At 39.5% G+C, this 72,089-nt stretch overlaps 2 protein-coding genes across 2 annotated transcripts; one reads left to right on the top strand and one right to left on the bottom strand.

Moving 5' to 3' along the window:
* The first annotated feature begins 16,734 nt into the window (after window positions 1–16,734).
* Window positions 16,735–60,961, top strand: TXLNB (taxilin beta). Its single transcript, XM_036414955.2, has 10 exons — window positions 16,735–16,887; window positions 19,629–20,080; window positions 30,055–30,146; window positions 36,575–36,745; window positions 40,541–40,735; window positions 42,777–42,896; window positions 46,540–46,614; window positions 54,607–54,699; window positions 58,490–58,585; window positions 59,813–60,961. The coding sequence occupies exons 2-10, from the start codon at window positions 19,642–19,644 to the stop codon at window positions 60,605–60,607; spliced, it is 2,076 nt and encodes a 691-aa protein (XP_036270848.1). The 5' UTR covers window positions 16,735–16,887; window positions 19,629–19,641; the 3' UTR covers window positions 60,608–60,961.
* On the bottom strand, window positions 55,558–55,934 carry LOC118705835 (60S ribosomal protein L39-like). The gene has a single exon (XM_036414956.2). The coding sequence runs from the start codon at window positions 55,913–55,915 to the stop codon at window positions 55,760–55,762; it is 156 nt and encodes a 51-aa protein (XP_036270849.1). The 5' UTR covers window positions 55,916–55,934; the 3' UTR covers window positions 55,558–55,759.
* Window positions 60,962–72,089: the final 11,128 nt, after the last annotated feature.

The raw sequence follows: 72,089 nt of genomic DNA, 5'->3' as shown, positions 1-72,089 counted from the left end.
CACATGTGTCAAACTCAAGGCCCGCGGGCCAAATCCGTCCTGCCAGGCCTTGCAATGTGGCCCGCACTGCGCTGTCATCACTGCACTCCGCTGCGTTTCCATCACAATGACAGTTTATGACTGTTCAGTAAACCATTCGGCCCGCGATTTAGGCTAGATTTTAGATTTTGGCCCCTTCTCTGATTGAGTTCGACACCCCTACCATAGAGGGAGGCAACCCAGCTGCGGTGGGGGGGCAGGGCCGGCGAGCAAGCAGTACCAGGCTGGCCACAGTGGGTGCCAGCAGGGGCCCCCCAATCACTCAGCAGGTTGCCCCACAGATTGTCCCTAATCACCAGGCAGGCCTAGGGACCCTACCTACTGTATGCACAAATTTCATACACCAGGTCTCTAGTCCATTTATAAAAATTTACTAACAACTGACTCTTGGCCAGGCATTGTGTTGGGAATATTGAGATAAAAACATCACCCTTATTCACAAGGAACTCACTGTCTAGTGGCCATATAGGCAAATAGGTAACTGTAATAAAACTGGATGAAATGCGACAATAATAGCTATTTTCCTAGGTAGATTTTAGAGTTTCATATTTGACACTAATATCAATTAATCATTTTTATTTTTTTTTTTTTATTTTTAAAATGTTTCTATATTTAATTCTAAATCTTCTGGGGCTTAAAAGATGCATACTTATTAGGAAAGATAGTTCCCTTCTTAATTAATTGAGGTTTTTTTTTTAAATATTAGAGACGATGTAGAACCTGGATCTTCTCAAGACCTAGGATATATGCAAAACTCTTCTTATGGTGATTATGTTAATAGTTCCACAAACCTGATATAAATTATTAGCAAGCTCACTTTCCTGGATGTACATTAAATACAAGATCCAATTCTTTCATCTACTTCTAGAAATCTACATCTCTATCCCAATTAACCCATGTGATGTGTTTGGGGGTTTTGTTTTATTTTGTTTTTAATTTAAATTCTTTATTATTTAAAGAATTACATGAGTCTCCTCCCGGCCTACCTCCACCACCACCACCACCACTCTCCCATTGACCTCTCCCCGGCCACTCATGCCCTCACCCCTCTACTGTCTGTGTCCATTGTTTATGCTCATATGCATGCATGTAAGTCCTTTGGTTGGTCTCTTACTCCATCACTCCCTGTCTTCCTTAATAGGTTTGACAGTCCATTCAATGCTTCTGTGTCTCTGGTTATATTTTTGTTCATCCGTTTATGTGGTTCACTATTTTCCACAAATGAGTGAGATCATGTGATATTTATCTTTCTCTGACTGGCTTATTTAACTTAGCATAATGCTCTCCAGTCCCATCCATGCTGTTGCAAATGGTAAGAATTCCTTCTTCTTTACAGCAGTGTAGTATGCCACTATATAGATGTACCACAGTTTTCTAATCCACTCATCTGCTGATGGGCACTTAAAGCTATTTCCAGATTTCAGCTATTGTAAATTGTGCTGCTATTCACATAGGGGTTTGGTGTTTTGTTTTGTTTTTTAACTATGTAAATATCTCTTTGACTCTCAATACATAAATATTGATTATATCGTAAGTAGATAGATGCCTTTTTACTTATTTCAAAATTGAAATTTTTGTTTCATAATCAGTCCACAGATGTCATGAAACTTTGCAAACAATTCTTAATACAAATACTAAAACTTTAAAAATTCATGAGTTATTGCCGAAACCGGTTTGGTTTCTGCGGACTGAAAGGTCCCAGGTTCGATTCTGGTCAGGGGCATGTACATTGGTTGTGGGCACATGCCCGGTGGGGGGTGTGCAAGAGGCAGCTGGTCAGTGTTTCTCTCTCATTGATGTTTATAACTCTCTATCTCTCTCCCCTTCCTCTTTGTAAAAAATCAATAAAAATATATTTTAAAAAAATTCATGAGTTATAATCCACAGCAATTTTTCCAGTGACTTTCTAGCATAAAATCTGTAGGCAAACCATTTTTTATAGAGGATCTCAAATACCAGTATTATTAAATATTGATAAGCTGTCAGACCTAATTTCCTTCCAATATATAATTTAGTTCATACACACCATATGCTAAAAAATGTCCAATTCTCACAACACAATAACAAAAATAACACAATAGGAAAACTAGACTACCATTACCAAATATCTCACAGTTCTAATGGAAGAACTCAGAACAGGGAGCAAGCATTAGTGGGTACCATTCTACTTTAAAACGGGTTTAAATGTTAGTCATTTAAAGTATTCGTCATGCGGAATGCATGGTTGTGACTTCAAATTGCTATTTAGTTATACTTCATATTAGAGGATATTAAAACTGCCCTTCCGCAGCTTATGGAAGGTTAAGTTGACACATAAGACAGTACTCACTTTTAAAACAACATTTGTTTTTGTTTTTTTAAAAGGTACCCAACTAAATATACTTTAAAAAAAAGGGGGGGGGGAATAAAATGAGGGCTGAGGTTATTTCCTTTAAAATGTACTCCTAGAGCTACCAACAACTTGCCTTTATAAGAGAATTGACACAAATACTCTGAACCAGCTAGAAGAGACATGGAAGGAGCACTGGTGAGACTTGGTATAGGACACTAATTGGACTTGACTTCTTTCTCACTTTCTTCATCAGTGGCTGGTCTCTCTTCATTTTTTATTTCTCTGGTTTCTGCAGGGGAGTCTTCTATGGTTTCTTAGTTAGCTACCTGGCCTTTTCTCTTTTGTCTGCATTTCCTTTTGTCTGAAGACGTGTTCAGTCCGGCTGCGTTTTGTGGCTTTGTTTTAAAGGCACAAGGGGGCTTGATTGACATCCAGGACATCACCTCTTGAACTCTTGTTTTTGCTCCTTGACTTGAGTTGACCTCCTTTTGTACTTTGTGATAGAATTCGCCCTTTCCACGTACCTTTATAGACAGTTGTATGTGATGCATTTTTTCCCCTTCTTGACATCATTTAAACACTGATACAAATGAATTTTAGATACTTCCTTTGACGTTTGTCTGACTTGTAGTCACATGTTATGGAGTCTTTCCACTGACATTCCCACCGTGTGTCAGAAAAATGCCTTCTAAACGATTTATTTCACATTACCTAATTTCTATATTCTTTATAGGCACAATAAATGAGCCAATAACGCCAAATAAATAACAAGGCTTAGCAATAATAAATTCTAGTCCCTTCATCTTCTTTTCAAATACTTCATGCATTTTATTTTTGTTCATCTTTAGGGAATCATGGCTTTTTATTTAATTTATTGGGTTGACATTGCTTAATAAAATTATATAGGTTTCAGGTATACAATACTATAATATATCACCTTTATATTGTATTGTGATATACCCTAAGTCAAGTCTCCTTCCATTATTATTTGTTCCCCCTATACTCTCTTCCTTTTCCCATTTCCCTTTCCTTATGTAATCACTGTCTATGAATTTTGAGGGTTTTTTTGTTTTGTTTTGTTCAGTTTTGTTTTGCTTAATCCCTTGACCTTTTTAAGTAGATTAAATGTGTTTCAGTTAACTGGAGGTCTTATTATAATTTTTAATGTCATAACTTTTGCCAGTGGTAACTTTTTAGTTTTTTTAAATATATTTTTGTTAATTTTAGGGTGGAAGGGAGAGGGGGAGAGAGATAGAAACATCAATGATGAGCCAAAACCGGTTTGGCTCAGCGGTAGAGCCTCGGTCTGCGGACTGAAAGGTCCCAGGTTCAATTCCAGTCAAGGGCATGTATATTGGTTGCGGGCACATCCCCGGTAGGGGTGTGCAAAAGGTAGCTGGTTGATGTTTCTCTCTCATAGACGTTTCTAGCTCTCTGTCTCTCTCCCTTCCTCTCTGAAAGAAAAATCAATAAAATATATTTTAAAAAGAAAGAAAGAAAGAAAGAAAGAAAGAAAGAAAGAAAGAAAGAAAGAAAGAAAGAAAGAAAGACATCAATGATGAGTGAGAACTATTGATCAGTTGCCTCCTGCGCGCCTCACACTGGGGAACAAGCCCACGCCCCTACATGTGCCTTGACTGGGAATCAAACCGTGACCTCCTGGTTCATAGGTGGATGCTCAACAACTGAGCCATGCCAGCTGGACCAGTGGTAGCTTTTTATATGTACAATAGGTTCCTATGTCTTTTTGACAAGACTTTATTAATCTTTTAAAACTTTCTTGCTTTCAGGCACAAAATGATCCAAGCTATCATATATATTTCTAGGTCAAGCATAGATTGAGATGTTTATCCAAGAATCCAAGGTTATTTTAGTGAAAAAATATAGAGAATAAGAACTGGATAATAGGGTGTCAAAACACATTATCCTTAAGTTATTTCAGCATCAAAGCTATGAAAGTCCATTGAAACTTTACATTGATATTCTTAATTCTGTCCTAAAATTGCAATGTTCCTTCTTAATTTGGGGAATTCTATAAGTGCTGCACAAGCAAGAATAATCTCTTGTTTACTTGACATAGATTTCCAAACTGCCCACCCCAAGATCATTACAAGCAATGAAGTGCTAAATGAAGCTCAGTATTTTCTATGCCATTGCTTTTGTTCTGAGACAGGATCCCAGAAAAGGATGTGGATTCCAGCTACTTGCTTTCAGGTTCATTTTTCATCCACATTCTTTTCGGCTATGTTGGTGCTTGTTTGACAGATGGGTTTTTTCACTTATTTCCATTGGTTTTGAGTCTGAGGTCTTGGTCCCAGCTGCCAGTTCCGCATTCTCAGAAGTGGAAGTTTTGGGTCGCTCTTCCTTTCTTGCTACAGATATTCATGCAGTTTTAGAAGAGAAGCTAAGAGCTAGTCAAGTCTCCTCTGAGAGGATGGGAAGAGTTTCAGATCATGTCTACTATGACTTACTATACAAAGAAAAGTACAAATTTATTTATCCAAGTAGGTGCTGGTCAAACTGATTCTTCCCATTCCTCTTTACATTTTCTATCACGCAGTCAATTAAACGTTAGCACTCCTAAATTTTGCTCTTATCTTAAAACTCTTTAAATGTCTCTCCCTTTCCTGACCCACAAGCACTTTCTTATAAATACCATTTAAGACTTCCTCATTCCCTTAGCAACCCAATGTATCATGAAATGTTTTATTTGCATTTTATACACCTAAGTGATTCACCCAGTTAGTACACTTTCAACCCAGCACCAGGCCAGTTCAAGACGTTTCATTTTCTGCAGAAAGATCAAAGAAAGACTTTATATGCAAATAACATACATGCAAATTCAGGTTTGTGAGCGTTAGACTAAAAGTCTCTCCTTGGACCCAAAATTCATATATTTTGATTATATCATCTGACATGTTTTTATTTTTCAAAAACACGTATGTCTTGAATTTAATTACAGTGACAACAGTATAGAACTCCATTTTCTCATGGGTCTTTGTATAAATAAAAATATCAATTACTTAATATTTTATGAATTCAAATTTCCAAAAACTACTTAAGAGTTTTATCAGAAAATAAGAAGAATGTATCAAAATAAAACAACTCAGTAGAAATATTATATACATTGACATAAGGTAATAGCACATTTTCACTTCAGTTTTTATGCAGAAATCTAAACTTGTATCACTTATCCTTATAGAGAAAAAACAAAATCACATTTTTTTTCATCTTTTCACCATAACATTTTTATTAAATACAAGGTAAATATTAGGAGAGGACGTCTGCTAAGGTATGAGGTGAATTCTTCACACAGTGAGTGGATCACAGAAACATGACATCAATCGTCTGTTAGTAGCAGAAGAGACACTTTAAATTGCTCCAAGATTAAATTTCCAAGTTTCATTATTCTATATAGATATGGTTACCCTTTGAAATTTAACAGGTTTTTTCATACAAAATGACTTATAGAAAAATATTTTAGAAAATCCGCCAAATTAATTTGGTTGTTGCTATTGTCCAACCCTTATCTTTCCAGAACGGGGGTTTTTGTTATTAGGACAGATTTCAATGGCCATTTTATCCCTCTCAGACTTTTACTCAGACCCTAGCTTCCTATATCTTCCTTAGTCTTACTTTTTTCTTATTAACACAAAGTTGAATTTCTCTTTTGAGCTTAAATCCTTTAAAAAAATATTTTTATTGATTTTAGAGAGGAAGGGAGAGGGACAAAGAGAGAAACATCAATGATGAGAGAGAATCATTGATCGGCTGCCTCCTGCACACACCCTACTGAGGATCAAGACCACAACCCAGGCACGTGCCCTTGACCGGACTCAAACCAGTGACCCTTCAGTCCTCAGGTTAACACTCAATCCACTGAGCCAAACCAGGTAGGGCTGAGCTTAAATCTTTGATTTAAAAGTATTCATTTAAAATAACTTAATTCATATAATATTTCACTCTATACAGACACTCATATAGCCATTTTGTTTTTTAGCTAAATATGCATCAATCCACTCCAGGAAACTATTCAAATATAAATTTTCATATATGCTTTTAACCAATAAAACTATAGTTTTAATTAAGTGGTTGTTTTTTTAAAATATATTTTTATTGATTTTAGAGAAGAAGGGAAAGTGAGAGAGAGAGAAACATCAATGATGAGAGAGAATCATTGACCATCTGACTCTGGCATATCCCCTACTGGGGATGGAGCCTGCAACCCAAGCATGTGCCCTTGATGGGAATCAAACCTGGGAACCTTCAGTCCGCAGGCTAACGCTCTAGCCACTGAGCCAAACCAATTATGGCAATTAAGTGGTTGTGTGTTTTTTAAATTGTTTCTTTGCTGTTACCTTCCCCCAAAAAACTCTATTCTTTAGAATCTAAAATCTCTGATTTTCAATATGTGAGTAGCCTGCTAAGGGTTCTTTGTTTTGTTTTACTTTTGTTTGTTTGTTTTAAGGCAGGAGGAAACCTCTTTTATGTTAATGCACTCAGAGTTTTTACCATTATACATATGTATTTAAATATGTACTCTGGGGGAAACAAGTCCATCATCCAGTGACTTGAAAGTAAGGTTCAGACAGGGGAAGCATTGATTTCTGTGAACAGACTTCTCCTGGTGAGGGCCCTTTTCCCCATTCAGTGTGGGATGCTGCAGGACAGCACTTCCTTGAGTGAGGACCCAGACCTATTATTTCTAGACTGTATCTCCAATCTGTGGGGATGTAGTGATCATGTCATGGGACTAATTGTATTTCCAGACAATCTATAGAAGACTTCTTGGTATCCTTAGAGAAGGAATATATGGCAGTTTATGGGGACATCTTAGAAAGGTAGATTTGGGGCTAAGAGTAACAGAAGAAGTTGCAGAAGTTTACTTGGGCACCCATGTCCCCAACAGCCAGGCTATCATTATTTTTTAATGATGGTTACATTTTCTTGCACTAAGTCTTTGAAGGTGTCATCTTTTGTACTTGATGGCACTATACAGAAACCTAAGAGGATTTTTCCTGTATTTTTCCTTCATGTCTAATGATTTTGCAGTCTGTCTTGGGTAACTGTGAAGAAGGCAATTAGAAATTTATCCTTCTCACAGATACCATGATTCCATCTGGCTGTAGTTCTAGGTTGATTCTAGGACAACCATGTTACACAAAGCCAAGGGGGCCTCACATTTATTTTGTTTGACTGGTGACCCCTGGAGTTAGGCAACAAAGCAGCTCTGCTAAGATCCAACTACAATTTGGGATACTAAGATTAATTGATTAACAAGATCAATTTGGTACAATTTCAGATGGATACAAAATGAAACCCATACAATGGTCAAAAGATGAATAGAAGTGAAGAGGTGCTTCTTTCCCAGTCCTTGAACTTAAATTTAGGAGCACACATGGTAAAATAATCTGGTCTAGGGACAAACAGTCACATAAGTGATATTCAGAGCAGAGAAGGCTCCTAAAGACTGGACAGACATATAGACAAGTTGAAATGAATGGTCTCTCTCCTAAACAAGGGAACCCAGGCGTCTGTGCACCACAGAAGAGAGGTAAGGAGGGAACTAAGAAGGATTTTTAAAATAAGGTATCAGAGGTCCAGGCATTTACTGAGTCCTGAACTGCTGATCATCTCTGCTATTCTCAGGGTCTGTGTTGTTACAGATCATATCAAAACCACATCAAATTACTGTGGAGAAAAAGACCACACACTTAGAATTTAAAAATAGATCCATACTCTTTGATAAGAACTGCATTGCAAGAAGGAAGGAGAAGAGTACTCATCAGATCGAAACTAGGTGACCACCACACCCCTGTTTTCTAACACATCAAAGATATTTTTTCCTTTAAACCTAAGTTCAACCTTAGGCCCCTTCTGAGAATTGCTTTGTGATCAGCAGGGAAGTTAGCCTCATGACAGTCAAGTAGGGGAAAGAAGAACTCCTTAGGGAGGAGAATCAGAACTTCTGACACTAATCAGAGAAGAGAAAGATGGATCTGGTAGTCATTGCTTAGCAAACCTCAGAAAGACTGGGGGGGAAATGACTTTGTCAAAACTTTGAAAGGAGGCCCAGTGTTTGTGTAGTAAAACACATGGATCTATCATTTTGGTACATTTATTTTTATTTAACTCTTGGCAAGTAGTGCTACCTTATTAGGAAGGGCTGATTTTTTTCATCAAAGTCATCTATTGAGAACAGGTCAGGATGGCTCTGGACAAGACCTCAAACTGCAAGGAAGGTGAGAAGATGATCTGTGAGGCTCCTTCCCTCACCAAGATTCCTCAGATCCCACAGTATTCACCAAACAAGGAGGAATGAGAAGAGGGGAAAGAGGGCAAAATATACCTACTAACAGCCTGTCCCAGTCTAAAGCCCTTGATGGCTTGATAACTTCAAAGTTGGGGCCACCAGCAATTGACATTTTAGTCAATCTATATCATTGCCTTCTGGTTGCCATTAATTTTGGTATCTTGTGAGCAGAGTTCTTTCAAATGAGACATATTTCCCAAGTTTCCTGTAGCGAACATGAGACAGAGGAAGTGGGACACCACAAAGTGGCTATACTCCTGTAGCTCAGGAGCTTCTGCCCTAAGGGTATGTTATGATTATTCAAATTCCATCAGGATTTTCCTGTCCATCTGTAGCAACAAGCAGACACTTACCCAAAGGACTGTCCTGGTATTCCACTGGAAAACCACTGATGACACCAGTTTTAGACAGGACCAGAGGGAGAAACATCTCCATGCTTCAGCCATGTGGCCTTCATGCCTACTTGCTGGCTCTCAGAGGTTGGAACAGTGAAGCCTGTTCCAGGGGAATGACTTGGTTACAGCCATTGGCAGCCATTAAAACTCAGCTCTGCCCTCACCAGTTTGACTCAGTGGATAGAGTGTTGGCCTGTGGATTCCAGGGTCCCAGGAGGTTCGATTCCAGTCAAGGGCATGTACCTTGGTTGTGGGCACATCCCCAATAGGGGGTGTGCAGGAGGCAGCTGATGGATATTTCTCTCTCATCAATGTGTCTAACTCTCTCCCTCTGCCTTCCTCTCTGTCAAAAATCAATAAAATATATTTAAAAAACAAAAACAAAAACTCAGCTCTATCTTCAGTGGACATATTCTAGATAAACAGTCCCATGGGCTTGGATCTCTACTACGTTCAGCAATGTGATAGGAAGAGGGGTTTCAAGATGAAGGGTCCAATATTACTACAATATGATGAACTTTCATCTGACCTTACTTGAACAAACTATAAACATGAACTAAATCTCTTATAAAATGCATATAACCAAATTTTATTAATTCAGATGAAATAGAGAATCAGGGTAAAGGTCATAACCTAAAATTTATCTGCATTATTTATAAGAAGAAATTCATGATCTTGTTATCATGCAAAAAGTATTTACTTAAAAAGTGGAGCACTTTTCAAGCACAAGTGTAGCATCCAATGTTTATATAAATTTCAAATCATTTTATGCCAGAAAGCTAGTCCATGTTGCCCTTTAGTAGACCACCTAGTAAAGCTAGACCACCTTTGTTTACCTAATTTTGATTTAAAAAAATAACACCAAGTTATTTTCATAGGATGTGAATCCTGTGATTGATACAGATTAAAGATGTGCTAGTTAGGAATCTAACAGTGTAACTTGCTGCCTGGTTTTGTATTTAAACTAACTAAAAATAATCTCTGCTCAGCCACAAGCCCACATTTTCCTCTATTCTAGACATATAGGGGTGATTGCTGAGTAGCAACCGAGTATACAAAGATTTCCTCTTCACCCCAAGCCAGATCTAACCCAGATCAAGTGTATGCATACCACAACCAGGAGATGATACAATAGATTCACAAACTCGAACTTGTTTCTAGACAGTCACAATTTCAAAATGTTATTGGTATAGAAAATATAAATTCTCATTTCACAGTCTCCACTCAAACCCATTATATTCGGAATTGCAACATAGATTATGTGTTCATTAGAGAGACTACATTGACTATGTTAGTGTCATAACAATCATGTGAAACAGTGTAGGAAATTGAAGCTAATGAAATTAAAATAAAGCCTAAATAAAAGATAGATCTGGAATTCATATGGAAGCTGCCTGATTTTTAGGCATATAATCTCAATTGTTATGTGATTTGTTTCCCTTAAACCCATAGCCAGAAAAGTAGAGAAGTCATAAATTCTTGCATTTGAAAGAGACCTTAAGTAAGTCATTTAATCTGACCCCCCTCCCCCCCACCACACACACACACACACACACACACACACACACACACACCCAACCCCACCATTTGGAAATTTCTTCTTTAGTCTCCCTAAAAGAGCAACCAGGGTCTATTGGATATTTCTTATTTGGAGAATAATTCATTTTAATACTGGACTGCTATAATGGTTAAACAGATCTTCCTGACTCCAAGATAGCATTGTAAAAATCTTTCTAATCTCTTCCTCCTTTAAAATTCACTAGCAAACAAAAAGAAAGAGAAACAGAAATAGAAACTCCTACATCAGTGAAACCAGAAGAACTGAATACCCCAAATCACAGTGAATGAGGACAAGAACACAAGATATAATGGAAATGATCCAACAGTAAAAGTGTGCTTGCAGAAATGGGCTTGGGTGACTACAGGAAAGGCAGCAAGAAATTGAGAAGCTAGCTAATTTGCCTGATAGATTCTGAAAAGACAACAAAATTTGTGGTTAGTACTCAGCAAGTGGAGATAATATCGAAAGTAGCAGTAAGGCTGGGGGACAATAGTAGAATAATTTGATGGTTAGGTTTGTTTGTTTGTTTGCTTGTTTGTTTTCAAATTAGAATGAACAGTTAGACCTAAAGGTCCCAAATCTCACTCACAAAGTCAAATAAATTATCTCTATCCTTTCATGGTACCGGAGGATTGTTGTCTGGTGAAGTTTAACCAGAAAGTTCTGGACTCAGAGATGTGAGGTCCAGTGGAGGAGAAGGGTGAAAAACAATGATCAAAGGAAAAGGAAGTTAAACATATAAATCTCCATATTAAGAACCCATTAAGAATCCAATACAATATATGGGGGGGGGGGGATATTGAATTTTATCATTGTGAAACTTCATAGTATCAGAGATAAAAAGATCCTAAAAAATTCCAGAGAAGAAAAAAGAAATAGATCATGCAAAGGACCAGAAATAAGAATGATCTTGCATTTTTAGGGGAGGGGGGAATGAAAATTAAAAGACAAGGGAATAATATCTTAACATGTTTGATAGAAATATAAAAAAGTTATCAAAAAATGTTTTTTTTACATTTTTTAAAAGTTTATATACAGCCAAACTATCAATCAAGTAAATATAAGGACAGCAAAAAGGCATTTGAGACATACAAAATCTCCCATAAATGCTCTTTCAGGAAGCCAAAAGACAGTATGTTTCACTAAATGAGGAAGCAAAGAAAGAGGAAGAATGGGAATCAGGAAATAGGAGAGAGGAAAAGGGAATTCTCAGGACGACAGCAGGGGAAGTGCTAGGAGCACAGCTGTGCAGCAGGCTGAGCGTTACCAAAACAGACTGGAGTAGGAAGTGAAGGTTCTGAGGGTATTTTATGTGGGTGTTATCGCCAGAAAATACTATAATGTATAAATTATCTAGTAGATTTGATTTTGAGAAAAATTGCATAGAAAGGTATTTAAAAAACAAAATATACCATCTAATAAAGAGGAAATATGATAATTGACCACCACACCCTCATAAGTTGGCAGCACCCATAGCCACAAGATGGTGGCACTGAGTACCCTCAGCCCCACCTCATCTAGCCAAAGTCCCCCAGTCCCCTTAGCCCCACCTCACTCAGTCCCCAAAACATTCAGCCTCATCGAGCCAGAGTCCCCCAGTCCCCTCAGCCCAGCAGGGAAAGGCAGTTGGGGGCTATCAGGCCAGCAAGGGAGGACAATTAGAAGCAATCAGACTGGTAGGGAGGGCAGTTGGGGATGATCATGCCAGCAGAGAGCAGTTAGGCATCAATCAGGCCAGCAGGGGAGTGGTTAGGGGGCTATCAGGCTGGCAGGTAGGCAAATGCTTAGGAGCCAGCAGTCCCAGATTGTGAGAGGGATGTCTGACTGCCGGTTTAGGCCCAATCCCGCAGTGATCAGGCCTAAATCAGCAGTCGGACATCCCCCAAGGTGACCCTCATCCACATTGAAGAGGGTACAGGCTGGGCTGAGAGACCACCCCCCCCCCCCACCGTCCACAAATTTCATGCATCAGGCCTCTAGTTCTTAATAATAAATGTTTTTTAAAAAGGTAATTATTAACTCCAGGAAAAAAACAAAGTTTCAAAAGAATGAAACTGCAGTAATGGTGTTCTACCTGATTTAGCAGTAAACTTTATTTCAATAATGAAAACATAATGTCAATAATTTAAATCTTCATCTATCATTATGGGAAGATAATAAGTAATGTCAAAATGGATGAGTTGACACACAGCAAGATAAGTGTTTTATTTCCAAATGAGAAAGTAAACAACAGAAGAAATATCTGCAAAAGTTTCTGTCATGTCTGGGGAGCATGTCAAAGAAAGGCCAAGATTATTGTTTCTTGTGATGAGCTTTTTAGCATCATTTGGTTTTTAAACTAACTTTTGTAATATTTACATAAAATAAAAGAATTATTCCTTATAGTAACTCAAAGGTTGATTTTATAATAACAATGAAGCTCTATTAATTTGTCTTCTAAATTTCTCTACTCCAGATCTTTGGGTCTTTAGCATGCCATAGATGGATTCTTGGGAGCCACAGTATATTGTTAGTATTAATTTCATTTATAGTTAAAAATGTCTAAGTCCATCCTGCATCATCTGGGTAGCTGTCATTTTGATATCAGTATGTATATCAGTCACTTTGGTGCCTCCACTACCATGAATTTATCTAATCAAGTTAGTGAGCACCAAGTAGCACTATTTTAATAATTGCAAGAAAATGAGAAAGAATAAGTGATGCATTAGTATCAAAGGAAGACCTAAAGAAGTTATGGCAAGTCATATAAATGAAGCTTATATAATAATTTGAATGGACTGAGTGTTGAAGAAATTGAATCATTTCACAAAACACACTGTAAAGAGGTCCATGAATTCAAAGGACCAACATTCAGTACCATATTCATGTTTGAAGTTGCAGTTGGGGTTCAGCAAAATATTATCTGTTACATAAAATCAATGTTGTAATTTGAATCATATTTATTGATTTTGCAGTATTTTTTAACAATATTTTTTAAAGTTTATCTCATACAATAACAATAAGCATCAGAAGTTTATACCTATTTTATAGGAGTGCATACTGGTACTAATAATAATATAAAAATTTGGATCAACTATGGTGAGTTCCTTTTTCCCCTTTAAATGAATTTCAACTAAGTTATTCTATTAAAATATTCTGTACATCATTTAAATGTGCGAACCATTCATTTATTGTTTGTATTTATGAGATCTGACTGCTTCAGTTTGCTAGAATTCAATATGGAATACCACCCACTTGTGGCCCTCACTGACTATTCAGTACTTACACGGAAGTACTTTTATCTCTCACCCATTTTAAAAATATATTTTATTGATTTTTTTACGGAGAGGAAGGGAGAGAGATACAGAGTAGAGAGTTAGAAATACCGATGAGAGAGAGTCATTGATCAGCTGCAACCAAGGTACATGCCCTTGAACGGAATCGAACCAAGACCTTTCAGTCCGCAGGCCGATGCTCTATCCACTGAGCCAAACCGGTTTCGGCATCTCACCCATTTTAATTCACCAACTTTATTATTAAATGATACAGTTTCATTGCCTTTCTCACTGGAATTTCTTCATCCCGATCTCTACTTGTTGGGTACACTCATATAGGAAGACAATAGGTAATGTCAAAAATTTACATTATATACCGTATTTTTCGGACCATAAGGCGCTCCGGACCATAAGATGCACCAGTTTTTAGAGAAGGGAAATGAAGAAAAAAAGATTCTGAAACAAATAGTGTCCTAAAATATTTTATGTGCATTAAAACCCAACATCACAGTCATAAACACATGTAATCAACCCTGTAAAGTAAACAGCAGCATTTAGAACCATTTTAGAGCCGGGCAAGCACACAGAGACCACACAGAGCCGGGCAAGTAAAAAAACTTTTTTTTTAAAGTATCAATATATGTGTAGGCTATATTTGGACCATAAGACGCAGGGACTTTTTTCCCCCACTTCTGGGGGGAAAAAAGTGTGTCTTATGGTCCGAAAAATACGGTATATGTAATGCATACCTCCCCTGAGCTTGAAGAAAGGGGTGGAAAATAGAAGGTTTAGGATATTTTACTTGCTTTGATAATAATTTACCACACATCTATCTAGTGTTTTAAGAACAACACAGATTTATTAGTTTACAGTTCTGGAGGTTAAAAATCCCAAGTGGGTTTCACAGCTTAAATCGGGTGTCAACAAAATTACATTCCTCTTAGGGGATGTAGAGAAAATTCATTTCCTTGTCTTTCCAAGCTTCCTGGACTTTAAACATTCCTTGGTTTGCACACACACCCTTCACTCTGATCTCTGTTTGAATCATCAAATCTTCTTTTCTGATTCTGTCCCTCCTACCCTGATCCTTCATTTACAAGGACTCCTATAGTTGCATTGGGCTCATCCATACAATCTATAATAATAAAAGCATAATATGCTAATTAGACTAGATGTCCTTCTGGACGACCTTCCAGATGAAGCTGCTGCAGGCGTGGGTGGAGCTCCTTGCATGAATTTCATGCATTGGGCCTCTAGTCCTATATACTAAAAGCATAATATGCAAACTGTCCCCTCCACTTGGAGTTTGATCACTCGCAATGATGTGTGCTGACCACCAGGGGGTGGTGTGGAACAAGGTTGGTGTCTGCTTGGAGTTTGACCACTCGCAATGATGTGTGCTGACCTCCAGGGGGTGGTATGGAATAAGGTTGGTGTCTGCGAAGTGACTCTAGAAGCCAGTGGCGGTGGAGGCACTGCCGGCCCCAGTGGGCCTCAATGAGAGCAGGACTGCACTGGAATGGTGGAGCAGGTGAGTGGGCAGTACCAGGCCAAGGCAAGTGCAAGTGGGGCCCAATCATCCTGCCAATTGCCCTGAAGATGGTGACCAGTGGTGGGGGCAGGGGGCAGGGCCACTGCCTGGCTCCCAGGCACTGAGGGAGTTGCGTAGGGGGCCTGATGACTCAGGTGAAGGGAGGTTCACAGAGGTCCGGCGGCCCAGGTGCTGCCCAGAGATCAGCCGGCGCCTGTCTTCCATGCCAGACTCCTGCGCTTCGATCACCAGCCAGGCCTAGGGACTGCACCCACGCACAAATGCCATGCATTCTAGTTATGGATAATTTTCCCCATCTCAAAATTCCTAATTCAATCATATCTATAAAGTCCCTTTCACTACATAAGGTAAGCAAAATATTCACAGGTTCTTGGAAGTAGGATTTGGGTGTTACTCAGGTGGCATTATTCTACCTGCTACAAAGGATGTCCCTAAATCCCACCTGTCCCAGGAGCAGAAACTCTGATGGAGGAATCCACTTTGGGAAAGTGTGAGAGCACATTCTCCAGAAACAAAAAGTAAAAGGGAATGGATGTAGGCTTAAGAGAAGCATTGTATGGTGAATGAGGAGGAGGGGTTCTTTTCCAAATGAATTAAGGAGCGGGTTGAGGGTGTGGAAAGGGTGGAACAGACCTGGCAAGGCTGTTGGGAAGGTGGGGAGGCCTCCGATAAGGAAGGAAAAGCACCTGCTTCACAGGGGCTAATCTGAGACGTGAAGCAGTTACCCAAGTAAGGCATGGGATCTGGGTCACACCGACTCCGAGCACGTGAAGATGACCCCAAACCCAAACCCACTGCCAAGATAGCTCTCTAAATTTTAATTTCATATTTTTCAAACACACCAAACAATGACATCAGAATTAAAGCAGTTGTACCACCTCCTTTTTGTTAGGCATTGTCTCTTTTCCCATGATTCCTGTAAGAAACCTGATCCCAATTAGGCTAGCATAAGAAGAGGAAAAAAAAAAAAAAGGAGATGATTCATAGACCACACTGGAAATAAACCAAGGAATAAGAAAAACGGATCTCTGCCCAGAAGAACAATGGTGAAAAAGTATGCTAGCAAAAGGGCTACATGCTGAGAGTTTCAATTGTCTGAAGGATAAAACATAGAATCGGATAAGATCTACCAGCTGTGTCTCTTTTCTAAGACATCTGCCCAACAGGCAGCTACCAAAGCTTAAGTGTTTTTATCTCTTACTATGTCATACAGTGTTCCTTTCCCCTGTCCCTTCCCCTTCCCCCTCCTGCTCTCCTGTTGCCCCGTTGCCGTGTGTGTGTGTGTGTGTGTGTGTGTGTGTGTGTGTGTGTGTGTGTGGATTCTCTCTCCCTTGCAAGAACCCAGCTGCCTGCCTGTCTCCTGCTGTCACTGCTGTTCTGACTAGCTTTTTGCTGCTCTTTTCCTCTCCTTTCCTCTTTCTGCTTAATTCCTGGCCTGTTGGTAAGTATGACAAACACTCCCCCCACCCAAGCAGTATGAGAAGAAATGGGGTGTGGTTTGTGGTGTTTGGAACTTGCAGATTGCCAGTGAACTGTTGAAGAACTTTCCATTGTTGTATTTATAATTAAAATGTGTTGCTCAGGAAAGGATGTGTGTGTAAGGATCTGCTGGGACTGCTAGTACAAGTGAAAAATTCTCTCCCAGGGGAGGAAAAGGGCAGGCAATGAAGTTTATAGAAGCTAAGATTTACCAATGTTTTGCTGTAAAATAAATTAATCTAGAAAGAGACCATTTAAAAGTAACAGTACTTTGACCTTGTTCTCCCCCTATAGATTTATCTTGAGGCTACTTTTAGGAGTTGAGTTGTTTTGTGGTTTACAATGACTAAGTTAATTCCGTTTTAAAGTAAATATGGTACATGAGTTTAAAAAGTACTCATGGGATTAAAATAAAAATATCATTCATTATGGCCTCTGGTGAATGAAGAATAAAACTAGTCCAGACAAAACACTTGTATGTGTACTAACCACACTAACACTCTTTGAGAGAGTCCATTTTAACTTCATTGCTTTGAATTTTGGTTTACTCTAGATTTTATTACATCCTTAAAAACCTGCATGTGGATTTAAGCCAGGAAATGTTTACTGTTTTCAATTTGTATTAAAAGTATTCTCTTCCCTTGGTTCCCAAGGATAAAGCACTAAATGCCACGGCCCCTTTTAGAAGAGCTTAAAATAGCTTCTGGCTGGACAGCAGGTGCTGCCCTTCTTTCTCCAAGTTCAGGGGTGGCACAGTTATATATAGATGCATGTGCCCAACAAGTAGGGGTTGGGATAAGGAAATGTTAGTGATGAAGGGAATGGAACTGTTTACTGTATCATTAGATAATAAAGTTGGTGGATTAGAATGGGTGAGTGAGGATTTCGGGGCTGGGTGAAGGTGAAATGATTAAGAAAGAAAAACAAACACCCTCATAGACACAAACAACAGTATGGCAATTACCAGAGAGAAAGGGATGGAGGAGGTAAAAGAGGATACATGGAGATGGAAGGATATGATGTGTTCACCATCACTTGGGATGGTGAGCACATCATATCATAGACAGATGATGTGTTATATAATTATATACCTGAAATCTATCATTTTATTGACCAATGTCACCCCAATAAAATCGATAAAAAAATAAAAAGTAGAATAAAATGGGTGAGAGAAAAAAAAAATAAAGGTACTTCCTTCCAAGTTAACGAGCACTTGGTGAGGGCCACAAGTGGGTGGCGATGTCTGTATGTCGAATTTTCCGTTCTTGTTGGTGTTTGAGCACTTGCCATCTCCTGCCCCTGAGAAAGGGAGCAGGAAACCGTGCAATGTGTAGAGCAGTATGTTTCTGTTTTTGCCTCATGCCACCACCACAGCAAAGCCTGTGCATTATGGGGATCCTGTCATATTTTTATCCTGCTAATAAGCTGCAGCACCATAAGCTATCTTTTATAAATAAAATGCACCATAACTTAAAGGCTTAAGCCAAACCTACTGAAAGCTCAGATTGGTAATAGCCAGAAACCCTGGAATCTTTGACCCAGCTCACTCCTTACCCCTATTTCCAAAGAGCCCATGTTGTATCTTGATTATTTCTCTAGTTCATTACCCCACACTTCATTAAATATTGATATTTCTTACCCTAACACTTCTTGACTGAGAATGTTGTACTCTCTTCTTTTTTTCTATAAGATAGTCAATTTTTGTATTAGAACAAAATATTATAGGAATTCAAAGAATTATTATTATGAGCATCACCATGTTTTGATACCAGTTTGTTTGTTTAATTTATATATTTTCTCATTTTCTATCTTATTCAGAAAATGATAGTAGTTTGAACTTCAAAAAACAGTGTTTTCATCTTTGGTAATTATGTGTTGCTCATCTGGGCAAAGGAAAATACCAGAAAAGCAAGAAAGTATGTTCTGTATCCAATATAATGGTTTATATTAATGTACTCATATCAAACAAATCTTCATTAATAGAGTTAAGAAACATTATTATTATTATGAAGGTTTTTAAGTAAGTTCAGTGGCTCTTGTATTAAATATCTTTACTCTGAAAAAGTAACACCATTTAAAATGTAATTATTTTAGCCGAAACCGGTTTGGCTCATGTTAGAGCATTGGTCTGCAGATTGAAAAGTCCCAGGTTTGATTCTGGTCAGGGGCATGTACGTTGGTTGCGGGCACATCCCCGGTGGGGGGTGTGCAGGAGGCAGCTGGTCAATGTTTCTCTCTCATCGACGTTTCTAGCTCTCTATCTCTCTCCCTTCCTCTCTGTAAAAAATCAATAAAATATATTTTTTAAAATAAATTTAAAAAATAATAAAATAAAATGTAATTATTTTAAATGTATATATCCAAGTATTCCTAATAATTGTAAGTCTACATAGAATTATTTAAGAGAATGGTAACACATATTAACTATTCTAAACAAAATAACAAGTATGGCTATGAGAAACAATATCTTGAGTTAATGCCAATAATAGGAGTTGCTACTGGATTTTTAAAGACCAAAACCAAAAATATGCTAATAGTATGACTTGGTTTGGAAAAATAGCTTCCCACTGTTCCTACCTACCTAATCAAAATATTTATGGTTTGTGAAAGTACCTTCATTCTATGTTAGAAACTGTAATTAGTAGGTGCTCATTTACATGCAACTGGATTCGCTCCATTAAACCTGACTGTTCTTGCCACTAGGTACCACTCCCGTATGGAGACCAACCACTCTGTACAGCTCTCAGGAGAACCCCAGTCAGCACCTCCTGAGGGCAGCTCATCGTTACCCAGTCAAAATGGCCTGGGGAAGCCAGGTGAGCAGGATTCCTCAACCCCACTCCAAGCACCACTGAGGGAGGCAGACATGAAGCCTGAAACGAGGGCTCATGACATCTCTGAAGAGCTGAATAGGCAACTGGAAGACATCATTAACACGTATGGGTCTGCTGCCTGCACAGCAGGGAAAGAGACCTCTCCCATGGCCAAGGAACAGCCTGAGAACACAGAACCAGCTGACAACGGGGACAGAGACTGTGAGGAAGCCACTGAAGAGACCGAGAGAGATCCAGTGGCTTCTGGAGAGCCACCTGCAACCAAAGAGCCTGCCAGCAATAAAGAGCAAAAACTGGAAAAGAAAATCCTAAAAGGATTAGGCAAGTAGTCACATTCTATATTATGCTTTTTCTTTGAATTATTTCCAAAGGGGAACTTCCTCCAACCTTTACTAAAAGACCATCTCATATTTGAATTACTACAGGGTTTCCCTACACTTCTCTTGCTATACTTGCTTCCAGCTGCTTTCCCTCAATAGAGTTGAAGTGAACTTTCAATGTGTTATCCACCTCCGCCCTGTCCTTAATGATTTAATTCTTAGAACAAAGAGCAAAATTCTTAACATAGTCTTTCAGCCCTAATGGTCTAACCCCAACCATTTTTTCCCCAGCTTTATCTCACATCGCTCTACCCCACAACATCCCCTTCCTGAACACTCTGCCCCTATCATCACCACTTCCACAGCTGCCTAATAACTAGTCATTCTGATCTTCTCCTGCAGTTTTTTAAACCTGCCGCAGGGCCTGCCTACATCCTATGTTTCTACCTAGAAGTGGGTCCCCATTCCCCAGTTCAGCCATTAGGACACTTACCTCATCATCTGGCTTACAACTCAGACGGCATTTTCTTAGCTGACCTATAGATGAAGTCTTACTTTTTTCTTACTATGTATCTTTCCTTCCTAGCATAGATAGGCATTTAAGCGAGTACATTTATTCTGTGATTATTTCATTAATTATTCCATTCATCTTCTCCACTAGCTCCTTCTTCAAGAGTGGGACAGGGATTGTGTACATATTTGCACATCATCAGAGGCCTAGGGTCCAGGACAATGGATAGCACATGCTAGGTGGTCAATAAATATTTGTTGTAAGGATGAATGGATGAAGAAATGGAAGTTGTTTAAATCAAAGCAAGTGGAATTTGGATTTAAACAAAATATAAATGTTGGGATTTGTCCATATAAATTGACTGTCAGATCACTTAGTAATATATCCCATTACTGTATAAAATGTTTTTTATTTAACAAAACTCTTCAGAAATGTGTCAATTTCAGAATGTCAACAACTTCAGAAAATATTTTTACTCTCGTTATTTCATTGGTTCAGCAAATACTTATTAATGTTTCCACTATATGAGATACTGTGCTTAAGTGCACAAAGATAATTAAATTGTCTTGGCCTTTTAGTCAAGGAGTCTAGGTGTGAAGAGGAAAAAAAATGTAAACTAATTATATTACATAGGGTAAGAGCTAGAGAAGGTGCAGGAAATTGTTAGGAGTGCCATGTGGGATTGGTAACATCAAAAATGGCTGTGAAAGAAGGGTGAGAGAATTAATGCTTTAGCTAGGAATGAAAGCATGTTACTTTGCATATGAATGTTCCTTTGCTTGTCCTCCTTGGTGAATTTTACTGAAACACTCACTATAAATGCCACCTCCTATGTGAGACATTTCCTGTCATGCCCAGGTAGAGTTAGCATCACGTTTCTTAGTTCATTATTACATTTCCTGCAGCAATCATTTGTTTATATAGCAGCCTCCCAAGCTGGATGGAGAATCTATCAAAGGCAGTGATCACATCTTATTCATTTCTGAAAGACAATGTCGCAGAGTGAAAGGTTGTGAGCTATTGTAACTAGAACTCGATTTGTACTCCAGTAACAGATTATCTGTCAACCCAAAAGTATGTCTGTGCTGGCATAGGACATCACTGTGATGCTTAAAGCCCATTCCTGGCAATGCCTTCAAAAAGGGCTAAAAGACACATTCAAATAGCCTACTTGACCCACCCAGCACAAGATTAACCCAGATAATACCAAGTTCCAATGTGCAAATTCTCTAGTGTTTGAGAACTTGGGGAAGGAGAATAAAATGGCAGTGTGTTACAAGCTATTTTTTCCCCCTCTATCCAGGACATCTCAAAAAAAGTCTCTTAGCATTAGTAATTGTTAAATGTTCCATAAGACAAGAGAAAAATCCCATGCAGAGGTGAATGATTTTAGGTGTTTCTAACCAGAAAAGTTATTTTGCTTTCTCACTCTAAAACTACCTCCACATAGGAATTTGCATATGTTGTACTGAGGGGGATATGAAGAACGTAGGAGTAAAGTTAAAGATGGCCAATTTTGGTTTCTATTCTGTTCATGAATTATTTCAAAATCTGTATTAACCTCATAATTACCAAATAATTTTAAAAATTAAGAGAAAATAAATTCCACAACTCTAATTCTGCCACTACGCAAAAGTTCCCAAATTTCAGTTGAATGTGTTTGATCAGAACCAATGTTTGTGAACCAGAGTGCCCAGGTGGGTCCACTCTAATTACTGGGTCCAAGCTGCTGACCCTTCCATGCCATTCCTCTGGACACCATCCGAATATTCTTCCAATCACTGTACTATTTCAACTACAGTATGAGTTAAGACAACATTTTAGGCTAATCTTAATATGCAGTAACCACTATTCTAAATATTATTTCAGTTGCCTGCAAAAGATTTTAATAGGCTTCTTGGCCATTTATCAATTAAATGGCACTGCATATCATCTAGATCAATGGTTTTTCAACTTAACTGTGTATTAGAATCAAATACAGAATTTGTCAAAAATGCCGCTCCTTAGCACAAAGATTCAGAATTAGTAGGTCCATGGCACCCTAGGTAATTTTGACACAAATGGATTGTAGAAGCAATGGTTCTGATGCTTCTGAAAATGCTTCTTCCACCTTTTGGGAAATATAAAGTGCCAGCTATGATCCTCTTTGAAAATCTATCTAGCTCTTTGGGGAATTTTATTAAATCACTAGAGACCTGGTACATGGGATTCAGGCACTGGTGGGGGATGTGGCCCTCGGGGATCAGCCCACTGCTGGTTCACTACTCATCCCTGTCAGCTGAGTGGCTGTGAACCACCCTCTAAGTGGCTGCTTCCTGATCCGGGATCTTCCATGGAGCTGGAGCACTCACCTCTTCATGGGACCCAGTTGGAGCTGGGCCCAGAGACAATGGCACTGAGAGGTGGCAGAGTAGGCCTCAGTCCCAGGGTGGCCATAAACCTGCCTCCCAGCCTCTGGGTCAGCTCTGCAAGCCCAGCGGCAGCACTGTGTGACCTGTAGACATCCGGAGGAGGTGGCAGGGAGCAAAGAGCAGGAGCCTGGGGCAAGGAAGCAATGATCGTAGTCTGGATTCCTACCCATCAGCCCAGGGTTCACAGTGGGAGCAGCCACTCATCCCAGACAGCCAAGCAGTGCTCCCACTGTGGTAGCACACTGACCACCAAGGGGCAGCTCCTGTGTTTAGCATCTGCCCCTTGGTGGTTAGTGCTCATCATAGCAACTGGCCAACAGGTTATTCTGGTTGTTCTGCCATTCGGTCGCTGGGATTTCATTATATAGGACTAGAGGCCCAGTGCATGAAAATTCATGCACTGGAGGGGAGGGGGCCCCTCAACCCAGCCTGCCCTCTCTCACAGTCTGGGAGCCTTCAAGGGCAGGAGGTGACCTGGCGATCAGGGGAAAGAGATGCCCCATAACACCTCTGCTACTGTCACTGTTGGCAGCACAAGCCTCAGCCAACCCTAGTTACCTGAGCCTCGGGTGGCCCTGGGCAGCTGGGTAGCCACCATCCGAGGCTTGCCTGTGCCTTGCCTGAGCCTTGGGTGGCCTTGGGCGGCTGGGGGGCTGAGGGAACTGGGGGACTCCAAAGGCAGGCATGGGGAGCTGTGCACTTGCTGCCTTGGTGGGACTGAGGGGACTGGGTGCTGCCATATTTGAGGGTGTGGCAGTCAATTAGCATATTCCCTCCTTATTGGCTGTAGGCACCACCATCTTTGAGGGCAGGCAGTCAATTAGCTTATTCCCTCTTTATTGGCTATGGGCACAGCCATCTTTGAGGGAGGGGTAGTCAATTAGCATATCCCTCCTTGCTGGCTGTGGGAGCCACCATCTTTGCGATGGTGTGAGTGCCAATTAGCATATTCCCTCTTTATTAGATAGGATTCTACCCATACCTGAAGATATATGCTTAGACTTCATTTATGTACTTGATCAAAGATGAGTTTTTAATTATTACATGTTTATCAAGCAATATTTGCTTTATTAGTATTTTTAAGGTTTTGAAATGTTCTGACTCTCCCAAAACCTTCCAACTTAGGGATATTGATAATTTCAGACTAAGTTAAAATTTCCCTAACTGCCAGAATTCTCTGACCTTTAATATAGCATACAACAATGAAAATCTCCAACAGTGATGAGCATAGTTTACAACATTTCCTAAACGTATTGGACCACAATACCCTTCTTTCATGGAACATTTGTACATGTCCCTACAACCCAAGCACTTAAGACTTATTTGTCCTATAGAGGCTGCATATCCTCCCACAGTCAACACCCTGTACACTGGAACAGTTGGGGGAACATTTTAAACCTCCTTAGTTTTTAGAGGCACTTTTTCCTAAGCATCTGAACTGAAAAAAACACACACAGAGATTCCACATTAGAGAGCACCATGACTTACCTTGTTAGCATCTAAAGTATCCCCCTTGCTCCCTCACACCATCCTCCAGACTCATAAGTGTCTTATTAATCATTTTTTTGATAACATAATGTGGGCTGCACAAGCACCACATAATAACAAGCACAAAACAATGATAAAATGTAATATACCTTCTGGTATTTAAGTTGATAACTGATCATATAGGAAATCAGTTTGAAGCATAAGCCCAAGAGAAAAACAGAACTGATATGCAGGTCCATTTTGAGTTCAAACTCCATCTAGTCAACCCACTAATTTTATAGACAGGGAAATGGAAGACCAGATAGTTTTAAAGACTGGAAGGAAAGAGAGGGGAAGAGGAGTGGGAGGGAGGATATTCAACTAATTGATGTGATTGTGAGATTACTCATAATGAAAGCAAAGGGAAGATCTAAAGTTATTAATATTGCAGAACCAAATATACATAGACATAAAAAAAATCCGTATATTGGTTGAGGAGCATTCATTTAGCTCACTTAATGTGTTTTCATCTTTTAGTTACAGGTGAGTTTCAGTTCTACTTTCTGAAGGGTACCTTGATGAAGACATTCCCTTTCTAAAGTGTCTTCAGCCATTTACTTACTTTGCCTTAGAATGGCCACTTGCCCTGATGATCTGTTTCATCCACTTTAGCTTGATTTCTAGTTTCACTGTGAGATGGAAACAAAATGCTGCTTTGAAACAAATTCTCAATTTTCTGGAAGAGATGGCAGGAGACCAGATAAATTCATGGGGAAGAAAGATCAGCAGAGACTGAAAGGTTCACAATAGATTCACAGGGAAGATAAAACTTAGGCCAGATCCTGAAAGGAGAGGAGAATCTGAAGAAGAAGGTGGAAGAAGAGAAAAAAAATTTCTCTCAAGCAAAATAATCAGTACTCTCTTCCTGTTCTTTCTAATATTTTTATTTTATTTTAAGATTTGCTTTGTTTTATTTTTCCTAGAATAATTTCCTCATTACTAGACTTGGAGATTTTTTTTCTTTTAAAGAAGTTTTTCTTTATAGTTATAGCCAAGGAATTGCTAGTAGTTTAAACACATTAACAGAACTAATAAGAAGTCCAAAATCACTCTCCAAATGAGTGAGAAGCCAAAATTCCAATTACATGTAATAAGGTCACTAAAATACAAGAGAAATAAAATGTCAGCTGAATGGAAAACAATGTGACTAGAAAACAGAGGAAAGATAGTATTTTCAGAATTGATGTAATTAGTAAAAACAAGCAAAGCAAACAAAACCATGACTATATGAGGTAACAGTGAAGGGGGAAGAGAATCTTTATAAATTTTAAAAGTGGACCAGAACATTTGAAGTAAACCAATATGTCAACCAAACAATGTTGTTTTTTGTTATTATCTGTATCAAGCTAAAAATAGTTAAAGCTATTTCAGTTATGCAATCATCAAATTTTAAAGGTTGAACTCATAATCCATTTAGTGAACCCACTAATTTTATAGGCAGGAAAAATTGGGCACAGAAAGTTTAAGAGTCTGTAAAAAGGTCACTCAACTAATTGGTGAACAATGCAGTCAGTTCTAGAACCCACGTCCCCCAACCTGAGTCCAGTGTGAATTTAACTCTACTATTCTTCCTGTATACATACATCAATACATACATATTTCCCTTAAAAGGTATCTATAGGTGTTCAGGAATTATTTGTATTACACTCATTATCTTTAAATTATGTTAGAGGGCAAACAAAGCTAACATTAAAATATTCTGGGTCTAACATTTGAAAAGAACATTCACAGTTTTTTTCTTGCTTTAAGCTTCTTCCACCACTTTTGGAAATCAGAGAGAAGATAGGCGCACATGTGTATTCAAGACCAAATTTTAGCACCAAAGTTCTAAAAGACCATTTTACAAGAGAAAAAGCAGTTTTGAACACTCATTAAACCTATACAATTTATCACAAAATTTGCATACATAGTTATCATGCTGCTAAAAGTTTAAGAAAAATCCCAGTCCACATTTCTATAGATAACTTCATTGTCTTAATTTAAGGCTTTTAGTTTCTTTGATGTAGAAATAATTCCTTTATATTCCAATACTCCTGCAGTCTACAATATCATCGATGGCCAGAGCCATGTGACATGGCTGTTCTTGCAGCACAGGTGGCTCTTCTTTTGTGTAGATTTCAACCAAACTGAGCATTCTGTAGGGTAATGGCCATGTGCCACCATATGCCTTGCCCAGTTTTAATGAGGGCTTCAGGTCAATCCTGTGCTTTCTTTATGACTAATTTCACAACCATGTTGCTTTTGAATGACACACTGAGGAGAAGACAGATCATCTCCTCCCAATAAATGACCCTGAATAAAGTAATGTTTCCTCTTGTGACCAACACTGCCACCAAATGACCCCATTTCTATGGAACTATAATTATAGCCTTTCTTAAAAGATGAGCAAATCTCTTTGAGTATTCCCCTCCTCCATGATAATCCCATACACCACTCCAGCCCAGCAAAATCAATGAAAGCTTAAACATAAGTTCTCTGGTGTTGCTAATTTATGAATTCTACACATGCCTGATTCTGATTTCTTGGATTTTTGTTGTTGTTGAAGGGAGAAATCACTTTTGAAGAGTTGGTGATGTTTCTGAATGTCATTCTTCTATACAAAATAACAGCATATGGGAAGAGACCTCAGTGAGTGTGATGATCAAAAAAAGAGAGCAACCCTTTTCTCACATTTAAAGAAAACAAAAAGGAGAAAGATATTAAATGTGGGGGGAAGAGAGCCATTGGCTCAACTCAAGTGTTTCTATTTCCCCCCCCACAAATGAGATACATAATGGTTTTATGTGTCCATACTCACACTAGTGTACACTAAATGTCACCGGTGACAGTAAGACCTATCTTTCCTTTAGTCCAGTGGTCAGCAAACTCATTAGTCAACAGAGCCAAATATCAACAGTACAATGATTGGAATTTCTTTTAAGAGCCAAATTTTTTTAACTTAAACTTCTTCCAATGCCACTTCTTCAAAATATTATAGACTCGCCCAGGCCGTGGTAGTTTGTGGAAGAGCCACACTCTAAGAGGCCAAAGAGCCACATGTTGCTCACGAGTCATAGTTTGCCGACCACAGCTCTAGTCAGTCACACAGTATTCATTTGACGCTAGTGTGCACTGGCTGGCTTTGTTTTGTCCCGTTGTTACCTACATTCGATGAGCACTGTCACGGAGCAAGCACTGTGCTGGCAGTGCAGGGTCTTGCCTTTCAGAGATGACACTAACTCAGGACAGCAGTCTTTACGTGGGCACCTTCCCCAAACTGAAGACAAGAGTGAAGGGACGGCCTGACCTGTACCATGCAAACTCATCCCTGCTGCTAGAGAAATAACTCAAAGCCCCTGAGGAAGGGAAGGGGAGGAGAAGGGAGGGGAGGGGAGGGGAAGAGCAGTGATTGTCAGTTTAAAGGTGCATGTTATCCCAGGCCATGACTGGGGAGCTGATGGGGCACCTCTCACACCCACCTTCTCCCCTATCTTAGCCCACATCTCTAATCTGAACTGACTCACTGGACAAAGATAGACAAAACCAGCTGTTAGGAATGAGGTCATTTTTTATTTTTTATTTTTTCAAAAATAGTTTCCTTTCATTTCTCTTGGCTTCCCTGGCATCAAAATTCCACAAGGGAGTGAAGTGATTTAGAGCAAGTAGACAAACCTTGGATTTGGGCCTTGGCTCTGCCAGTACTAATCATGTAACTTCGGACTCCCTGGGCCTTAGGTTCTTGTCTAAGAATCAGTTGTCTGTGTGCTCTTTGAAGTTCTTTCTAGACCTCAAGTTCTCTGAAGCCATTCGAGTTAACAGATTTATCAAATAAAAACAAAGGATGGCCAGGAACATTTTAATTCTAGATAAATGATACATATTTTTTTTAGAACAACTATATTCCATGTCCTGTATTTAACCTGGCAACCCTAATTTCATTATTTCTCTTCTTATCCGGGATGAAAGCAAAAAGTCCAGCAAACAGGAAATGCTTGTTCATGAGGGAAAGGTTGTCCAAATCTATAATAATAAAAACATAATATGCTAATTATACGGAACGTCCTTCCGGACGTCCTTCCTTTAGGACAAAGCCACAGCAGGCGGGGGCCAAGGCAGAGGCAGCGGCAGCCCTTGCATGAATTTCGTGCATCGGGCCTCCAGTTGTTAATATTCTTAAATATATTTATATTGAGAAACATGGGCTCCAGTGTGGGGCTTGACCTATTCTGATTAGACTGAGTGGTTGTCATTCTGTTCCACCCTGATTGGACTTTTGAAAATGTACACTCAGTGGTACAAGTAGGCCTCGGGGTCCCTCTCCTCCTAATGGGTACTTAAAGACAAGATTTCTGGGCACCACAGGAAGGCAAACTGGACAGTTTGAGCTGAACACAAAAGGAGGAACTATGGAGCGGAGGTGGAAAGAATCTGAGGATTACCATCCAATAATCATGAACAGATGAGTTTTTAGTATAGCATAAACCCATACTGGGAGCGGAAAATGAAACTGCCAACAGAGGTTAAGTCCTGGGAGCGAGAAGGGAAGGCCTAGGAAGGCTTAACCTCTCCACAAGTGTAAAACACAAGGCCCGCGGGCCAAATTCGTCCCGCCAGGCCTTGCAATGTGGCCCGCACCGCGCTGTCATCACTGCACTCCGCTGCGTTTCCATCACAATGACAGTTTATGACTGTTCAGTAAACCATTCGGCCCGCGATTTAGGCTGGATTTTAGATTTTGGCCCCTTCTCTGATTGAGTTCGACACCCCTACTAACCAAAGAGACACACAAAGGCCTGGAAAAGACCTTGCATGTTATGGGTCCATTTTCTTTATCTGTTGATTTTACTCCCTGCTTGATAGGAAATATGATCAGAGTTATTTCCACCCAAAACTCATGGATGGGCTCATGCACAGAAACAAGAGAATATGATTCCCCCAAAAGAGAGAAAGAAAGGTACTAAAAGAATAGCAACACACACACACACACACACACACACACACACACACAAAAGACAAAACTGTCTAGTTTCTCTGTTTTGGGCTGGAATTATAGCAACTCAATGATGGCTGTTTCATAGTAGTCAGAAATTTTGATGGACTTTTGTTTCTTTCTTTTTTAAAATTAATTAATGTGGGAAGTTTGGTGATCTATTCTTTCATAAAGTCAATTTATTTTATTCTTTTGAATATTTTTAAATATTTAAAATTCTATTGAACATTTAGAATATGGGGGTGGGGAGTAACAAGAATGGATCCTTGGGAACTACTGTTATATTGAGAATCTATCATGAGCCTGATGTTGTAGCACACACTTTCACCAACTTCTCAACTAATCCTCACTTACTCTGTAAGGTAGGTGTCATCCAAAATGCCTACCTTTCTTATAGGAGAAGAAAATGATATCTGAGGCTCAGGTTAAGTGGCTTGGTCCGAGCTGGATAGTAACTAGCAAATGACATGATAGATGTGATTCTAGCCCATATGATCTGAATTCAAGCTCAACACTTACTTTTAAAAACATCTTCACTGTTCTTGTTTTCTCTTAAGGCAAAGAAGCCAACCTGCTAATGCAAAATCTAAACAAGTTGCAGACACCTGAAGAAAAGCTTGATTTTTTATTCAAGAAGTATGCCGAATTGGTAAGATCTTTGATTAACTCTTTTTGTCCAAAAGAGCTGAGAAAAGGGGGCTGTTCATTTTTTAGGTACATCATTACCACCATGACTGGTTAGCTCAAATAAGCCAAAGCTAAAATTTATAAAAGCAAAAATTTCTATAGGAAAAAAATAAAAAATCCAAGGAATAGCAGCCGAGTGGGGAAAGAAGATAGTGCTGGAGTCTATTCCACCTTTGAGTACATGTGTAATTTGGGGGATGGAACAGAAAATTACAGATAACTGAAAATTCTGGATATTTTAAAGTTCTTTTTGGCTTTGCAGTAAAACAAAAGGCAAACTTTCCATTCTGTGTTCAGGTTTTTGGAGGGACTTCCCTCAGGAAGAGGGTTGAGTTAATACACCCCCTCAGTTTGTGACACATTCTCATTTAGTCTTGATGACTTTTCAGTTTCAGTTAACTAATTAGTTATTCACTCATTTATTCTCTTTGATCTACATTCTCCAACCCGTCTTCCTCCCCCCTTCCCCCTCCCCCCCCGCCCCCCCCGCCCCCCCCACCCCCCACCCCCCCGCCCCTTCCCCCCCCCCCCCCCCCCCCCCCCCCCCCGCTTATGACATAGTGTTTGGTGTGAACCATATTGAGCCCAGTTCTAGGTCCTCCCCATTCAGTCTCCCTCACAAAAAGTCAAGGCTATTGGAGGAAAGGCAGCCCCTCCCAGACCTCAGAGAAGCCAGGATGTGTGTTGTTTCCTCACCAGTACTCCTGCAGTGGGCAGGGGGAGCATGCAGTGAAGCCAGCCCGCCTGGTTTCCATGAACCCTCCCCAAACTTGCTGAAGGAGTGACATCAGCAGCCCGTGTACTATGCTGGGGTGTGCAAAGCTGAGTGGTGGCACCCTCGTAAGAGAAACAAGGCAATGTGCTTCTCTCTCACTTTTGCTTGTTTTCTTTAAAAAAATATATATATATATTTAACTTACTTATTTCTGTTAGAGAAGTGGTGACAGAATGAAACTTCTGTCCACTCACACAGCAGAACAATTCCTCCAGGCAGCAGGCTGCCTTCCCCCAAGGGCAGGTTCACCAGGCAGCCAAAGCAGCTAGGAGTCAGGGACTCTCCCTTGCACGGGCCCCTCTGTATACACAGGCCCTGCACATACTCCTCTTTTCTTTATTATGTATTTTTGGTTTTTGGTTTTAAAAAGAGAAACCCCAGAACTGATTGAGCTTCAGGCCCACAAACCCCTTCGGTACCTGATGGAGTAGAATTTGAGTGACCTATTTTCTTTCCTTTTCACTCTAACTTTAGTCCTGTAATCCCAGTTATGAGTCAGGGACTTGCAGTGGACTCACAGAACTTCTAAAATCCTGAGAGACTAGCTTATTGCCTAACTCTGCCAACAATGGGTTTTTAATTATTTTTCATTATATAATCCATATCATTATGATAAGAAAAATGCTAAATACATAATTCAAGTAAAAATATCTCTAATTCCATATTTTTAAAAACAAACTTTGATTTATATATCTTCCTTTCCAGTCCTGCTATATATGCAGAGATACCTTTTATTATAACTACTATCATGAGGTAATATAGTCTTGAACAACAAGAGGGTTAGAGCACTGACCACCTGCATAATAAAATATCTGAGTATAACCTTAGATTCCCCCCAATTTTAACTGCTAATAGCCAACTGTTGACCAGAGCCTTACTGATAACAGTCAATTAGCACACATTTTTGTATGTTATATGTATTATATAGTACTGTATTCTTAAAAAGAATAAGAACAAAAAACATTATTTAAAAATCATAAGGACAAGAAAAATACAATTCCCTGTCCTAGTAGCTCAGTTGGTTAGAGCATCATGCTGATTCATCACGGTTTTGGATTCAATCCCCAGTCAGGGCATATACAAGAAGCAATCAGTGAATGCATAAATAAGTGAAATAACGAATCTATCTTTCTCTCTCTCTCTCTTTCTCTCTCTCTCTTCTTCTCTCAAATCAGTAAAATACACATTTACAATACTATACGTATTTACTGAAAAAACTCCATGCGTTAGTGGACCCATGTAATTCAAACCCATGTTTTTCAAGGGTCAACTGTAATTCGGAATCTGGTATTTTGACTCATATGGCATATATTTTATCATTTAGTTTATAGTCTTCATAATTATATTTTGTAAAAACATTGTCATTTTCCATAAAGTAGACATACCTACTGGTTCTTTAATTTTGGAACATTTAAAATTCCTTCCAGTGTTTGCTGCAGTGAACATTATCACACATTCGATTTGTTCCTGCTCTCTCTTTTTTATATTAGGAAAAATTTCCAGAATTGGGATCACTAAATCAAACAGTATGAATGCCTTTTGTTTTTGTGTGTTAATGGCCATATTGCTTTCCAAAGGAATGGTAGAAATGTATAAAGTAACTATTAGTGTATCAATTTTATTGCAACTTCTTTAACATTGGCTATTAACCATTTATGAACAACTTCAATATCCTAAAATAAATTAGGTGTCAAAAATATTTTTCCAAAAAATATGGCTCCCACTCTCATCTGTCCATCCTGCTCTTTTCAATATTTTTCACATGGTTTTTTCCTTTGCCCCTTCCATGTAGCTATTCATACCAACGCCATGTTTAGTTTCTAGCACCATGCTCCATACTTGACTGGACTGTGTGGCATCCCAGACTCACACAGCATCACACTGAAGAAGCACTTCTCCACTCTACCCAATATTTCCTTCATAAGCCAGGGCTGCTCACCGTGGCCCCAGGGAACTCCCAGCATCTGCTCACCATCTAGCCAAGCAGTTATCCCCATGGAGGTTACTCTTCCAGAGATCCTCCTCAATTCAAACCTTACTTACTATACCTTGACATTTGTATCATGTCTAATAAATGTTAAAACCCTAAAGAGCATTCTAGAAATCACAGGAGAAAATGAATCCCCCCAAAAAAACCATTAACTTTACTTTTTAGAAAGAAAAAAAATTATGAGAAGTCTTAATCTTTTACTTGGAGACTAAAACCTATTTTCCTGCTCACTGGTTTGAATATTAATACAGAAAGTGTCTGAAATATAAGTGTTAGTATAGAATAAATCATCAAATTCAAAGCTGTGAATCAGAATGCCACTCCAGCTCACTCATCCTTTTAGATTTGGAGTTTTGTAATAGTATCTAGTATGGTATTCATTTATAAATTAGGATAAGTTCATAAATAAATAAGAACATCTCATGACTAAATTAAGAAATGAGCTAGGAGAAATATTTTTGCAAATTTCCTCAATAGTAATGTAGTTACAAAAACTTCGCTAACACTATTGTGATTTAGTTCTTGGCACCAATTTTACTTTTTTAATTTAATAACACAAAAGAGAGAACAAGAGAACTTTCAGATAAAAATCCTATATGCCTGTTACAAGTGTATAGAACTGTGTCTAAGTGCATTGTTGAACCACAAAGCCAGCAACAGACTGAAGTTGACTCAGTTACAATATGTTTGTTTTCATTAACCAAGTCACTTCATATGCATTCACGTAAATCTGAACTAATTATACAAAATAAGCCACACTCTAAAATAAAAATAAAAATTATCAGAGTTAAGGGTTTTTATTTAAAGCAAAGCAAGACTGACCTAGCTAAATTGCAGATGTGCATGATCTTGTATAAACTACAACATTAAATGGTTGATGAGCAAGCACAGATTATCACTTCTAATTTATGAAACACATGTCGGTATCCTCCTCCTGACACTCAGATCAATCACAGAGGGCAGGTTCCCCCGGAGGGGGCAGTTTAGCACACCATGGGACAGCAGGAAATATCTATCTGGAGATATTTTGGATGTCACAATCGGGGTTAGGGGGTATGCTACCAGCATCTGGTGGGTAGGGGTCAGAAATGCTGCTGAACAGTGCACAGGACAGCCCCCAAAACAAGAAAATGATCTGGCCCAAAAGATCAATAGTGCTAAGGCTGAGAAATGCTAATATATGGTTTAATATTCAAAGGGTAAAGTCTAAAGCATAAAGGCAACAATATATAAATTTCAAGAAAGAACAACAAATCATTTTCAGTCTATACATAAGTATGAGACGTTTCACCCCTATCTAATGAACATATGCAAAGTGAAATGACCTCATATATCCTGTAAACAGGAGGTGAGCATGAAATAAAATATAACTGATTTTTCCAATTGAAATTCAAGAAGGATATCAATATTTATAGTAATATGGGCCTCGTTTTTTTTCTGATGTTAATTCTCACTAATAAGTAAATATTTCCCAAAAGTATGAAGATAAACTATTGTGTATGACTATCCTCACCTAAATGTGGCGAGGGTGTATCATGATCATTTCTGTGTGGCAACAGTAAAACCATTTGTGAATTGAAGAAAGTGGGACAGTCCTGTTCATCTAGTTCAGAAAGAGCAAGTGCTTCCTCAAGATAAGGTAACTGAGATACCCATCAGGACTCATGCCCCGGGTGTATTCATTGGCCTTGGGCTCTGTGAGGCACCAGGAACACCCAGGTCCTAAAGCATAAAGGGGCTTCCCAGAGCTTTCCCTCTTCCTTGGGCAACAAGGTCATTATTAAGATAAGTATGTACCTGGCTTAACCAGCGTGATTCAAGTAATCAGACTGAGTCCAGCAGAGGGCATGGCTCTGGACAAAGGACTGCACTTACTTGTGGTCACACTGAATGTCAATCTGAGATCCACTCTAGCGTGCGCTAGTCTCTGAGGGCTGCTGAAGGCTGATACTCAAACTGCCCCAACTCAATGAGAATTCCATAAAAATGTTGCCAAATTTGCCCTGGCCAGTTGGCTTAGTCAGTTGGAGCATCATCCCATACACCAAAAGGTTGTGGGTTTGATTCTGGTCAGGGAACATACCTAAGTTTCGAGTGCCATCCCTAGTTGGGCACATAGATGAGGTAACCAAACAATGATTCTCACTTAGGTGTTCTTTATTCTCTCTGTTTTTCTCCCTTCCTCTCTCTCTAAACTCAATAAAAAATATATCCTTGGGTGAGGCTTTTTAAAAATGTTGCCAAATTTATCAAATAAAAATACAGAACAGTCAGTTAACTTTTCACTTCAGGTAAACAAACAACAAATTTATTTAGTAAAAGTATGTCCCATGCAATACGTTGGATATATTAATATCTTTACTTAAAAAAATTATTCCTTATTTATTTGAAATTCAATTTTAAGTGGTCCCATGTTTTATCTGGCAACCTACCCAGATCTTGAGGATTCTGAGATGGAAGGTCCGGAGTGCACTGGCTCCACTTTCCACGCCGTCCCTGATGCTTGTTATGGCTCCTGGAGGAGGGGAGGGAGGCCCCACAGTGCTCAGCAGAAACAGCAGACATGATTTATTCGGCATAAGCACGAGGGGTGTATGAATGGGCAGAGAGCAGTGTGGGAACCCCTTTCAGGCCTGCGTGGTTCAGTCTTCTGGTTTAGGGTTCTGGTTCTGGAGAAGGCCGCACACAAATGAAGAGACTTGAAAAGTATTAATTTGGGAATATTGGGGTCAGGCAGGAACCCACCTCTAGTGGGAGCACTACACACTGCTCTGGCCTTGCTATCCCTTTTATTGAGACTATGGGATACACCCATAGGCCTTAGGCAGGAAATGTCAATACAGGAATTTACATAAGACAAATAGAGGTGGAAGCTGCTGCAGCTAACAATGTCTCAACTGAACAATAAGTGATTAGAGCAATTAAGGTTGTTGATCAACCTTCTTGATTCCCTGTCCACATCTTTCTACTCCTGAGGACAATGACCGGTTTCCAGCAGGGCAGGGCACATTACAGATACTAGTCATCATGCTGAGTTGTGCAGTGGCCATTTGTGAAATTTTTGAAATTGCCAATGCTTAGTCAAGGGGTGCCTTCTCCCCCTATATCACATCCCACAAACTTCATCTTCTTTCTACCAGGAGGCTGCTTTTTTCCCTTACGCTTTAAAATAGTTTCAATAAGCTTATTTTGAGAAAGTATTGAGAACTACAGGTAAACCAAGCATACACACATTGACCATAGCCCCAATGCTGGGCACTAATTAGTATGACTTCTGGCATACTAATTAATTTACAGATTCTGATACATGCCTTTCTAATATGGACTGGCATCATTAGAGAGACTCAAGGGAGCTAACCCTAGACCATGAAAAAGAAGATAAAAGTAAGAAGAGGTCACTAATAATAGTGATGATAAGGAAAAACCTGTGAATGTTGAGCTGTGAAAACAATATCTACTACAGAGGTAACATTGGTGAGGATCATTTGATTCCAGAGGGACAGTGATCATAACCAAGAAAATATTTCCAAACAACCACAGAGTGATCTTTAGGCATCTCCTCTTTTTTATTAACTCAAAAGAGACTCTTGCCATTTCCTTTTGCATCCCGCACGCCCCTGTCTAGCTGGATGAACATCGCACTGAGCAAAAGACTTTAAAGCTCCTACAAAAGAAACAGACCCAGATCCAAAAGGAAAAGGACCAGTTACAAAGCGAACACAGCAGAGCTATCCTCGCTCGGAGCAAACTGGAGAGTCTGTGCCGGGAGCTGCAGAGACACAACAAGACACTGAAGGTAAGGGTGGTCAAGGCCCTGCGTAGCACCTTCCGGCTGCTGCATAGACACAGGCCTCTGTACTCCTGGAAAGAGCCCGAGTTTCAGAATCAGAGAGACTTGGGTTCAGATACTAGCCCTGCCACTTGCTCACTTGTGACCTTCTATGAATTATTTTACCTCCCCAGGCCTGTTTCCTCATCCATAAAAGGGGGATTATAGGAACTTCACTGTGTGGTTGGGGGGAAATGAAATGAGGGCACATATATACGTTGTCCATACAGTGCCTGACACTGAACAGGCCCTTAGTAAAATGCATGCCATTCCCCTTGCCTTTTTCTTAGGTTGAGCTTGTTTAGTTTTGTTTCTTAGGTAGGCTTTCATTCTACCCTTTAAAATACAAACTTGTAAAAATACGACATTTTTATATGATAATGAAATCTGCATGACATGAATTAAATTAACTGACAGGGTAAAGCAAAATGGAGAGCCAAAATGTCAATAGTCATCTGAAAACAGAAGTTAGTTGAGAAAACACTGAAGCTCTTCAGACTTAATTATTCAATCTCAAAATAATGGACTGACCACTTCATTCAGCCTGCATGGGCTTCATTAATTACAGCGCAAGCCTCTAGCAGTGTGCTTAATTTGATTACACACAGACACTAGTTCCATTCAATGAAGCAAGATGCAGGCCTCTCCGAGATAATACTTCATGTGTCCACAATCCCCCTTCTAGCGGAAGATCCTAAAACTTCTGACAAACAAGTGTTAATTAGATGCCAATATTCCTGGAAGAGAGTTATTATTAGATGTGTTTAAAAGGAAATACTTAAAGAAACAGAGAGGTTAAAATCACTAATGAGTTTGTACAATGAAATTAGGAAAAAAGATAGAAGGGGATAATGTCTCCTCATATTCAAAAAATGCTCTTTGATATCTGGGAAATGGGAAGCCATCGTGATGAATTCTAAGGCCCAAAAGCCTGGGTTGTAGGAGATAAGCTTCTGGCATCTCTTCAATCAGGGCTCTAAGGACAATGAGATTAGATGGGGGCCTGGGGAGGGGAGGATCATCCACAACTCAAGATATGGGCTCCAAGAATAGCGCTCTGTGTTTACACAAATCTCCTGACTTTCACTAGTGCTCTATAGAAAGGAGAGACATTAACCAGGCACAGTGGGAAGATTTATCAACCAAGAGATGTAAAAGTGGAACAATGTGCCAAGGTCTGTTTGGGCGACATCCAAAGATGGAATGATGGAAGTGGCAATGGCAGGGGACCCTGTGGGGATACTCCCACACCCTCAATAATGGCTTCCAGTTAACAGACAGTGAAGTTTAGTATCATTATTATGATAGAAACTTGGGAAGATACAGAAAGAGAATGCATAGCTCTTTCCATCAACATATTATAACGTTTAGCGCTTATTGGTATTTATGAAAATTGATTCTTCAGTGAATCAAAACCCCACAAAAAAACTCACAATTCAGCTTAATTTGGAAAAAGACCAGTGAAAGTCTGAAATATGGACTCATTTCAAGAAAGTACTACATATATTCAAAGCAATAAATCTGAGCCTCGAATTATACTGGAAAAGAACTGCCCTATAAGGAATAGCTAAGTGTCTTAGGCAACATTATTTTGGTAAAGGAGAAAGCATGATTTGTTATAACTGAATTTCACAAAATGTTAATGTAGAAAGGATTATAGGAATCATCTAGTTCAAGCTACTCATATTAATAATTCATTGATTCATTAAATAAATACTTATTGAACACCTACAGATCACGTGCCAGGCACAGCACGGGTTCTAAGGAGGATAATGAGGTTTGCAGAGTTTATTTTCTTAATATTCAGACTGTGACCCTCAATCTTCTTTGCCTTAATTTGCACTTTGATTAACATGCTTGATAAAGAAAATTTTATCTCAGACACCATTCAAATGATTGCATTTTCTTTATCAATTGATTCAAAATGTATAAGATAATTTCAGATTTTTCTCTTACTAAAAACAATTCAATGTAAAAAAACAAGATGCCACTTTGTGGGCCAGAAATGAGTGCTATGATGATTTGATGTGTGATTAATGCCCTCATAACACCCATGCCTTCTATCAGTATCCAGTTGACAATGAAAAACTTGTACTTACTGAGTAATATGGGGGGCTTCTTCCACTGACTTTTTCATTCATGGATGGAATTATTTATAAATGCAAATGTCATTCAGGTCATGGTCTGTAAGTACATGACTAGGAACTTGTTGATTTCTAAACTAATTAGAAGTAATGAGGAAACAACTACTACCACACATATATTCTATTTTTCTTAACAAATGGCCATAATCATTTTTAGTGAAATGTGTAGAGCAACTGTTGGTTAGCGTACAAAATTCAGGGAAATAAGATCTCTGATAGTTAATTTCTCCAGGTTCGGAAGTGCAGGTATCTTCTACAATATCCCTAAGATATTGTCACTCAACAAATGTTGATATCACGAATAAATTATGATTCTGATATCAGGAGTCATGCTAAAGTTAGAAACTATATTATAATTGTAAAGGAAAGAGGACACCTGGTGATGAATTAAAATATTTCCAGAGCATATACTTTCAGCATCAATTTTTATTTTGATCACATTATTCTACTATCATAATAAAGATTTGCACAATTACTTCTGTTTAAATTATAGTTTTATTTTTTTAAATCTTGTTACATAATTTGATTATAATAGGCAACTAAATACAGAGTAATTTTACTTGCAAACAATGAAGCAAGCTTTCATAATAACAATTAATCCGAACTGAAAGGAATCCTACAAAGTCTATATCACTTGTCAGCAGTGTCTCTATCTTTGGTATGATGGAGCTAGATTAAACCCTTTTATTCTAAAAGAATGAGAGGAATAATTACAAAGCAAACAATTTTCAATACAGATATGGGGGAAATATGGGTACATTTTAGTAGCTAGCAATGAAAGGAGAGTTGTGGTTTTTAAGAGCAAAGAGAACAGAAATAACATAAAAGTTAATTTCCAATATGTAAATGTTAACAAAGCAGAAGAGGGGAAATTAGAGGTTTCATTTTAGAGTTAAAGTATATTTGAAACTTAATAATCCTTTCAGATTCAAAATTTACAATGAACAATGGAATGTTGCAATTACCCTACATAGCATGTGGGATGATGGGTCTTCAGAAATAAAATAGCCAACGTATTTTTTTTTAAGATTTCCTTTTACATTTTTGATTTCTGTAATTGATCTCTAGCTATCTTAAGTTTCCTTCTCAGCTTTTTGATGATTACCAAGGAAAAGTATACATTGCGATCACTTATATTTACAAAACTTGGGTCATACAAGCATGTAGTTCACATCCCATAATTTTTTATAGAGGACTATAAGATCTATTGTTCTTTTTGTACCAACCAAAGGCACATATATATGATCTGTCTCATATATCAATAAAACCAAGTGGTCTTTTTTCCCCAGGCCACAACCAAGAGATCAAAACCAGGTGACTATATGTTTGTTAGAAATCGCTGCAGTTCATTCACTCAGCAGGATACCTGTCATCTTTAAAACAAGCCTATTCATCACCAGCAATCAAAGTCAGGGCTCTCACTGCACCTGCTCTCAGTGACTGTGTATTCACAACGAAACCTTTGCTCAGACATTTATGTTGGGGCTGAGCAACATGGCTCTAGGGAACAGAGAAGAAACATCCTGCTTTCCCTGCACATGAATCTCCTTTCATTGACCTTGAATCCTATAAACCCGGGTGCATGTAAACTGGTATAATGGAAGATTTTCATCCACAGGAGGAAACCCTTCAGCGGGCACGGGAGGAGGAAGAGAAGAGGAAGGAGATCACGAATCACTTCCAGAGCACCCTGACAGACATCCAGGCCCAGATCGAGCAGCAGAGTGAGCGGAACATGAAGCTGTGTCAGGAGAACACGGAGCTCGCAGAGAAACTGAAAAGCATCATTGATCAGTACGAGCTCCGAGAGGAGGTAAGAACCACATCAAACAGCGTGGAAGCACTGGACACAGATCCCGATCTGGGTTGTGAAGGAGGGAACGTGGTTAATAAGAAAGTTATGACCAGCCTTCTCAATTGATTAATATTTAGGATTGGATTTCTGCTACTAGCCAAATAAAAACAAATGGTATTGCGAAATACCTGGCTGAAAGTCATATGGAATCTCTTCAACACTGGAATCACTGTGAAGCAAAGGCAATAAATAGAAAGTGATGGGCTGTGAGTACAGTTATCCTTAGCCTTTTAAATGCAGTCTACAGAGCCAAGAAATCTTGCACACATTCCCTCTGAAGAATCACCGTGTCATTAAAAATCTGTATTCTAAATACCCACAAGCCAATACCAGTGTTAATAATGTAGTAATTATAGCCATCATAGTATTATTGATTCAGAGTTTAGTTTGGGTCATGTGCTAAGAACTATACATACAATGTCACTTAATTGTCTCAGCAATCTTATGCACTAGATTGTAGTTTAAATGTAGATAATTATAGATTATCTACATAGATTAAATGTAGATAATAATAGATTATCCACATTTTATAGATGGGAAGCAGAGGCTATGAGATCAAATCACCCACAGCCACAAAAAAGAGGTTTGCTTATAGTTTACCTTAAGGGGCCTATGAGGATCCTTAATTATTCCAAAATTATATTTTAATATGTAATATGCTTTTAAGACTCCTGAAGTCCCATCAGGATTTTGTTGATCATATTTCTCTTCTCATCCCACCCAAACTTTAAACATAACTTAGTCAAAGTTGGTTCTGCTGGCAAGATGCTAAGGAATCAACTGAGCCAAAGGCACATGGTAGCACACTGAGGTAAATCAAGCAACACCTCAGAATAAACCAAATGCCATGCGACCATTTCATCTTGTCAGGAAGATTAACGCTGCTTTAGAGTGGAGGAGCAGGTGAAAGCGAAAAGAAAGGGGCTAAAAAGAAAAGAGCCATACTCGTCAGAAAGATCTCAATTGGAATGGCCTGGTAGATTGGCTGTAAATTCCTGGGACTGGTTCTAAGTAAGGCCAAAGGATAGAATTCTACATGTCCACTTGCCAGTGGAGCCTCCTAATGAGCAAGAAACTCTCCTCCCTGTGGTAGAATTGGAAGCATCTCTTTTTTTCTTTCTTTTTTTTTTTTTTAATATATAATTTATTGATTTTGTACAGAGAGGAAGGGAGAGAGATAGAGAGTTAGAAACATCGATGAGAGAGTCATTGATCAGCTGCCTCTTGCACATCCCCTACCGGGGATATGCCCGCAACCAAGGTACATGCCCCTGACTGGAATCGAACCCGGGACCCTCCAGTCCCCAAGCCGAGGCTCTATCCATTGAGCCAAACCGGTCTCGGCTGGAAGCATCTCTTGATCAAGCTAGCAGAGAGGCCAAAAGGGGTGGAGGCACACAGTTACACATTTGCATATCAACTCAAGGCTCTTGGCCTTGTCTTGCCCACCAGAGCAACAGACTTGAAGGCAAGGGGTTCCTGCCTTCGTCCCTGATCCAGGGCCACCTGCTGGAACCCCAGAATTTCCTTATAATCCTTGAAGCAAGAACATAGAGAATGTGGAGGAGAATTGACCATGATTAAACTATATTAATGTTGTGCTTAAATTAGTTTTATATTCATAGAAAGTGCCAAAATACCAAGTGATGGTGCTGTTATGATATACACCACAGTCCGTGCTGCCTGGCATATTACCAGCATCATATCTAATAGTCACCAATTCTAGAAAAATAATGTTGGGACCTTTTGGAGTTATGATTGCTGAGTTCTGGCACCTCCACCTTTGCCACCACATTTGCGAATGCTAAATGCAGGGGACTTCACCAATGCATGGCTCTCCTGCAAAGCTATAGTGATGCTAATGCATTTAGGATTCCCCTCTTTTTAAAAATCTTAAAACCTGGAGAATGCGTGTTTATAAAAATATTACTTTTTATTTTATATTTTTGGCATCAATAACAAGTCATGCTTGACAATGTGCACTTTGTTTTCTCCTTAGCATCTGGATAAAATATTTAAGCACAGAGAACTACAGCAGAAGCTGGTGGATGCGAAACTGGAGCAGGCGCAGGAAATGATGAAGGAAGCAGAGGAGCGACACAAACGCGAGAAGGAATATGTACTTATCATCTGAGTCAGTGTGCTTGCCTGGTCTGCCAAGGGGTCACAGGGCCCTGAGAAAGTTGGGTTTTTTTGTTTGTTTGTTTGTTTTTTGAGAATGGCCTCAGGGTCATAAACTGATAGAAAAAGAGCCTGAGCTCCCCTGGAGACTAAATTGGCCAGCCTGGTAGGAGGCACTAAACAACTTTCTACATAAAACAATCATGCATCCATTCAACAAATCTTTTCCCAGTGCCTGTCCTATGCCATGCACCATCCTGGCTCCAGGGGTACAGTGGTGAACGAGATGGAGAAGGTCATGACCCGCCTTGGAGACTAGAGTCTAATTGGAAAGAGACAAGCAAATAATGAGCAAACACACAAGGAAGAGTCATTTCAGATAATAAGTGTGACCAGGGAAATAAGGAGGAACTGAGAAAGGGGAAAAGGAGGAGGCCTACTTTAGACGGGATGACCAGGAAGGCCTCCTGCAGGGGAGACGGCTTGAGCTGAGTCCTACCTGAGAAGGATGTCTCCCGTAGCAATGTCTGTAGAAGGGACAAAGGCCCTGAGGCTAGAACCAGCTCGGCATCCTCTAGAAATAGGAAAAAGGTTAAGGTAGCAAGAACATGTTGACCCCATGGGAAAAAGTTTCAAAATGAAGTGGGAGGAGGAAGCAGGAGCCACGTTGGATAGCTTTGTAGGCTTGGAAAGCAGTTTGGGTTTTATTCTAAAAAAAATAACAAGAAAGGACTGGGTAGCTTTAGCAAAAGAAGTGGCATGATCTGCGTAGCATCTGTAAAAGATGAATTTGGCTCCCGGGTGGAAAATGAACTAAAGAGGGGCCAGAAAGCAAGAAGACTGTTAAAAGGCTACTGCAGCAATCTGGCTGAGCTATGATGATGATGTGAATTAGGGAGGGGGGCAGCGGTGAAGGAGGGCTGGGCATGGATGAAAGTTGTGTTTTCAACGCAAATCCAGCAGGCAATGCAGTGAACTGAAGGTAATAGTGAGGAAAGGAGTCATCCTTGGCTCCTGAGTTTCTGGCTTAAGAAACTGAGTGGTGGCTTTTACTGACATCTCATTCACCCTAATACCCAGGACAGCTGTGGGGCCATTCTACAGATGAGAGGCTCAAAGACGATATGCAATTTTATAATTAAGGTCACATATGGTTAGGGGACCAAGATGTATAATACACCTAAGTGTATCTGCCCCCAAGCCCAAGCTCTGTGATAGTACATTACATCACACTCGGGGGTATGTGTCAGAGGCAAAAGTTGAAGTGTGTGTCTATTGCTGGGATTTAAGGCATAGTCAATGGGCCATTCATTGGAATTTGGCCATTTAATAATTTTGGAGTCCATAACCAACCTAGTGCTCATGAAATAATTTCAAATCAGAAGTCCATGTGCTCTTAATAAAAAGATTAAGTTATTAATCCATCTATAACCTAGCTCTCAAAGAAAGAAATACATATAAGAAAGCAAATACTCTACTATTGGCATAATTACCCCATTCGGTAAAATATGCTTCCTAGAGGATCAGTACCTGTGGTCTATAATGTGTGAGACATGACAGAGGGACATCTAGGCAAAGGTTCAGTGAAGGAGACTGGGGGGCAGACGTGGGGTGACTGACCCAGCCTTAGCAAGAAACATTCATGCTATCTATTTTCCTATCCCAGTTTAGTGAAACATAGCAGGTTTTGAGTCAAAGAAAAGTAGCCCCCCTCGGTTCTTCAGAGCTGGCCGGCCACTGACCCCATTGCTAGCTCTGATACTTTTCTCTGAAAGTGAAGAAGTCACTTCAGAGCTGGGGGGTTCCCTCACTCCAGGTAGAAATGGAAGCCACCTGCCTCCCCTCGGCCAGGGACCACCCAACACAGCAGGGCTTAACCCACTTAGGAAGCATATACACAGCCACCATGCCACTCAGCTGGCCAGAGGGGCCTTCCCCTCACAGCTGCCCCAGAGCACGCAAATTACAATACTTTACCTCTATAATAATCCATCTTCGCTGCGTGCTGGGAGGATTAGAGAAATGTATAAAACTCATCTTATAAGTGGAGAGATTGAGCCACAAGAAAAAAGACTAAGATAAGAAAAAAGATATTTTGAAGTTTTAGAAAATGGTTTCATTGGTTTGTTGTTGTTCTGATTACAAATGTAATACATGGACCTCACAGACACTTTTTTACAGTAGAGACAAATACAAAGAAAAAAATTTAAATCGGCCTTTCTTCAGATACATGAGAATCTTCTTAACTGACAGCCACCTAACTAACCAGATTAACTCATGATGTTCACCATCCTCTCTGTAAACGCACTGCTGACAGAAGCCCACAACATGTTGAGTCCTGTGGCTAGTAAGCTGCTCTGGACTGACTACACATGGTTGCCCCCAATAAGTAAGATGGAGTTGACCAAGAATCAGCCCTTTGCTCCCAAACCCTTTCTGTCTGGTTATCCTTGTGTTTCTATTCTGTAAATCAACAGAATCACACATTAACTGAAGAAATAGGAGTGTGAAAAGAAAGTTGTTTCTATGAAATTATGAATAATGCTCCTTTTGAAAGACTAGATATAAGCAAACAGCAAGAAGAAATTGTCAAATTACATGTTAGTAGCTATAAAAGACTGGAAGAGTGTTGTAAAACTCTATAGAATAAATAAAATCAAGCTGTTTCACAAGTATCTGTCTTTATAGCACTCTAGCACCTTTGTTTAAAAAAGAAAAAAATTCTAAATCTTATATAATACATCATGGATATCATTTTTGTAAAACAAAATAAACTTTTCTAAGTTCCATTATGAAAACCCATACCCCCAAAAAAAGACCAAAACCCTACATCAAAATGGATAAATAAGTGAACAAGTCTCTTAAGTTAAAAATAACATGTCTGTGTCGTTTTTATGCCTAAAACAAGTTCTTCAATTTAACGCCACAGTTCAGAGTTCTGATCCTATTTACTATGAGAGCCTTGATTGTATTTGAAAAGCTACTTTATGGAAGAGGGATCTTATTTTGTAAACTTATACAGGACTTATTTTCTAAACCTAACACAGGATTTGGGGCAATAGGTCAAATTCTAACCCAGTGTTTTTCAAAATGTAATCTATGGACCAACATCCAAATCATTTTGGGTATTTGCTCTAAGTATGGATTCCAATCGCACATCCTAAACTTCCTTACTCACGTTCTCTGAGAGGAATCAGAATTTAGACATGTTCCCTAAGAGATTCTAATACCTGCTATGGTGGAGAACACTGGTTAGTTAGGAGACAAACTTTGGGTTTAATATGAAGAAACAGTTATTCACAAAAGTGTCCCAGGTGGGGATGTTCTGAGGATGTTCAAGCAGAGGTCAAATGATGGGTGGGCAGGATTGACAAAATTTAGTGGGAGGTTGAATTTTGTGTAACTCATGCTTGACTTGACAATGATTCCCCCCCCCCCCAATAAAACCACTAATTTTTAGTTCAGAATCCAACCACTGAGACTAGTTGTTTTCTTATATATCTTAGAGTCTTTACAAAGTTCCCCCAAAATTACTTGAGTGGGTGAATTAGCAAGTTATTATGTTTTATACGCAAATTACAACCAAATGGTAATTTGAAAGACAATCTGACCGTCTTTTCCTGCATTCTCTCTTCTCACAGTTGCTGAACCAGGCAGCAGAGTGGAAGCTTCAGGCCAAAGTGCTGAAGGAACAAGAGACAGTCCTGCAGGCTCAGGTGAAGTGAGGGGAAACATGCGTGGGGTGTGCTCTTCTGTCCCCAAGTGTGAGGCTGTGAACCAAAGGTGGTCTGCAGAGGGCTTGCTGGTGGCAGGGAGAGGGGACCAGGAGTTGCAAATAAAGAATAACTTTGTCTATTAATGTCTATTAAGAAACAAAGAATAACTGTCTAACATCTATTAAAAAAAAATAAATGCTTTGCACCAACAACATCCATGCAAATAAGGGCACCAACATGGTCAATGAGAATAAGCTGGTGTCCAGGTTCCCACCTACCTGTCCATACATATGTCCTCTCTCTCTCTTCCCCCATCACCCTGCTAAGGTAAGAATAAAATGTAAACCATTAAAATGCACCATCTATACTGTCAATACTGAAAATGTCTTTGTTTCCTTGATATTAACTTTAATATTGTTTTTTATTTAATAATAATAATAATTTCATTTAATAATAATTTTTATTTAATAATAATAATAATTTTATTTAATAATAATAATTTAATAATAATAATTTAATAATAACATTGTTTTATTTAATAATAATAATTTTTTATTTAATAATAAAACTTGATATTAACTTTAATGATAAAAGCATAATATGCAAACTGGCCAAATGACCAAACAGCAGAATAATCATCTGTATAACTTTCTGAACAACCCACACTATGACATGCACTGGTGCCAGGCCTGTCAAAGCAGGTGCTACGCAGTTGGTCAGGGGGTCCCACCATCACTCCAAAATCACACTGCGGAGGGAGGCCCAGGCCACCCTCTGCAGGGCAATTGACTGGGGGGGTGGGGGAGGGTAGGGCTCTAAAATCAATCACCCCAAAGAGGGAGGCCTAGGCCAGGTGGATGGGACCTCTCTCTGTGAGGCAATCAATCTAGAGACCCTGTGATTGATTGTCCCACAGAGGGAGGCCAAGGCCAGCCAAGTGATCACACCCCATGACTGTTTCCCACGGAGGTAAGTGACCAGTGGAGGGGAGGAGGGGGTAGCGCCACACAGATGGCAAGCAGTGACAGTGGTGGGGGCGGGGCCAGCTGCCAGCAGCTGGGGGAAGGAAAGCCCAATAGGCCCTGATCACCAGCCAGGCCCGGGGACCCTACCCAAGGGGTCCTGGATTGCAAGAGGGCACAGGCCAGGCTGAGGGACAACCTCCCCACCCCCATGCATGACTTTCATGCACCAGTATGTTAGTTCATAATAAAAGGAAATTAGAAAAATAAGAGTCAGCACCTAAGCTTTTGTGCTATCTGAGGTTGGTTCTATCAGTGGCAAATGGCTAAATGATAGACAAGTCAGGAACTATTCTCATTTGGCTTTATGATGTCATGTGTGTGTTTTGACTAGATTAAGGGCATTTATATTTCAGAATCAAAAATAAAGCCTCATGCAGCATCTGACTCTGGCGGGGAAGCAAAACCTGTCCATCATTCCTGGGCCTTGGGACTTCTGCCCCTCCTGGAAAACCTTCCCTGTCAGATTCCAGGGGAGCCATTCTGCTCTGGCCCACACAGGGGCTCTGGCTCTCCTTCCAGAACTGTGAAATCACATAGAACAAATTCACACAAGGTGCTGAAATCTTCTAGAAGCCTTCCAAACTGGACAGCATTAATTGGGTGCTGACTCTTATTAAAGATATTAGCAATTCACTTGTCCATGTTTATGTACTAACTGTTGAATACTTGTTCATTATAAAAGAAAAGGCAAATAAGGAAAATAAGAAAGTTAAAATCACAAATTATACCACTACATAAATGAACCACATCCAGCATCTCCAGGGATGAACCTGAGGACAGGTGGTGAAGGATTAAAGAAAACAGACAAGAGAATACAGTTGGGGCCAAGTGGATCACTGCACCTGGATAAGGACACAGTGACACAGCCTGTAAACTGAAGCTTTATTTTATAGTCAGATCACACAAAGCAAAACTAGGGCAAGATGTTCACAATGTTCTCATGAATTTCAAATCTGCTTCTTTCCTGTTGTTGCCATTCTCTGAACTCTATTAAGTCTTGTTTAGGCAGCACTTGCTGCACCTTCTGTAGCCCATACATCCTTTAGTTACCTAGGACTGCAGGGTCAGACTATAAGGTCAAGCTTACAACCATAGCCTTTGTCTATAATAGTGCTGGGAGGACTTTGCCCTCCAAGCTGGGACTTGTATGTGACTTTGCCACAACTCAGTCCGAGGTTTGATCCTGTCTGAACGTTGTAGCTGCTCTCCACACGTAGACAAAAGCATAGATAACATTTGGAAAGCTAACTTTCCTAAAGCACACTTTTACAATGTGTGTACTGAATGTAGAATGAATTCTTTTCCCCCAGTAATTTATCAAAATAGTTTTAAAATACTAATTACATCAACATTAGAGCCATAAAGTTTTTGACTATTAATAGAATGAAGGAACTCGGAGTTAAAAAAAAGTCTAGAGTCATAAACTCCAGATCATCCTTCAGGCAGTCAAAAATCCCATCACATCACTATGGGGGGTTGATGACAGGCAGAGGTGGCACTCTAACCAAAGCCAGGCAGGGGGAGGAGGTGTGACCTCACCAACTGATGGCATGAGAGAATCAAGCCAGGGCTTCTGGCCCTATCTCTTCCCTATTCAACAGAGAGTCTTGAATGGTACAATAGACAATACTTGCAACTATTCACATCATGTTACAAGCAATCTCTACTCCTCTTTGCTAAATAAAGAGAATGAACTTGAGAAGAGTATATTAATATCATATGACTCTGGACTAAGAGTGATTCATTCAAATGACATGACCTATAAAATAAAAAACATAAGTGTGCCTTAATTTTCCACCAATATCTCCCTAAAACTTGAAAAAGCATTTATCTGGGGTTCTAAACTTGCCAATGTTTCTCATTCATCTCTCAATACTGACCTGAGTCCAGGGACCAGGGTCAGAGTCCTGGCTCTTCTGCTGAAAAACTGGGTGACCCTGTGCAATGCACCTAAGCCTCCCGGGACCTAAATTTCTTTGTCTGTAAAATAGGATGGTGTAATGGATTAATAATCCCAAGCTGGAGTCCTCTGGGAGGCCCATTAGTTTTCAATATTTCCAAAACATAACAGCACACAAGGCAGCAGCTGCTATCCAAAATGTAGTTGTTTTTGACATTATAACAGTTCTCAATCATGCACCTAGGAATGGCAATTACTCATATATTTGATTAAATGTTTTAAAGAAAAATTAGTTCATGAATATGTAAATATATGCAATTTTTTTCATATTGTGCATGAAAGCACTTAGCTCAGTGCCTAGATCATAATAAACATAATTAATACAACTTATATTTATTGAGGACCTACAAAGTGCTAGGCATGCTTCTAGGTTTTGGAGATATAATCAATAAAAGACAAAAATCCCTCCCTAATTAAATTTACACTCTAGTTATAACAATCTTACCTAATAATAGACAAACATGTAAATCGACCATACCTCTCCCATGCCACCAGCCGATCAGGAGTGATATGCAAATTAACCCAACAAAGATGGCAGTTAATTTGCATACAAAGGCACTGAGTGATGGGGGTGGGATGTTTGCATGAAGATGCAGGTCTTCTGCCTCACCCCCATCTCTCAGGGCTTCTGGGCAGTGTGGGAAGGAAGGGTGGGAGCAGAAAGAGGTGGCTCCTGGGTTTGAGCTGGACCGGAGTGGAAAGGAGGTGCCAGCAGCCAGGGAAAGGAAAGTCCATTCTAACACTAATATTTGTGCATCGGGCTTCTAGTAATGTTAATAAAAAATGCTAACAATTAGTATATGAGCTAATACCAGTACTATTTCATAGGTGAGGACCCACATAGAGATACATGAGTCTAAGGGAGTCTTTGCACAAAAGTTTAAGAAACTACTGGAAATATGATATCAAGAACCTGTTCAGCTCTAGTTCATGAATGTAAAGAACTTCCAGATCTGAAGAAGTGTAGCCGTAAACTGAGTTAACTCTGCCTTCTTCTCTTTTGTCCCATGGGCTCTCTCTACAAGGACCCACCTTTGTCTATCTCTTTAGTCTTTGAGGCACTTTCAAACTCCAATAACTACTTAATTGTCAAGAATATAGAGGCCCTGAATCCCTGTGTATAATCAGGTTTAGACAAGTTCCCCTTGACAAGTATCAATATTATACTCGTAAAACTTTTAAACCTTGAGAAGCAAAGTCTGTCACAGATTATTTCGCACAGCACTCAAACACTTCCTCTGGTTTACAATGTCTTTAAACCGGTGGTTGATAGAAAGAGGAGGGAGGCCTTCATTCTCATTTCTTCCATCTGAGCAAGGGAAATGTCAAAGATGGATTCTGTTTTCCTGGACGGAAGTCACTTTTCAGTCAAACAGCTTGCCAGTTTGGGGCATGGTTCTCACTTAGGGGAGAGATGTCTGGCTTTCAATTATACAAACCAAAGCAATAGACTAAATGTCAGAGATGATCAATGGGATGCAATCATCGCTACAAATAGAGTGTTCATTGGATCGATCAGGATGAAGATGGTAGTAGAGGTGGAAAAGTCAGCAACCCCTGGCAAGGCAGACACAAAATACTGCCCGAGGGGACAGATCAGCGCATAAACAGTTAGAGATGGGTAACCATCATCCTTCAACCCCAAAGTCCTCACCTTATCAATAGACGATGGGAGAAGAGTCCTCTGCAACTATATTATATTTGGATTTATTCCCAAATCAAATCTCACAAGTTTGCTAAGAAAATTCCTGGGCACAGTTCTGTTCCCTGTATGCTATGAATGTCTGTAATTAAATTTGGTGCTCAGTTAAAAGAATGTGTGTGTCAGCCCGTTTAAAATAGAAATGTTGAGACAATTATTGTTTACTAACCTGAGAACAGTTTGTTTCTATTTCTGCCGCTGGCAGCAGAGAGAGGTACTGTGGATGACCTCAGGATGTTCCTTCTACCCTTCTCTGAAATACTAAAGTGAGTGCAGGAATATGACACATCCAAACAAACATGCACCATGATTGGCAGTGAGAGGAAAAATACGACCAAACAAATATCTATATAGCAAACAGGAAGTATACATCTTTAGGTAGCATAAGTGGAGGGTTAGAGTTGGTTACCTGAGAAAGGTATAATCCACAGAGGTTTTGCCGCATATGGTAATGGGGTCAAATAGGAAGAAAAGCAGAATATTAAAAACAGTCACCCGAAGGGGATAATGGGGAGTTGTTTAATGGGTATAGAGTTTCAGTTTTGCAAGGTGAAAAAGTTCTGGAGATTGATTGCACAATAATATGAATATCCTGAACTATACACTTAAAAATGGTTAAGATGGTCAAGTTGATGATATGTACATTTTACCAAAACTTAAAAAATTTTTAAAGGGAAAAGCTGGAAAAAAAATCATTAGAAAAAGGCCAGAAAAGGTGGTCATGAAGGAAAACATTATTTCCTGGCACTCTGGATATGTCTGTCATCTCAATCAGCCCAATTAACACAATAAAAATAACATTATGCCTAAATAAAGGGGGGATGTGGTTACTCCCACTAGAACTGTCACAGTTGCCTGTGAGATGGACCATGCATTCAATCACTCCTGTACTCACTCTCCACTCTGCAACCTGCAACTAAGGGGTTGCAAGAGGGCTTGGGAGACCACAGTATCTGAGACACCCATGTAATTCTGCTGGGATTACTGAAAAGTTGGAAAAGAAAAGAGAGGAAGCAAGAAAAAGAAGTGAATAGGAATGCTTGGCCAAGAATGCAAATAAATGGATTTTGTGATAGAGGGTGAAGAGGATCAGTTACGCCCACCGGAGGCCATCAGATCGTGTGCAATATTAGTAGCCAACCCCAAATTGAGAGGCGTGACCTATTCACGGGCCCTGAATTAAATTAATTGGATCCCAGCCAGGACTTTGAAAAAAAAAAAACCACAGAATTAAATCTGTTTTGAGAATGCATTACAGGTAATAAAATTAATGTCTTACACATTGTATGTGTGTCTGGATGTGAGTGTGGGTGCTCGCTCGCACGCAAAACTTCCCTGGCCATGAATTCCCCAATGCCCCTTTTCCCAGTCTTCCCTAATCTGTATGCATGGAATCAATTTTAGACCAGCAGAGCTAACCCAAATTCTGTCACATACTCACAGTGCTAACGAATGATTTTAAATGATGGTCAGCTGTTGTCTGGTTTTTCTTTGGAAATGTTATACCCAAGGAAAAGGTTTTATGTTATCATTTTGTTCATCTTTACTGCAGTAAGAACTCTGTTGTTCTGAATCATTTGAGAATGAACTATTCTAGATAAGCATACTTTATGAGTTCTAGGGATTGATTCCCACATACTCCCTCTCACTGCCACCTCCAAGACTAAGAAGTCTACATTCTGCAGGGGTCTTCAAACTTCTCTCATTATGAGAATCACCTGGTGGAGTTGTTAAAACACAGATTCCCGGATCCCAACTATAAGAAGTGCTATCAGGAATCTGTGTTTTAACACCTCCACCAGGTGATTCTCATAATGAGAGAAGTTTGAAGACCCCTGTACAGTCTTTCAATTGATCCACTCTTCTCTGCTTTTGAAAGGAAAATATCACAAGTACCACCAGCTGGCTAAAGTTGGTTTCTACCATCTGCCCAATAATCCAACCATCCCAGTCTACCAACAGCAATCTTGGTTTCTTGCTTGTTGCTGGGTGTTGTAAGCTTGATTCTTCATATAAAAGACATTTCTGCACCCATTTGAGGACTTGGGGCTGTTCCAGGCACTCAAGGGTACCTACCAAAGACTCATTTTAAAATGCTGACTTTATCACTTAAATCGGCCATATTAAATTAATCACCCAAAATATGCTATCCTAAAATTATTTTCAAACACAAAATTTTATTATTGTATCACTGTCATAACAGTCAAGTACTTACACTCCTTCCTTTTCTGTCCTGTTCTAATCCCACCCAAAGGTAAGCTTTGGAATTAAGGATGTAGACTCTACATGTGTCAAACATGTGTCAAACACAAGGCCCGCGGGCCAAATCCGTCCCGCCAGGCCTTGCAATGTGGCCCGCACCGCGCTGTCATCACTGCACTCCACTGCGTTTCCATCACAATGACAGTTTATGACTGTTCAGTAAACCATTCGGCCCGAGATTTAGGCTGGATTTTAGATTTTGGCCCCTTCTCTGATTGAGTTCGACACCTCTAATAGAGACACAAAGGCTCCTCCCTATACTCCTGGGGCAAGCCGCACACTTGCCAATGCTATCCCAACATTTGCACAAAAATGTTGTCTTGTGCAAATCAGAAAAAGGCCTTCCTTCTTCCAGACTCATTATTTCCATCTGTAGGAAACTGATATAAGAAACTGATGTTGATGAGAAGAGACATTTAACAGCCATTGGCTAGAACACTATATTCATAAATACACAAAACCTCAGTGTCTAAAATGGAAATGGAAATTGCTTACAGTGGCACAGCCTGCAAAATGGCAGCAGCCCCAGTCCATGTTAGGTCCACATTTCCTTTATCACTTCTTTTCACTTGTCTACATTCCCACTTCCTCCAAGACCAAGTTCAAGGCTCACCTTCCCCACAGAAACATGGCTCCTTCTCTATCTGCATTGGCACTTTATGTTCACTGAACACTAGTTAGATTGTCTTTCCGTCAAGATTGCAGATCCCTCAAAAGTGGGAGCCACATGTCAAATAATTTTGTATATACAATCCATGCATATGTTCAGAGCTCAATTAATGCTTGTTGGTAAAAATGTATGATACAATGAAGTGGTAATGACCTATTTTATTATTTCATTTTTCTTTAAAGACGTACTTCAATCATAGTCACTGACCTCGGTTGATCTCATAGTAAATAAAAGAACTAAACTTATTACTAACACTGCATTAGAATTCCCTTAAATCATTTATCTTAACAAATAATGAACAATGACATGTTGTTTTGTTCTGGAAGCATTCAGAAAGGAGCCCTAAAATAGATTCTCTTTCTCCCACTTACAGCTCACCCTCTACTCTGGGCGGTTTGAAGAGTTCCAGAGCACACTGACAAAAAGCAATGAGGTGTTTGCCACTTTCAAACAGGAAATGGATAAAGTGAGTACTGCTTACCCCACACAAGATATTGACATTTTCTATTTTGACGGGCAATTCTCCAATGGGTTCATTTTTCTCTTGCTAAGATGTTCCAGTGCATTTCATGAAGTAATGAAACATTTATAGGTGCCAATGGGATTTGGATTGTATTTTTTTCATTGGTAAATATCTGTGTATTAATCCTAAAAAGAGCCCCAAAACACTAGAACACATTTTCATTCTGAGGAAGATTTTTTTTTTTCTAGTACTTGGATGGCTTAAAAAAAAAAAAAAAAAAAAAAAGACAAGAGCTAGCAGTTTAGCAATTTAACATTATTTTGTTCATACTGATTATATATATATATATATATATATATATATATATATTCTAAAAAAAAATTTTTTAAGCTTCCAGCCCAGCTAGTGTGGCTCAGCAGTTGAACACCGACCCAGGAACCAAGAGATCACCAGTTCGATTCCCAGTGAGGGCACACACCCGGGTTGTGAGTTTGATCCCAGTAAAGGATGTGCAGAAGGCAGCTGATCAATGATGTTCCTCATCCATGTTTTGATATTTCTACCTCTCTATCCCTTTCCCTTCCTCTCTTTAAAATCAATAAAAATATATATTTTTAAAAGCTTTCATATAAATATGCAAAGAGTAGAATTTTAAAGCAGAAAATGCCATTTTATAAGATCCTTCCTAAAAGAGAAGATATGTAGTATGATATAACTGACGAGTATTTGAATAAGAAGATGAATTAAAATTCTGATTTGTTCTTACACCTCAAGTAGCATTGAACAATTCACTCAACTTCCCTCACTCAGTTTTATTTTTATTTTATTTATTTATTTATTTATTTATTTATTTATTTTTTGTAAAAGATCTCACACATTTATTACTGAACCATCCTACTATTGCAGGAGGGGGGGAAAAATCAACAGAGCAAAATCAGAAGTCCATTAATTCTCCAATTAAAAAGCTCCAACTGTCCAGACAGTAGCATCTTTTCAATCATCTAAAGGTGTAGGCAACTTCGATACAGCATAAATATGTGAGTCATCTGTCATGAGTGAGTTCTCATAGGCCCAGATTGGTTCTTCTCCAATGTCTCCTCTTCGAGTTGTACCTGATTTTATTACCAGTTTTCATCCGAATCCATTGGGGAATGGGCCGATTCTGCTTTTGTTTCTTGGCCAGAAACCTCTTGATCCTGAAAGTCTTGTGGGAAGACATGGTGAGGGAGAGGCGAACACTTCAGTTTTATTTTTAACACAATTCAAGGCAATGCCCCCTTTGCTTCCTTCATAAGAATATGGAGTTCAAATAAATTAACATATTTTAAAAGGGCTTTCAACTTAAAAAAAAATTTTTTTTTTACAAATAAAAGGTGCTCATATTATTGTGGGATATAACACTTAAATCTTATTTAATTCAGTGTTTTCCCAAAATAAAATCAGCATCACAATTGTTTTCTAAAACACTGGCATTAACCATTTTTAAGTGTAGAAATATTTTAAAATACAAAATATTTTCATAAAATAATAAGATAAATTTCACAATTCAGTGAGCAAACAAAAGGAGACTAGCACTTGTTAATAATTACAGTTTTTCTACTCCTGAAGGGATTTGTCCATTTAAAAAGAACTTAATTATAGAGTTTTAAGATGAATATTAAAGCATTAGAATTTGTTTTAATTTAAAATTATATAGCTTTTAAGATTGGAATAAATCTTAAAGAGAAATCTAAATCATAAAGATTAAAAGTAGGAGTTCTTAATCTGGAGTTCATTTATAGCCAAAAAATTTGATATGCATATTTGCATTTCTCTGAGTGTGGTCCCATAGACTTCATCAAATTCCTAAAGAACTCAATTACCTTACAAAGTTCATAAACTACTAACTTTTAAGAAATAAAAACAAGCAAACAAAAAACATTTGAGGCTCCTCTGTTGAGGCCAGTGGCCCAGGGCTGGGCTCAGCCTCTGGCCTCTGAGGGCACACAGACTCAGGCAGATTGGCACATATAGCAAGTGCCAGCTGTGGTAAATCCAGGTCACTGCCCCTGCATTATGTGCCTTATCTTTTCCTTCATTTAAGCAGAGAGGAAATCCTACAACCAGGATCATGAGCAGTTTCAGGTTCAAAAAGACAGCTTTCCAAGAAGAGAATAACAAACTCCACAAAAAGATCAGAGAAGCGAATATGCCTGAGAAGGATGATATATATTGGGTCGGCAACTAAGTAATTGCTGGTTTCACACATATATGGCTTCAGTTGAATTTTTAGGTTTGCAGACGTAGTACAAATGTAAAACACATTTTGTTATTTGATAGTTGGCTATTCAGCTGTTAATCAGTAAAAAAAGTTTTTTGATCTGTTTTGTAGTTTTCGTTTAGCATTCGTTGAAAAATGGAAAATCAAAAGGAACATTTTCGTCATATTTTGCTTTTTTATTTCCGCAAAGGGAAAAACGCATCGCAAGCTCATAAAAAGTTATGTGCTGTTTATTGTGACAAAGCCTTAAAAGAACGGCAGTGTCAAAATTGGTTTGCCAAATTTCGTTCTGGTGATTTTTCACTCAAAGATGAAAAACGCTCTGGTCGTCCAGTTAAAGTTGATGACGCCCTAATCAAAGCAATAATCAATTCGGACTGTCACAGTACAACATGTGAGATTGCAGAGAAGCTTCATGTATCACATACATGCATTGAAAATCACTTAAAACAATTTGGCTATGTTCAAAAACTCGATACATGGGTTCCTCACGAACTGAAAGAATCACAGTTAACGCAACGCATTAGCAGCTGCGATTTGCTAAAGAAACGTAATGAAAATGATCCATTTTTAAAACGAATGATAACTGGCGATGAAAAATGGGTTGTTTACAACAATATCAAGCGGAAAAGATCGTGGAGCAGGTCAGGTGAACCAACTCAAACAACATCAAAAGCTGATGTTCATCAAAAGAAGGTTTTGTTATCAGTTTGGTGGGATTACAAAGGAATTGTCTACTTTGAACTCTTACCACCCAACAGAACGATCAATTCTGATGTCTACATTGAACAACTAACAAAATTAAACAATGCAGTTGAAGAAAAGCGGCCCGAATTGACAAATCGAAAAGGTGTTGTATTCCATCATGACAATGCAAGGCCACACACATCTTTGGTCACTTGGCAAAAATTAATGGAGCTTGGTTGGGATGTTTTGCCACATCCACCATATAGTCCTGACCTTGCACCATCTGATTACTTTTTGTTTCGATCTTTACAAAACTCCTTGAATGGTAAAAATTTCAATAATGATGATGATGTCAAATCGTACCTGATTCAGTTTTTTGCTAATAAAAACCAGAAGTTTTTTGAACATGGGATTATGATGCTGCCTGAAAGATGGCAAAAGGTCATTGATCAAAATGGGCAATACATTACAGAATAAAGTTATTTAGTTTCATGAAAAAATTGTCTTTGATTTTCTTTAAAAAATCCGCACTTACTTAGTTGCCGACCCAATATTTTTAAATTTTATTTTAAAAGAGAGAAAAACCAGTGACAAAACAGCATGGCCCTAAGTACTTTCCTTTTTCCTGAACTGGCTCCTGTGCAAATACATTTGTCTGCCTCTGACCTCGACGGCGTAGGAATAAATGGTGACTTCCCCACTCACTCCTCCTTCCTACACATGGAACTCGTGTTTGCTTCAACAGCTGGAACAAAAGGACTTTCCTTGACATTGCCTGTGGAACTACTAGCTTCTTTGGTCGGTTAACTTTTCAGGATGAATATTAACACACTCTAATTTCTGCAGACAACTAAGAAGATGAAGAAGCTGGAAAAGGACACGGCCACGTGGAAGGGCAGGTTCGAGAACTGCAACAAAGCTCTGCTGGACATGATTGAAGAGGTGAGGGAGCTTTTCCCTGAGCTCACTTCCCCTTGGCCAAAGGATTCATACTTACAACATTATATCCTAATATTTACCTTTGAAAAGGACTGATTTCTTCTGGGATGTGATATATGAAATTGTAATAGAGTAATTAGAGCAAAGTAATTCAGAATCCTATCCAGACTCCTAAGGAGCAGTCAGATGCCTACTGTTCCCCCAAGCAGCAGCAAGCCTTCAGGACTGTGAATTCCTTAAAGGCTTGATGAGTGTCCTACTTGTCTTTGAATTTCCCTGGTGCTTGGCATATAACAGGCACAGCATGAATTAATTCATTGATTTGAACATACTGAGAGAAGACACCAGCCCAAGCACCCAGGGTACGTGCTGTATTATAAACAGATATGGAGATACATTGTTTAATTCCTCCAACAGGCATTTAAACACTGATGTTATGTTAGACTCTGAGGAGGTTTAGAGACTATATTGATACATGGCTCTTTGACCCGAGAGGCAGGACTTATAGGTAAAGGTCTTTCCATGTAAACAAGTTAAAAAAAAAAAATCTTAAAGTGTACAGAGTAACACAAAGATGGGATAAGGAGTAAAATAAGTAGGAACCATTTCATGTACAAACACATTGACATTTCTAGGAAAAAGGAAAATTGAACAGTTTGAGCAGTCAGCATCCTGAATTAGTATGTGGTGAGTTTCTCTGGTTATAATTATTGTTCTAAAAATTCATCCCAAATTACAACCAATTCCAAAGCATGAGTTTATTATCCATCAACATAAATCAAACTGTTGCTGGATTAGCATATAAGCAGTTTATCTATAAAATAGATAAGGCACTGCTGATTGCCAAGACCCAATCTACCTCATTCATTTTGCCATATGCATTTGCTTACACCCTCAAAGTCTTTCAGACAGAAAATTCATGTACAATTCTAGATATCCTGGAATGAAGTAGAGAGAGGCTTTGCCAACTTTCTTTCCTAAATTCTACCAGAACCTAGCATACAATGTAAATTAAAATATATATATATTAATAATAATAATAATAATAATAATAATAGATACCTCTGACCAAGTGTCTGTCCAGCCACCACTCTGTGGTCAAACCCCAGAGATCAGTAGGCTAATTCCTAGACAAGTGGTTTTGCGTATCTCCAGAGAACATTCTGACAATTTTGCTTTTTTTACTTTTTTGTGTGTTCGTGTTTGTGCGTGTGTATTTTCAAATCACAGAAAGCATTAAGAGCCAAAGAGTATGAGTGCTTTGTGATGAAGATTGGGAGACTAGAGAATCTCTGCCGAGCTTTACAAGAAGAGAGGAATGAACTCTACAAAAAGATCAGAGAAGCAAAAATGCCTGAGAAGGATGACCAAGGTCAGCACACCTCCGACGAAGAGCCTGAGTCAACGGTTTCCGTGGGTGAAGAGGCCGACGCTGAGAAGGCCAATAGTGTTCACAATGCTGTGAAAAATCTGGCCGCAGCCTTTATGGTTATTCACCATTCAGAGGTGACCCTTGACCAGTCCAAAGAATTCCAACCAGAATGCAGCAGTCCTCAAGGGGGCGATGACATGGCCCTCAATGAGCCTGAACAGCTGGCTCTGAGCCCTTCCCGCCATTCAGAGAGTTCCCCGCCTCCCTCAGCTTCTCAGGCTGGGGCTGAAGGAGGCAATGAGGTAGAACCTTCCCCCAAGGCGAGTAATCTCCCTGTGGGGTCCAGGGCAGAGCCCCAAGGCCAGGGTCTCCCCACTGCAGTACTGGCTGATCAGGAGCCCCTTCTGGAGCCAGAAGCTTCTGGTCAGACCGTACAGTCCCCTGTAGAGGCCTCCCTGGGGAGGATGGAGGCCAATGGTCCTGCTCCACCACCCCCAGCAGGTGAGAGCATTCCAGCTGGGAGGCCTGCATGTGAGCCCAGTAGGCAGCCTCTGCCAGCAGCAGCAGCAGCAGCTGAGGGCCTGCCAGGAGGGGACTCAGCTGGACTCCAGCTGCCCAAAGTGGCTGACACCAACGTGGAGGAAGTAGACTAAGCCTCATGGTGCCTCCAGAGGCTGTTCTTCCTGACTTCACATCTTCATCGTAACAGACTCTTCTGAAAGAGGCATAAGGGCTAGGGATGTGCAATGGAAGAGACTTAATTAGAATCACATTTTTAAATGTTACGCAGAGCTCACTCAGCCTTTGCTATTTGTTCTCAATTTGGAGCTTTTCTATTTATCACTGGTTGATAGTATAATTTTCCCAAATGGCAACAAAACATGCTAACAGAAAATTTATATTAATTTGCCATTAAGATGGTACTTAATTCAATTTGTTAATCAACAGTAAGATTTGGTATTTAAAGACTTCACTACAATATATTAATACTGAAAATGTGATGTTCTGTTTATTTCCATATGTAGTTTAATAAATTATATAATAAGTAATGGATGTCCAGATTCTATTTAAACATGATACCTGTAACAGATGCATATATGTACACGTGTACATATATGTAAATGCATACAATGTATATGTATAGTTATGCTCATATACACACGTGTGTATCATATACTAGTATACGTTTATATTTACATACATTTCTTTCCTACTTTTAAAAATTTCTTTCATGCAAAATATTTAGAAGCTAGTCAAAAAATTAGCTCTTACTTGCACTTGGGACTAATGATCTATAAATCAGTAGTGGGCTCAGAACACAAGTAGTTAGGCCATGTAATGTTGGGCAAAAATAAGTAACCCCGTGGTAGGTCAATAAATTCAACCAATTGATCAAATGATACAACAGCAGTTGGGTTAGACTATAAGTTTGTGTAAAGTACATAGACACAAAGATGATCAAAATGGGGTCTAAACAGAAAAGGGGAAAAATCACAGTTGTAAACTGCTCACTTTTTCTAGCTGCTCCTTCTACTCAGTTCAGCCCATTGCCTTGCAGCCCAGCCTATTCACAGCTTCCTGCAAAGAAAGGGTTGCAAGAAGCTATGAGGAGAGGCTGTCCTCACCCCTAGCCTCTTGTGATACCGAGGTCTTGAGACAGAATATTCACCTGCCCTGCCAGCTCCTCAGTTCCCTCCCTGCCACTTACCTCTCCCGCCGGAGGGTTTCCCACCACCTTCTGCTGTCGCTGCCTCAGTGTAGAATCTCAAAGCATCTGCTCCTTACTTCATCAGGAAATTACACCCAATTCTCATTTCAATTATTGTTAAGTAAAAGCTATTATTTTTCCAGTACAGGGTCTCAACATGAGTGATGAGGCTTACAAACCAACACAGTTTCTATTTTTAGGAATTCTCTACTGCCAAGAAGTACAAAGCGAAGGAAAAATGGGGTCCTACTCAAAATGACTTGAAAAATAAGTGAGGGTCCAAAATAAGGCAAAAGCTAGAAACACCTGGGGTTGTCTACATGAGTGTTATTATCGTTGCTTGGCAAGAACCTCTAATAATAAAAACAGCATAAGTTACTCTGTCTAGGGTAAAGGAAAACTTCAACAACAACAACAAAATAAAAACAATAAGAAGGAAGAGGGGGGCAGGTAAAAGAGAGGGAGGGAAGGAGAAAAGAAGAAAGAAAAAAAATATCTAACTCAGCCCTACCTTAAAAGTTGAACTCAAGTAGAAAAATGAATAAAAGCAAGATCCTCAATTATTCATGCAGGAAATCATTCTTTAGTGTCACACGTGGCTGTCTGCCAAGGCACACAAAGTGCTTGTAGGCAGTAACCATATGCTACAAGAATTGTAAACTGCATAAAATTTGTTTGAAGTAGACAGTGAGGATAATAACAAAATGCTGGTCAGAGCGGGGAACGAGGAGAGGGTTATATCGCTATTTAAGAACCCGTGTATTTTTAAAGACTTAACATATTACAGCCACAGGGTATCCAGCCAAATTCAACACTACATGAAATCTTAGAAATTTAAAGATTCATTTAATTCAGAGCCAAATGTTCACCATAACAATCCTGGAGGGTCCCCTTTTCCACTACTTAAGAATGGACTAAGATTTGATAAACATAGTAAAGCCTCAGTTTGAAGGTTTAGCAAGAGAAACAGGCAAGAGAGGAGCCAAAATCCAGTAAATCAAATATTCTAATACCCAAAGCTTTTTTTTTTTTTTTTTTTCCATCCAAAAGGCTTTTATAGCAACACATTACTCACTATATGTCTTGGGCAGAGTTTCAGATATAATAACTTGCCTGAAATTTGCAAAACTTTAGGCTTTGGAAGAATTATTTTAATATTCAAAGAATGTTTTATTAGAGTCCTTTGTATTAAAATCTGGCTTTACGAATTATAACTATTAGTAAGACATCCCCTAAGGTGTCCCAGATTGTGAGAGGGCTCAGGTCAGGCCGAGAGACCCCACTGGTGCATGATTGGGGCTGGGGAGGTTGGCCAGCCTGGGAGGGACCTCAGTAGGGCTCCGGGGCACTCAGTCCCCATCAGCTGGACCCCAGCAGCAAGCTAACCTACCAGTTGAGGTTTCTGCTCCCTGATGGTCAGTGCAGGTCATAGTGAGCAGTTGAGTGGCCTTAGCATATCATTAGCATATTACCCTTTGATTGATTAAATGGACGGCCAGATACTTAGCATATTAGGCTTTTATTATATAGGATGTATTATACTAATAAAAGGGTAATATACTAATTAGACCAGGAGATCCTCTGGACGTTCTTCTGGACAAAGCCATGGTGGCAGGGTTGAGGCAGAGATGGTTAGAGATGCCATCAGGCCAGGAGGGGAGGGGAGTTGGGGGTGATCAGGCTGGGGGGGGGCAGTTGGGGGCAAGCAGGCTGGCAAGGGGGAGAAGTTGGGGGCGAGCAGGCTAGTAGGCAGAATGGTTAGGGGCAATCAGGCAGACAGGCAAGTGAGTCATTAAGAGCCAACGTTCCCAGATTGTGAGAGGGATATCCGACTGCTGGTTACTGGCAGCAGTCAGACATCCCCCGAGGGGTCCCAGATTGGAGAGAGTACAGGCTGGCCTGAGGGACACCCTCCCCCTGCGCATGAATTTCATGCACCGGATATATATATAGAGCTAATATATGCGAAGTGTCCAACCGTCTGACCAGTCGCTATGATGCACACTGACCACCAGGGGTCAGATGCTCAACACAGGTACTGCTGTGATATGCTCTGTCCATTTACAGAGAAATGGCACCATGCACCTGGCACCCACAAAGCAACACTCAGCTTTCCCCAAGTGGGACACAGGCCCTACCACCATTCTGGAACAACACCCCACCAAATCAAAGCCATGGCACAAAATGTGGCCCACAGCCCAGCCCAGTCTGGAAACAATCACTGTGGGCACCAGGTAATGACATCATGTAGCAATGCCTGGCTTCCTCTCCCTAGCAACTAGCCTCCTTGGAGTTTCTTCAGCCCAGGAACACGGTTTGCTTTATAGCCAGGTGCAAACATTTTACACTTTAACAAAATGTCTGTGAAGTGTTTTCCCATGCCTCATCTCATTTGATCCTCACCAAAGTCCTGGAGTAAGTAGATAAAAGACTCAGTAGATTTCTATTTTCTTTTCATTAGCTGGAAAATGGAGATTTAGAAAGCTTAGAAACTTGATATGACAGAAAAGAAGTAAGAAGAGGTGGGCATTATGAAAATGACTTCAGGTTTTCTCACTGCACAGAATATAGATGGCTACACTGCTGCAGTTAAATATTTTACGGTACACTTTGTTCTCCCTGCGTAATCTACAATAATAATCTGCTTTGTGTTGATATTTACTGCTATATTGATGGCAAATACCTGAAAGAGAAGTTGGGGTGCTTTACAGGGCTAGAAAAAAAGTTTAGCTAAATCAGAAAGCACGTCTAATTAAGCAAGTTTATTCTATATCTATAAAAGGCTAAGTTGGCTTATGCATGTGCAATACATATAAAGCTCTCACTGGCACAAATCGCATGTGTGTGTTTCAATCTGTCATTATCGATCATGAGTTTGGTTGACATTTCTATTATAGAGAAAGAGTGAATAGCAATATTAAAATATTTCTTCTAATTATTTTCCTTTCAATGTGCATGAATTCTTGCACCGGGCTACTAGTAACTCATAAGAACTGAAAGAATAAGGTCCTTATCAACTTTATGTAACTATTTCTAGAGATACCAAGTCTACTCTCCAGAAACACAATTTGTTTGGTGTTTTCTAAATTAAATAACTATAATTTATCTAATAAAAAGGTATTTCTCACCCCTAATGCTCTAGCAGTGGTTTTATCTTTTAATTTTAATTTATGTTTATGTTAACTTTTGTTACTTCCATGTCTCAGCAACACCTAACAAAGATTATGGTTTTATTCTGCTGTTGGTTGTTGTTTTTTGTTTTGTTTGTTTTGTTTTGTTTTGTTTTTGTTTTAACTCTGAGTAGAATGTAGTGGAATGAACACTGCAAAATCTCTTGGTGTGTGTGTGTGTGCGCGCGCGCGTGCACAAAAGAGAGAGAGAGAGAGAGAGAGAGAGAGAGAGAGAGAGAGAGAGAGAGAGAGAAGAGGTGAAGGAGGAGGAGGAGGAGGGAAAGAAAATAGAACATGATGCCCAGGGCTAACAAAAGAAGACAGATATCACGTGGCTGATGTTTCTCTCCAGTACCAGTCTCCCATGAGATTTATCTTTCCACAGGTTGTTCTGTCATGTGTGTTTCAGAAATACTCTGAAGATCAAGGGAAGGTGTGTGGAAGGTGTCAGCTCATTTTGCCTCTATCTATTGTCCCTCTAACTACTCTAAGAATTTTCTCTAGCAAGACCCTAAAAGACCCAGTTATTCTGTCTTCTGCTTAATTTCTCACCCCAGACCATCCTGATCTGGGAGGGGCTTCCTAAGTATGGCATTTCCTAGCATACTTGAATAAGGATTGTTTAGCTAGAATGGAAAAAATATTCAACCCTCCCCTTAAGGCTATTTTTCCTCCTTTTTGCCTGTTATAGATACACATTTTTAAATAGCTCTCTCTGTTTTGAGATAATAAAAGTATTATGTGTTCATTGCAAAACTGAGGCTGCTTTTCAGTAAGGCAAAGAGATTATTACAAGAGAAATCATTTCAGGAAGATTTCCTTAGTCCCTCCAACTCTAACTAGTTAAATCTTGTATTTAGGAAAAACCAAAGTAATTTAAAATGTAGAGAATTCACTAAAAATCCTATAAAATAAAAGCATAGTATGCAAATTGTCCCCTTGACAGGGAGTTCATTCAGGAGTTTGACCAAGGGGCAGGACTGGTGGGGGGAAAGGAAGGGAGGCCCTCGCCAGCAGCTGGCAGCCGCTAGGGAGACTACCAGTGCAGGAATTTTGTGCACTGGGCCTCTAGTATGAAATTAAAATGATAATCTTAGTCTCTAAAATTTGTTCCATCATAAACTGACAAGTAGGATTTAGGAGGCACATTGCCTATCTGGGTTACATGTGCACAAGATTTAAATCATTTCCTTTTCTGTACTTTAGAATCTGAAAATTAAAGTTATCATTATATCAGCCATGAGGGCACTCTATTAGTGCCCTCATGGCTGGCTGATATAAATGTTGATAAGAAAGATTTTTCTAGACCCTGGCAAGTTATGGCCTCAATAACTGAAGTTAAGTCTCATTGGGGGCATCTCCTGATAGTGCTTGTTGTGGTTGTGTGTGTGTGTGTGTGTGTGTGTGTGTGTGTGTGTGAATGCACATATATGTATAAAATTTGACCTGGATTTAATTCTGCTTCTGTAGGTGAGTCTTTATTTCACCTTCATGATTCTATGTCTAAGAGTTCAAATTTAGGGTAAACAATGTCAGATGGGAGTGCTCCAGTGTTGTAGACTAGATTAGAATATAGCAACTACTCTAGTGTAATTCCCCACAGATTGTTGTAATGCTCTTAGTACAAAAATTCATGATTTAATTCACTTGTGTTCTTACCATTCTTATCCAGGAATTAATCCCCTGGAAAAACTAGTTAAGTCTAACCAAGGTAAAAAGTATAAGAAAGCACTAGAACAGGAATCAGGTTACTAGAGCCCTAGTTTCTTTTTCTTTTCTTTTTTTTTTGTATTCAAATATCACTTTTATTTTTTATTTTTTATTTTTAAATATTGGAATGTTTTATTTTATTTATTTATTTATTTTTTTAAGGTCAAAAGCTATCATTCTTTATTTCTCCAGGTTCAAAGCATTCTTAAAACAAACTTATGGAAACCCATTTAGGGAATGCAATATAAATGCCAAATAACATCTTGGGAATGGTGCCATTTCTTTTTTTTTTTTAATTTTAATTTTATTTTATTTCCCCCCCTCCCTCCCTTCCACCCATCCCCTCCCTCCCCAGAGCTTTATGTCCATTGGTTGTCCTTATATGCATGTATACAAGTCCTTCAGTTGATCTATTATCTCCCCCAGATCTTCCTCCCCTCCCCACTGAAATTTGACAATCTGCTTGTTGCTTTACTGTCTCTGTATCTATCTTTTGGTTCATCAGTTTATAATGATCTTTATTATCCACAAATGAGTGAGGTCATGTGGTGTTTCTCTTTCATTGATTGTAGAGCCCTAGTTTCTGTTCTGCTACCAAGTAGCTGGGTAAATTTGGAGAAATTACTTACTATCTCTGGGCCTCAGTTCACTCATCTATAAAAGGAGAGCCTTGAGCCAGATGTCTGAGGGTTTTGGAGTCTCTGATTAAAATCCTTAAGAGACTTGTTAAATGATGTAAGGCTTTTTACTCTCCAGGGAAGGTTTTATTCTAAAAGATCTACACATCACCTTGGTCACCTTTATTAAGAGTCAGTAAGCAGAAGAAATTACTCAAAATTTTTTAAAGTTAATTTTAAAAATTAGATAAAGGCAGCATTAAGGGGCAATCACAAGTTCTTGGGTCTATTCAACAAACACTGAAAACCTTCAATGTGTGAGGTTCTTGGATGACCAGGCTAAAGGAAGGATTTTAGGACCAACCATACCTTGAGCTCTATCTGCTCAGAAACAGAGCACCTGGTCATGTGACTGGGGCCTGAGAGTTCCTCCCACTACATGCAACAGGAACTCATTACCAAGGAAAGGGGCTGCAAGAGATGCCAAGAGGTTCCACTAAATTACAACCAAAAAGCAGAAAGGAAACTTCTATGAACACTTTATTACAAATGATATTCAGATCTCTAAGTGGAAAAGTTTTTTTTTTTCTTTATTGATCACATATTTGTCCTCCCCATTCCAATCCCCTACCCCTCCACTCAAGCTCCCACCTCCCTATTGTCGTAAGTGGAAAAGTTTGCATTCTTTTATAAAATGTGTCTGTGACCATAAATGTGTGTGAGGGCATGCTTGTATGTGAGAGTATGTATGAGTACTTGAGTGTAATATGTGCATATATATTTATATAGTTTTGTGAAAGTGTGTTCTATGCCTGTAGTTCTGTGTGAATGTTTATTATCATATGTGACTGTATTTATGCAGAATAACTTGGCACGAGCCTATGTGTGTATAGTTGTGTGAGAGTTTATGGCGTGTTCGTGATGAGGCTGGGAACTACAGATGTGGTTTCAGTCCTGTGACTAGCTTGTTTTTTTATAGGATCATGTCTTGTTACAGACTTTTGTTTGCACAACTAATCCTTTTTCGCTCACAGTGTCACAGGGCTCATTCCCTTTTGGCTGACAATCTGGCTTCTGAACGAACAGGCAGGTGGGTGAGGCTACAAGTGTAGTGGCAGCAACTCATGAAATAATTTCTCCTACCACCGGTCCCAGGTGACAGCCACCACTGGCTCACAGCTCCCACCCTCAGGCAAGGCTGCGGGTGTGTCTGGAGAAACTCTCAGTGCTTTTCTTCACACGGACCAGCCGTGGCTTAAGCAGGGAATACAAGAAGTGGCAGCAGCCAGGCTAACTTGATTCCGGTTACTCTCAATGAGAAGAGCTCCTCAGGTGGCCACTATTTCTAGCAAAGTTGGCATCCGTGGAGGCGGAGTTATAGTCTGCTTTATCTCCACTGCTATCACCCAGCTGAAATCAAACCCCTGAATATTGAGAACATTTCCCTGAATTAGGCCAGTGGGAATGGGTGGGAAGAGAGTATATATAAAATGCATAACCCATAGACACTGTGTGGTGAAGGCCTGGGGAGGAGGGGCAGGTGTAAGCTAGAAAAGGAAAAAAGGGACATCTGTAATACTTTCAACAATAAAGATACATTATTTAAAAAGCCAAAGAGAAAGCGTCCAATCCATTTATGGTTTAATTGGTAAGTCGGAGATAGCAAACGAGAGTCGATTGCAGATGCTACCAGCCAACCAGCATGCCCGTGACTCATTCTTTGCCCAGAGAGATTTTTGTTTCTGTGATACAATTCATCTCCCAAAAATATCTACTATTGACTAGCTGTGCTGTCATAGCTGGACCATCTGGCTGCTGCCTTGCCTGGTATTAGGAAACTGATCAGAAGTCCTCTGATTCATTCTGGGAGTAATTTAAAGCAATACGCAAAAAGAAGGAGAGTGAGAGCTTTTTATAGCAAATTAATTGCCTGCCATACAAGTAAACTGATGATCTTAGAAAGTTAAAGGGAACAAAACAACTAAACATAAAATTAAAAGACAAGGCCAGAAGGGAGAAGATAGCCACAATAAACACAACAAAGCCTAAATGTTCATAATACAAACAGAAATCCTACAAAGCAGTAAGACAAACAATTCAAAAGAAAGTGGGGAGGGGCAGGGGGAGCCACCCACCCAGGTGCAGGTGATGAGGGGCATCAACCCCATCGTTTTAAGACTCCAGAGACTCTTCACGTTTCCCTGGAGCTCTAAAATTAAATGACCCCCTGTGACCCGGTCTCCTTAAAGTTGCTGTTTCTTTTAAGAATCAACTACAGAGGACCTGTTTTGTTGTTTCAGCTAATACTTTGGCCTTTATTATCACCCGATATAATAAAAACATTAAAGATCAACCGTGGTTCAAACCAGACAAATAAGTTTTATCCATGTGCCAAGCCTGGTGGCCCAAGCAGGAGAATGTGCTGAGATAAATTAATAGTCCTACCTTCGCAAGAGGGGTGGCGCAGCATCCTTGTCAGGTGTTTATCAGACACGTATGAGATGACCCACAGGGGAATTCATCTCTCTGAGGAGTTCCTTTCTATCGCCTTAAATTTTAGAAAGACAGGCTATTGCCTCAAAAAATGTGGACAAATTTGCTAACATGTCAGATAGTCATCCCATAAAATAAAAGACTAGCAAAACTAAACCCCAGTGGCTGAAGGTTTTCCATCATTTTATATAAAAGTTTATGAGTTTGAATTAGATAGAGAGAGGAGGCACACTGTTGGTTGTCTTGGTGTATTTGGGCAGCTACAACACGTACCATAGACTAGATGGTTTATAAACAACAGAAATTTATTTCTCACAGTTCTGGAGGCTGGGAAGTCCAAGAGCAAGGCACCTACAGATTCAATGTTTGATGAGAACCTGCGCCCTGCTTCATACATGGCCATCTTCTCACTTGTCCTCACATGTCAAAAGGGGCAAGAAAGCTTTTGGGGCAATTCTTTTATAGGGCCCTAATCCCATCCATGGGAGCTCTACCCTCATGACCTTATCATCTCCCAAAGGCCCCATCTCCTGATACCATCATACTGGAGGTTAGGATTTCACATGTGACTTGTGGGAAGACATAAGCATTCAGGCCATAGCATTGGTTGAGACTCAGCTGTCAAGAGATGGAGGGTAAGACTGACCAGGGGAAGCCGGTATTCAGGCATAAATAAATCCAATTCTGTCACTAGTTCAAGATATATAATAATTTGATTCCAGAGTGGGGCTTCAGAGAGTTAGGCTTTTTGATAAGATCGTTTCAAACCAGAGTAACAGAAGGGAAGGACCAGCCTGCTCTCTGCTCCCAGACGTGTCTACAGGGAGCCAGATAACTAACTTCTAACCAGTTTATTTTGGACCAGCAGCTTCACTTCTCAACATTTCCACTCTCACAGTCAGAACCCAAAAGCCTCTAATCTGAAACTGCCTGCAAGGAGGGACAGACAGCAGCAGCTGTCACCACACGGATAATGGGCTTGTGCTGCTGCTTGCCCCCAGAAGCTGCTGTGAATTGACGATTTGCTTTCCCGCCTGCCCAAACCCACAGCCTAGTCATCACAGAACAGCTTCAGCACGGAACAGGAGTGCCACCTACTGAAGCACTAGAGGTGCAGCCAGCGTCTCGGCCAGCCCAGGCCTGCCTGTCACCCAGCAACAGGACTGAAAACCACCTTTGTGTAGCAATTAAGTAGGCCTCGTCTTCTGCCAACTTCGGTGATTGTTTACCACGGATAGGCTGGAAAAGTCTCAAGGAAGTTAATTCAGCTCTGAACAAATGAAATCCAATTGCAATTGGGATCCTAGCTGTATTCCACTCAAGGAAGAACTGGGCAAGCAGCAAATGCAACTTAACATAGAGCACAGTTATTAAGTACTTACCCTGTATCAGACACCGGGTAGAGCTAAGAGTGGGAATGGGATAGAAAAACAACAGAAAAATGATACATCTCTATCTGTATTCCACAATTGAAAAAATACACTCAAGGAACCCAGCCACTATTTATTGCACAGGAAAACGTGTCTCCAAGTATAGAACTGGGGATCTGGATTTTCCATTTTTCCCTGGGTTCTATCACCACTGTCACTAAACTTACCTTAAGAAGTCATGGTGGATTCTGTAATTATTTTTGAGTCACCAATTAACAAGTAACATATGGAATTTTGTGCTCAAAATAGCTGCTTTGCAGGTGCCCAAAGCATCCTTTCAACTTGCCTCTCAGAAAATGTTGCCTGGACAACTCTCAAAGAAGTGCTTTCCCTGGATTCACAACTCCTCTACAGTGCAAATAGCAAATTTCTGACCATGACCAATAAATTACCTTCTAAAGTATTTTTAGTGTCGGATGACATGAGAAAATCTCACAATATGTACACACATCCTTATAGGAGTTGGTAAGTAAACATCCTATCAAGTCAAGACCCCAGCACACGGTAATGTGCTCACCTCAACACCCCGAGGGGGCCCCTTCGCTACTAAGAAACCCTGGTGCTTTAGCCACTGTGCATGGCCACCACCCAAGCATGTTCTAATGAGCTGTACAAGGGTCCCTTCTCCTCTCAGAGGAGACCAGGTAAGAATAAATAATGGGAAATGGGCAAAGAAGTATCATATAAGATAATAAGAGAACCAAATATTTTTAAAAGTTAAAATTGTTAAGTTTACAGAAGTGCAGACACCAAAACACTAAACAACTATAACAAAAACAAAAATACCCACACAAATAAACCCCTCCAATTCAACCTCTTACTCAGAGCTTCAGTGCCCTCTACACTTCCTGCCCAAGAGTCATCAGCACATTAAACACCTCTAGCGATGGGAATTACTAACTCCCCAACAGCACATTTGATACTCTGATGATTCTTTTCCATATCAGCCAGAATATGAGATAATAATAATAGCTCTCATTTGTTAGACATTCTATGTTTTATACGTA

Source organism: Pipistrellus kuhlii, unplaced genomic scaffold (assembly GCF_014108245.1).
Source record: "Pipistrellus kuhlii isolate mPipKuh1 unplaced genomic scaffold, mPipKuh1.p scaffold_m20_p_5, whole genome shotgun sequence".
Classification (NCBI taxonomy): domain Eukaryota; kingdom Metazoa; phylum Chordata; class Mammalia; order Chiroptera; family Vespertilionidae; genus Pipistrellus; species Pipistrellus kuhlii.
The sequence above is the reverse complement of the archived record's forward strand: the minus strand, read 5'-3'. Positions and strand labels throughout refer to the sequence as shown.

Coding starts and splice junctions, on each gene's coding strand:
- LOC118705835 (XM_036414956.2), bottom strand. CDS start 55,915: ATGTCTTCCCACAAGACTTTCAGGATCAAGAGGTTTCTGGCCAAGAAA.
- TXLNB (XM_036414955.2), top strand. CDS start 19,642: ATGGAGACCAACCACTCTGTACAGCTCTCAGGAGAACCCCAGTCAGCA. Junction 36,746..40,540: donor GACACAACAAGACACTGAAG/GTAAGGGTGGTC, acceptor TTTCATCCACAG/GAGGAAACCCTTCAGCGGGC. Junction 46,615..54,606: donor AGACAGTCCTGCAGGCTCAG/GTGAAGTGAGGG, acceptor TCCCACTTACAG/CTCACCCTCTACTCTGGGCG.